The following is a 72089-nucleotide window of genomic DNA, read 5'->3' on the forward strand; positions in this document are numbered from 1 at the left end:
CATGCATATCTGGAATATCAATGTTTTTAAAAACTTGGAAACATGTGTGAAGAATTTGTCATCACTTATTAGAATGTGATGAGAGGAGAGAAATTGTCTTTTGTGCGGATAAATGTTAAAAGAAATTCTTTTTTACCATGTCCAAAAGGCATTCGAGTTTTTGTGTAGAATAATGAATTTTTAATCAGAGTAGTGCTTGAAGGTACTCGGGATCTAGCTGTGTCAGCAAATAAGAATTTTATAGATAGCGCAAAGGGGGTGGGCCAGGTGCCTCAGACTATAAAGAGCAAAACACAAGCTTGTGACAATGATCGGATTACTGTTAAACGCTAAGATAAAGGAAAATTCCAACAAAGAGGTGGGACTGAGCTCAGTCATAGAGCTTCAATGGAGAATGTTAATCTTCTAAATTATGGCCTTATACGTGTATGTGATGATCTCAGGAAAGGGAAAGGGAAGATTGTATACGGTCAACAAGTTTTTTAAAATATTTGGGTACCAAAAAAGGGGCTTAAAATCTTGGATGACAGTTTAAACAAATCGGAAGGAATATCTCATGTAGATAAGGAACGTGCACGGGGCCCACATATTACTAGAGGACAAATTTGAATTTTAAATCCAATGGGTTAATTGATAACTCGAAGTTTAGTAAGGGGCGATTTGCCAATCTATATTCTCATTGGGAGAAGGCTCGAATCTAGGAAAGAGAGGGGAGGATTCGATGCCTATTCCCAAGGCATCATGTGATGATGACTTCGAGCTGGCTTTGGTGGGCTAGGGTGGGGCGATTCCGGTCGTATCAATCTAAATCCATCAAGAGGAAAACCAGTCGGTGAAGAAGAGAAAAAGAGCTGCAAGGATTTAGGCAAGAGATATGCCTTAGAAGAGTTCGTCTTTAGTTGGTTTTCCTGTTTCGCCATCATAACTTCATTGCCATTGCATTATTGCCATCTTGGGTGGAAATCATGGTTGAGAGATTTTTTCCATTTAGAAAGGTGGCTCATAGAAGAAGGGAGAGGAGACCAAGAGTTCCTTCAGCTGATCAGGGGTTACTGATCATTGTGTTGGATCCGGAAAAGGCATTAGAAGTTCCACCTGTGTAAGTTCTGCCTGCAGCTCAATCTATGTCAATTTCGTCTATTTATGAAGGATCTCAAACTGAGGACGAGGGTACATCTAGAGAAGAGAATGAGCCTCCTGAAGTTGATCATCATTTGGAGTTGGTGCCCCAGGTTGGAGATGATCCTGTGATAAGAGGTGAGCCTCTTCTGATGGGTTTCAATGTGGAAGAAGAGTCTTAGGAGGTAGGAAGTCAGATAGGAGGAGGAGATATCAGGGAGGAGATGGATGATACTAATGTAAGCTCAGAAGTTCGAGGAAGAGAGCTAATTGTGAGTGTACAATAAGAGATGATATCTCCGACTGTGGATAAACCAAGTGACTATGCTGCGATGTTTGAAGAGATTGGTATGGACCTTAATGTTCTTATTGCAAGGGTTCTTAAGGTTATCAAAGAGCATGTGAGGACTAAGAATTTGAGCAAAAAGATTTTGAGGACTAAGAATTTGACCTTAGTGTTCCTATTGCAAGGGGTTGGAAGTCAAGTTTGGGTCTTCCTGTTATTATAATGAAGCTGATTAGTTGGAATGTTTGAGGGCGGGGGGATGTTAAAAGGAATCGTAAAGTGTTGATGCTGGTTAATATCATAAAGCAAATATTTTGATGTTACAAGAAACAAAAATGTATTCGCTTACAGTTTTTTCAGTTAGAGATGTTTTGGGGTGGGCGGGGGGAGACTAGTTGATTTTGTGGGGTGCGATTCAATAGGTTTCTCAGGTGGTCTTTGGACTGTTTGACACCCAACAAGCCTTAAGCTCTCAGGATTTATTGTAGGCGAAAGAGTCTGTGCAATGATTTTTGAAGGGATTGTGATGGTTTTAAATGGGTTTGTTTGAATATATACGGTCCTAATTCTAATGCTTTGAAAGAGGAGTTTCTTGATGAAATTAACTCAATTATAGTGCAATTTGATCTTCCTTTCTGCATAGGTGGTGATTTTAATGATCAGATGGACAGGGGAAATTTCTTTTAATTCTACATTGAATCTATCCATGTGTATGCTTAATCAGTTCATTTTGAGTCATCACTTGGTAGACTTGCCTATAAATGGCGTGTGTTGTACTTTGTCTAATAATTTTTTAAATAATTTGATTCAAAGCAAAAATGACCATTTTCTAATTTCGGACGATTGGGAATCATTTTTTCCACTTGGTAAAGTTAATGCTCTATCAAAACTATCTTCATATCACAGTCCTATATGCCTATCAACTGATAATGTTTTTCTGGGGCGAAAACCTTTTCGGTTGAATTTGGAATGGGTGGAGGAAAGAGTTGTGATAGAGTTAATTTCAATTACTTGGAATAGCTCCTTTTGCTTGGGGTGGGTTGGATTCCGTATTCACAAAAAATTAATGAATATTAAACATAAATTTATCCAGTGGAAAAAGGATACAAAATTTCATGTGAAAAATAAGATTGAGGAAGTGAAGTTGAATTTGGATATGATTGAGTTGGCTATCCAAAATGGAGGGAGTTTATCTCTTCAATTGAAGGAAAAAAAGATAAGCCTAATGAACTCACTCTATGACTTTTTGAGATCTGAAGAAATCTATTGGAAACAGAGATCAAAGGTAAAGTGGCTTAAAGAAGGGATTTAAATACAAAAATTTTCCATGCTATAGAAAATACAAGGAGGAGGCAGAATGATCTATGTGGAATTAATTTTGAGGGAGTTACAATACATGATAGATTGGCCTAGGAATTGAAGTTTGTGAGTCATTTTCATAAGTTGTATTCTAAAGATATGGCTTTTACCCTTAGATTTGATGGATTTCAATTTCAAAGATTACCAGTTCAAGAAGCTAACTCTTTGGAAGGATGGGCTACAGAGAAAGACGTGCGAAGAGCAGATTTTGCTCTTCTAAGAGACAAATTGCTAGGTCTAGATGGATTTCCGTGGAGATTCTTCCAAAAATTTTGGGAGTTGACTAAGTATGAGGTACTGATGATGGTGAACGAATTTTTGGATAGGGCACTTTAAGTAGAGTGATAAATTTTACTTACATAGCATTGATTCCAAAGAAAAATTCGATTTCAGGTATATCTGATATTCACCCTATAAACTTACTTATGAGCTTATAGAAGATCATAGCTAAAGTTTTAGCTGAGTGAAAAGTGTAATTGGTGGTTACCAATCGGCATTTATTCAGGGAAGGATAATCATTGATGGGGTGTTAATAGCGCATGAAAGTATTCACTCCAAAGTTGTTCAAGGGGAGCAGGAGTGTTAATTTAAGTAGATATAGAAAAGTCGTATGATCGTGTTGACTGGGATGTTCTTTTGGAAGCTTTAAGATGAATGGGGTTTGGAAAGAAATGGTGTAGGTGGATCAATGGTTGTCTTACAAGTACTCATTTTTCAGTGTTCGTAGAAGGAAGTCTTAAAGAATTTTTTCAGGCATCTAGAGGTCTGAGACAGGGTGTTCCTCTTTCCCTGTTTTTGTTCACACTCATGGGGGAAACTTTCAATAAAGCCATTTGCAATGTTGCGAATAGGGGAACTTTTGAAGGATTCAAGGTGTCATCACAGAGTCAATAGATTTCCCATCTGCAATATGCGGGTGACACTCTACTTTTCTGATTGGCATTAGTTGATCAGATTGTTAATATTAAGAGAATGCTCTTTTGCTATGAAGTAGGCTTTGGCCTTAAGGTGAATCTGGAAAAAATGTCCATTGTGGGAATTGCTTGTGATGATGCAGTAGTAGCAACTTTAGCCTTTCATTTAGGGTGAAAAGTAGATAAATTCCTTATTAAATATCTGGGTTTAACAATTTCTGATAAAAGTTTGCCTAAATCAGTTTGGGATCCTGTGGTATAGAGAGCGACTGCAAAGCTAGATCTTGTGAAGTCTAAACATCTAGCTTTGGGGGTTAGAGTGACTTTAATCAAGCCATCTTATTTGAATTTACCAATTTGTCATATATCCATTCTTCAAATGCCAACGTTGGTCATGAAATTATTGAAAAGATGATGAGGAATTTCTTGTGGGGATCGAGAGACTTTGGAAAAAAAGCATAATTTGCTTAGTTGGGATAGAGTATGCATTCAAGTTATTGAAGGTGGATTGAGAATGAGAAGGCTAAAGTATATGAATTGGGTTCTACTAGCTAAATGGTGGTGGAGAGCGGTCGTAGAGGATAACCCTTTATGGCTTAATATTTTGAAGGCAAAAAATGGGATTGACCAAGACATGGGGTGGATAAATGGAGGAAGAGGGATGAGAAACCAGTCTTATGTTTGGAAAGGAATTCTTCATAATAAACGGTTTGTGAAACAATATGTTCTATGGGAGATAGGTGAGCGATCAAGAGTGCTTTCGGGCATGATAGATGGGAGGGAGCAGTTCTATTGAAATTAACATTCCCTTTGGTGTATAACTCTGTTATAAACCTAAGGAATTCAGTAAGGGGCATGCTCGATGGGGATAAGAGAGGATGGAACATTGAATGTTGGTATAATAGAGTTAGTGCTGAGTTTATTAATCAGTGCTTAGGTTTATTACATCGGCTAGAGGGGAAGGTGATCTTTGAGGGGGTGAGTGATAAAGTAGTATGAGAAGCACAACCGGATGGATGTTTTTCGGTAAAATCAGCATATTCTTTGTTATTTCATGATAGAATAAGATGGAATAGACATGCCCTTAGACAAGTATGGTCTTCCCCACAAGATAAAGGTTTCTTATGGGTGTTTTTTCATGGTAAATCACTTACTATTGATAATCTTATGAAGAAAGGTCGAACCATTACTAATGTTTGTTTGTGTAAAGAAAGCGATGAGAAAGGGGATCGCTTCCTTCATTGTTCTTTTACTTATGACATTTGGTGTTGGTTCTTTAACAAGATTGGGATTGCTGGATCCATACCCTAAAGGCATGTAAATTTGATCGATCAATTGAGTTTAATGGGACTAACTAAGGTACGGAATATTATCTCGAATATTGGAAGAGCAACAGTGCTTTGGGAAATATGGTTAGAGAAGAATAGGCATGTATTTGAAGGGAGTTCGATGGAAAAGGATTTGATAGAAAGGAGGATTTGACACACGATTTGGAGATGGTTATCAGTAACTAAAGAAGGATTATTATAAAAGTGGATGTGGATGTTAATTTGGGGTCTCTTATGAAGCAAAGGCGTATAAAGATATGACCAAGAGGTAAATGGGAGGCACCGGATTTCGGAAGTATAAAGATAAATGGAAGTTCCTATGGAAATCCTGGACCAGCAAGCATAGGAGGAATTGCGAGAGATCATAATGGTGAGGTTATCTTCTCTTTTGCTGGTCCGTGTGGAGAGAAGACAGCTAACGAGGCGGACTTGTTTGCAATTCTTCAAGGATTAAAAATTATGAGGGATAAGAATCTGAGAATTCCATGTGTAATTGAAGGGGATTTGTTGAATGAAATTAACTGGTGTTCTAGGATATGGAAACCGTCATGGAAGTTGAGGTCTCTTTGGTTAGAAACTATAGTCATTGGAGATTCATTGGGTGTATCATTTAGACATGTGCTTCGGTAGGCTATTGATCTTGCAGGTTGCCCAATGTGCTTTATGTGCGCATGTGAGAGAGATAGGTCCAATGTGTATTTGACAGAAAAATCACACCCAAAAATGATAATTAGTATCAAGTAATTAGTATTAAAAATTATATTCTCCCTCATTTTTTCACCAAAAATCACAAAATGAGTACTATATCAAAACTAGTATAAAAAATTAGTATTGAAATTAATGTCAATAGACACTTGGACAAGAACGGCATCTCAATTTTAACATATTTTTGCAAAATAATGAAAGTACATACTGCATTATCCCTTTTTTAAAAAAAAAAAAACTAAAAATAATATTTTCAGGGATTTTTAGTAATTTTTTGAGATGTTTTTAAAGCTAAATCCAGCCAATCAAGCCGATTCCATGATCCGGACTGCCAATCCGACCAAGTTGTTTAGATGGACAATCTGGGTTATCGATTTGATTTTTAATACCTTGGTTTGGCGAAATGAGTAAGTTGCAATATTTGATATAGAAAATTAAATAGCTGATGTTTATTATAATTGTAATCAACGTAATTATAACTATGTTCAATAACTTTGAAATAAATAAATTAGTACTTTATGATTGTTGTCATTATAAATTCCATATACAAACAAAATAATATTGATCAAAGTAAATAAGTAAATTAGAATAATTATAATTTTATGAACCTATACATTTTCTTATTCGTAATATTTAATTAGGGTTCTATATATTCTTAGATTATTTTAAGGGAAAAGTTTATATAGAGCCGAGATGCTAAACAATCAAATTTGAGCCTACCTCAAAAATTTCACTAGAAGAGGTTGTTTTGATGCCTAAATATCTTCAAATTAATCATCTCGACATCAAGATGCATGAACATGAGAAAAAAAAGGATTTCAAGTTTTGGAAATAGTGTATTTTGTAACGCATTTTTGGAACGTCAATTTTCAAGATTTTTAAGTTTTCATAGATCTGGAGATCTACACTATTTTTAAAGCTTTAACTTTTATAAATAAATATAAAAATTATAGTTTAAGTCTATCACAAAGATTTTCAATGTTGAAACCACATTTCTCGACACTATTTGAAGGTAGGCCCTAATTTGATTGTTTAGAGCCTAGGCTCTATACAAACCGCACCCTTATTTTAATAGTCATTACAATATCATAATTATATTTTTAAAATATATAAAATTTTTCAATTATAATCAAATTTTATTATAGTCATTGTATATTACAATAACAATAACTTTAAAATAAATAAATTAGTACTATATGATTGCTATTATAATAAATTCTGTATAAAAACAAAATAATATTGATCATAGTAAATAAGCAAATGAGAATAATTAATAATTATAATTTTATAGTTATTAACCTATAAATTTGCTTATTCGTAAATTTTATTGTTATTAACCTATACATTTGCATATTCGTAATATTTAATTAGGGTTCTATATATTCTTCTATTATTTTAATAGTCATTACAGTATCGTAATTATATTTTTAATACATTTAATAATTTTCCAATTATATTCAAAATTTATTATCGTCATTATATATTACAATAGATTAATGATACTTAACTTAATTACTAAATAAAAATTATAATAATACTTATAGAAGTTAAAGTCAATATTGTTATTAATTTCAATTATGATGAGTGTAAAATAATTTTTTAATTTGGTCAAACTTTCAACTTTACTATTATAAATATGACAAGAGTATCAATGTTGATTACACATAGACCTTTCACATGACGAGTAAACGAACACAAAAACTAACTATTTTAAAAAAGAACATCGTAGTTAGTAAATCTACCCTTTACAACTTATTCTAATATTGGCCTTTTGTAATATCAAGGGTTGTGAAATTTTTAAGTGTGTAGTATAATTATAATAATTATATCAATTATAATAAAAAATTATGTCATTACATAGCTATGATAGATTAATGATACTTAGCTTAAATAATAAAGAATTATCATAATTATAATTATTGAGACCTGATACTTTGCTTAGGACTTGTATGGGCAACATAAAAACTTGTCTCACCCCATCAAGCTAATTTCAAAGATAGACCCACTCAAGTATCTACTAAAAAAAAAGGTCCTCAATGGACGTTTCGCAGAGTGGAGAATGCTTTTAGCAAGTTTGACATCCAGTATGTCACGTATAAATCAATTAAAGGGCCAACAATAACCAATCACCTCACTGAACATGCATAGCAAGAGAACACACTAGTCAATACAAACCCTTCTAATGAAGACCTCTTTGTTGTTGAGGACCAGACTTGGGAACTATTATTTGATGAAAGAAATGAGTATGGTGCAAGTATTGGCATTCTATACTCACCTGAAAAGATTATGATGCTAATAGACATAAAGCTAAATTTCTCACATGGCTGAATATGAAGCCCCAATAGCCAGGCTCAACAATGCCATTGAACTATAAATTGAACAATAATGAGATATGCTTATTATAAAGTAGGTACAAGGAGGATGGAATGTGAAAGATGAGAAGCGCTAAACTTATCGAGAAATGGTAGAAAGACTAATCAAGTGCTTCAAAAAGATAAACTTCTAGCATGTGACCAGGGAAAGTAACCGGTTCATTGACACCCTAGGTACCTTGAATTCAATGGTTGATATTCCTCGAGAAATAAGTACGCAACCATTCTACATCAAGCATAAAATGATCATTCCCTTCTAAAGATAGAAAATAAAGAAGAAAAAGAAGAAAAGAAAGAAGGGGAAATATTCACAACAAGCTCAAATGAAATAACAATGGAAAAATCATGGTGCCAAGATTTGTTTGCCCTACTAAGTGATGGAAAATAGCCTCCCAGTGCCACTAATAGAGACAAAAAAGCCATAAGAACGTTCTTAATCAATTTTATGCCGAAGCATGACTATCTCTACAAGAAATCATTTGATGGAGTTCTCCTAAGATGCAATTATGAATCAGAGATTGATGTAGTATTGAAAGAGATATACAATGAAGGAGGTCACACCGGGCTGAAACTTTGGCACAAAAGATTAGGTACCAAGGATACTTGTAGACCACCATTGTGGACGATTATTGGAAGCGTGCTACAAGGTGTCCCAAATGCCAAATATGTGGAGACTTGATTCATGCACCTTCTATGCCACTAAACTCTACGTCGTCTATGGAATTTACCATATGGGCACTGGATATAATAGAGATGATTTCTCTGAAAGCCTCAAATGGACACAAGTTCATATTGATGATTATAGAGGTTTTAACTAAGTGAGCTGAAGCTCCTCATTCACCATAATTGAGGGGCAATATGTGGCTCAATTCATAAAGTTAACTGTAGTTAAAGATGACCATGAAACCCTAAACTAAGCCTTAAGCGAAACATGCCCTAAGCAACCAACGCCGTAGGAATAACATGCCCAAGGGAAAATCACCTTCTAAGCTTAAGAATGTTTTTCACATTCAAAAAATTCTCTATAGAGGTTGACAATTGAGATGCTTCAACTGCTAGTCTAATCTAGGCCACCAACTCTGGGTGTTGAGTCTGAGGGTGGCTACAAAGCAAGTAACTTTTTTTTGTAGTTTTCATTTTTTTTTTTTCTCTTTCTATGTTCTTTTTAAGTTTTATAGGTTTCTTTATAGTTTTACACAGTGTTTAAAAAAACACTGAGTCAAACCAGACTCGCCCGGTTCGACTCGGGAATTACCATGGACAGATCGAATCTGCGAAAAAAACGGGAATCGTCCGGTTTTAGAGAGAACCGGACGATTTTGCACAGTGACTCGCCAATTCACTGTATGGAATAGGCGAGTCCCGTACAGTGAATCAGCGAGTCCCGTGCGTTTTTTTTTTTTTTTTATATATATATAATCCATGATAGATTTTTTTGTAATACTTGATCGATTTTTTTGTAATCCATGATCGAATTTTTTTTTTTTTTTTTTTGTAATCCATGATCGAATTTTTTGTTTTTTTGTTTTTTTGTTTTTTTTTGTAACCCATGATAGAATTTTTTGTAATCCATGATCGAATTTTTTGTAATCCATGATCGAAATGTTCGTTTTTTTTTCTTGTAATCCATGATCAAATTTTTTGTTTTTTTTTTTTTTTTTGTAACCCATGATAGAATTTTTTGTAATCCATGATCAAATGTTTTGTAATCCATGATCGAAATGTTTTTTTTTTTTTTTGTAATCCATGATAGAAATGTTTGTTTTTTTTTTTGTAATCCATGATCGAATTTTTTGCTTTTTGTTTTTTTTGTAACCCATGATAGAGTTTTTTGTAATCCATGATTGAATTTTTTGTAATCCATGATCGAATTGTTTTTTTCTTTTTATGTAATCCACGATCGAATTTTTTGTTTTTTTTTGTTTGTTTTTTTTTGTAATCCATGATCGAATTTTATGTAATCCATGATCGAATTTTATGTAATCCATGATCGAATTTTATGTAATCCATGATCGAATTTTATGTAATCCATTATCGAATTTTTTGTAATCCATGATAGAATTTTTTGTAATCCATGATCGAAATGTTTGTTTTTTTTTCTTGTAATCCATGATCGAATTTTTTGTAACCCATGATAGAATTTTTTGTAATCCATGATTGAATTTTTTGTAATCCATGATTGAATTGTTTTTTTCTTTTTTTGTAATCCACGATGGAATTTTTTGTTTTTTTATGTTTTTTTTTTTTTGTAATCCATGATCGAATTTTACGTAATCCATGATCAAATTTTTTGTAATCCATGATCAAATTTTTTGTAATCCATGATCGAATTTTTTGTAATCCATGATCGAATTTTTTGTAATCCATGATTGAATTTTTTGAAAATTTGTGATTTTTTTTTTTTAATCCATGATCGAATTTTTTTTTGTAATCCATGATAGAATTTTTTGAAAATTTGTGATTTTTTTTTTTAATCCATGATCGAATTTTTTTTTGTAATCCATGATAGAATTTTTTGAAAATTTGTGATTTTTTTTTTTTAATCCATGATCGATTTTTTTGAAAATTTGTTAATTTTTTTTTTTAATCCATATTATTCAAAGAGAAAATGAGAGAGATGATGATTCTGAGGCCACCCTATCCCAGCCATATTATTCACATATCGAGTCCCAACAGCAACAGTGTAGGGATGAGCACGACAGTGCAGGTGAGCATGAATGATGGACAAGCTTCGGGGATTTTAGATTGGGAACACAACAAAACACTGACACTCAAGGATTTGGGAATAATCAGACGCCTGCTAATATCGATGATTCGTTTTTAGATCGAATCAATGAATTGTTAAACGAATTCAATCAATTGCACCAGCGTGACCAAGAAGAACAATAACGTCGTCTATCATTTTATTTTTATATCATATGTTACTAATTTTATGCTTTATTGTAGTCCATGTATGTTGATATACTTATTCCATGATAATTCTATGTTTATCCTTTTGTGTGATGTAAATTAAATGCTCAATGGAGGTTCATACAGGGAAAGAACATATCAATATTCGCATATTCATTCAAAAACATGAAAATTCTTAATGGAGTACCTTTATTTCTTATTGAATTCCTAAAAAACAATATTTATAACAAATTTTAATAATTTTTTTGGATTTTTTTTAAGCTTTATTCTGACCGATTCACCCGATTCCCGATCCGGATAGCCGATTCGCCTATCCGGATCGATTTTTTGGGTGCCCGATCTAAATCACCGATCCGTTTTTTAAACCATTGGTTTTACACGATCTCAAGCTAACCGCGCTGATGGTACACGAGGAGAAATTATGTTCCTCCATATCTTCCTTCTCATGTACTGTAATTCAATGGAACCTCTTAATTTTACCAATTTTTCAATGGTTTAGTTTGAAACATAAAACTTTGAGTATTTCATCTAAGATTTGGTTGTAAACACATCGAGGGGGTGCATGGGATTCCCATGGACCCAGGGATTTTTATGGGGCTATAAGTTTTGAAGGCGAGATATGCGTCTTCCTCAACACCCCCACGATAAAAAAAAATAAGTCATCCCCGCAACCAAAAACATAACCACCCTAAAAACACCATCTCCTCAAAACAAAAAAAAACAAAAAAAAAAAAAGGGCGTCTTGTTTATGGCGTTATTTCCAATTATGATATGTAAACTAATTAGAAAAAATACATTTTTATGGAATGAGCAATCATGTTAATCTAATGTTCATTAATAGTGTCTAACATAGGTTTGGGGTTATGGTTGTTATGTCCTCTATGACTGGTTGGAGTCATCACTCGTTTGAATCACCACATGTTTTAATTGGTTGGTCGGAATACGGTGCGAGGCATACGTTAATTATTAGTTGGTAGTCTTCTTGGCGTATTTTTTGAGCTTTCTGGTTCTTACTTGTCACAATAAACATCGCCCTGAGGAGTATAAAGATGAGTACATATATATATATATATATATATATATATATATATATATATATATATATATATATATATATTTTAGTTCCATCCCCCTCCCATTTCACTATTATAGACTCATTCTTATCCTTGTATAATTTACTCTATCATAAGTTTTCTCGGCCATTGTTGTGAGGTTCTTTATTGCAGAGCTAGTTCTCATGCCACTTATTGTCTTTCGATTTTTACCGTTTGTGTTTGTTATGAACTATGGTTTACTTTTATGTATCCTATCTTTTGGTCCTCCAGTGTTCATTTTGTTATTTATCATTACTCATGGAATAAAACCTCCTCTTTCTCTTTCTTAATTCCTCTTTTTATAGAAAACTTAATCATTAATTTTTGTTTTACCGTTTTACCCTTATATATAGTTGCTAGGCCATAAAACCCGGCTTTTTGACACTACTAAACCAGTGGACCGGCAGGTCTAGTCATTGGAACGACCAGTTCACAGGTTCAACAGCGGTTCACGCCCCTCCCTGACTCTTGGATTGAACTAGACCGGAAAAGAAACGAATTCTCCCGTTGAACTGGCCGGTCGGTTTAGTTCACAGACTCAGAAACTGAGAGATTGTATACAGGGGTGTTTGGCGTGAGTTTTAAGGGATGTACATGCACAGAGAGGGGAGATTTTATTACATAGAGAGGGAATATTTTATTACGAAAGGAAGGGCACTTTGACCCAAAATAATCGTTAAAACACCGCTTGCAAAGGTTTCTTAAGAAAGTAGAATGTTGGGAGTTTTATGCTTATGGTATGGTTTGCATGAATTTACAATTTCTTTTTTTTTTGACAAATATTAAGCTGTTATATTAAATAAATGCTGTAAAAGCATGGATTACAAGAAAGAAATCAAAGTATCAGAAATAAGCAAAGAAGGGCGATGGACACCAAACTTGGCAAGCCCATCAACTGTATCATCAGCCTCGAGATAAGTGTGGCTGAAAGAGACTTGCAGACTCGGTGCAGCACAAAGATCAAGTATTCTAACCCAAAAGGTATGCAAAGCCCAGGGGACCTTTGCGCATTCTTGTACCATTTAACAATATTCATGGAGTCTCCTTCAATGAGAATAACACCTAAGATGCCTCTGTCTACAATAATTTGCAGCCCTTGAAGGAGGGAACACATTTTAGAGTGATTGGCCGTAGTGGTGCCACAGGGACTAGCATAAGAGAAAATAACCTCCCCTTCATGATTTCGAAGAATTCCACCAACACCTGCCGGCCCTAGGTTTCCTAAAGAACTTCCATCAACATTGAGTTTAAGACAGCCATCTGGAGGTAATTGCCAAGTCCTGAGAGGACGACCCAAATGTGAGAAAGAAAATGCCAAATTTCTAAGATTGACATAAATGTAGGATCAAAGAACACCATGACCATCAGAGGTACAAGAAAACCAGTGCCATAGAGACTGTAAGATGCGATCTTTGATCCCCTCCAAACTTAGAGAAACCCCTTAAAAAATTCTCTTGTTGCATTCTAACCAAATATGCCACAAAATAGAACTTTTAAAAATCTTCCAGATGACCATACCTTTCTTTGGTAATCCAAGAGCAGAAAGATGGTCAATAATATTGATGAGGTTCTCAGGAATCATAAGGTAAAAGCCTAATAAGGAAAAAGCCCAATACCATAAGCAAACAACAAATGGACAAAATATGAAAAGATGGGAACCAGTCTCCTCATTAGCTTTGCACATGAAGCAGATATTAGGTAGGACCTTGCCCCTTTTTCGAAGATTATCAATTGTGAGACATTTTTCTTGAAAGGGTACCCAAACAAAAGCCTTGACATTCACTAGAATAGGCCATTTCAAGATTGATTCAAGTATGTTATCAGTCCAATGAACTCTTCCAAAAACAAAAGTCTATAAGCAGACTCAATTGAAAACACTCCATCTATTTCAGACACCCAGATGATCTCGTCCTCAAAAGAACGAGAAATATAAACACTATTAAGGTCCTCAAAAGAAGGAGAAATATAAACACTATTAAGGCAATGCAGCAGAGCTTGTAGCTGCGAAATGATCGAGTCTGGAAGTCTGTTGTAGATGCAGCTAATGTTCCATACTATTCCTGAAGAAGTAGTAGTAGCCAATTCCAAGATTGTCACAACTGGTGAAGCAACTTTGGCAAATAGGTCAGGGACTGAGGAACACAACAGTGCATCATCTAGCCACTTGTTGAGCCAAAAGAAAGTGAAGTCACCATTACCAATTAACCACCTCATATTGTCCAAGACAATCCTTTTGCAGCTAAAGATGTCCTTCCACATTTGTGAAGTATGAGGTCCCCCTCTGCCTTTCTTGATTGAGTGGGATATGTAGTCAAAGCCATATTTAGCCATCAAAACCTCTTATCAAAGGTGGGAGGAGTTATGAAAAATTTGCCACCACCACTCGAACAAAAGTGCCCAATTCATAAATTTCATCTTACGGATACCTAGACCTCCAGATTTGACAAGCATACATACTCTATACCAACTCACTACATGGAATTTTCGCTGATTCACATTCACATTCCTCCAAATAAAATTACTCATATATCTTTCAATAATCTGAATAACTTCCCAGGGCATTTGCAAGATAGACATCAAATAAATAGGAAGATTTTAGTAAATTTACAACCTTAAACAATCAAAGTAAAGAACAACTCCAAACTTTGTCATAAGATGTGATTTTGGTGTTGGAAATTTTTTGGATGGCTCGAGAATTTATTTTCATATCTAATTATAAAATTTTAAACTCCAAACAATGTTTAAATCAATCAGATCTCTAAACACATGAAAATTTTGTGAAGAGACAGTCTAGATAATGTGTGGCAATATATACTTTTTTTGGGACTTAAAATCCTTTTTCCCCGATATTCACACATCTCGATATTTAGATGATTAATTAGATGGTTTTCAATGTCAACACAACTTTTTTCAATGGATTCTTGAGGCGCACTTTAGTTCTACAATATATGATATCACCCTTATGTTGGATTGTATACTATGAGACTATTTATCTCTATTAGAAGGATCTCACAATTACTCGCAGCCCTTGGATGTCAAATTAGATGACTTAGGTGCCGAAAATGTAGCCTATCAGGCCATTTTCTCCTGAGAATTTACCTTTCAATAATGTTACCAAATTCATATTGTAGTATATGTAAAAACTCATGTAGTTAACATAAGGCAATGCCATATACTTGAATCCATTTTTTAGTTTTTATAGGGCGTTAGACTGGAGGAAAAACCCAGTGTTGTGTTTGGATTCCTTGTGAGAATTGTTTTGCTTTTATTATAGATATACAAAATTTATTTAATTTCTAAATATCTTTTATCAAATTGTAAGAATACTTGGATGGCATCCAATTATGTGAGTGATTAGTGGACTAATGACATGTTTAGCTTAGCTCCTTACATAGGATTAATACTTTGGTCACAATTTGTTAATTCTAATTAGCTGCACTTGAGGGAATTAAGATAGAAGTTACACTTGGATCTCAATTGTGTTCCCTTGAAAAAGAGGTTCCTTCAACAAATGATGAAAAAAAACAGAAAGATAAAGAAGTGAGATTCAAGGTGAATGAGATTCACCAAAGAGGACTCTCATGGTTGCTTGTCATCCACCCCTAAGGAAATGATAAAAAAAAAAGGGATAGAGAAGAAAGAAAAAGAGAGATGCAAGGTGAATGAGATTCACCAAAGAGGACTTTCAAAGTTGCTTGTCACCGGATGATTTGATCTATAAGATTTAGTATGGAATATTAAATCCCCCATGTGATTTAAGGACAGATCTGAGTAAGTTGTATATTGACTTATTTATTTAGTTTTTTTTTTGTATTATTTATGGTGTTATTTTTTAATTGGACCTAATATTAGGTGTGTCACAAAGTTTGAGAAATATTTTTTTGAACCTTGACTCTAGTGAATGACATATAAATAACCTCCTTATACTAAAAGCAAATATTGGGAAAGGGGTTGGGGTCGTGGTGGCAGCACACCCACACCCTAGTCACCATGTCATAGTATCCATTCCTACTGACACCACCCCACTAAATCCTTCAAAAACTTAACTCTTAAACTTTTTGAAAAAACAAGTAGGGTCCTATCTTTCCAACAGAATTACAATAAATAAATAAATAAATAAAAAAACAAACAAACAAAGAGGAAGAACCAAATGCTCTCTTTATACACTTTTTCTGAACTTTTTCCTTGTCGAGTAATAATTCTCTCAATCTGATTCGGTTTCTTGAGTTGGTATGACGTTATTGAACATATCATTGTGATATCACTTTGCTATTTCAAGTTGCCCATAAAGAATGAAATGGTAAGAGGGCATGGAAAGAGTTGTTCAAACACCCCTATGACCATTCAGCATACTTATTTCCCAAAGGAGAAGCAAATGATGACCATTCAGCATACTTATTTCCCAAAAGAGAAGAAAATGGCTTAATAATGAGTAAGGTATATGCGTCCTCATTTGTTGCAATGAAAATCCCTCGCCAACTCATGAAGCAATAATTTGATTTTGAGTGGAAGTTACACCACTGCAGCCAGTTGCTAGTGAAGATATAAAATCACATAATCATGGTGTACCACTTAATTTAAATGTCACAATGAATGCACTGCTATGGTCCATAAAATGCCCTTTGTCACCTACATTAAACCAAGAGAAGGCTCCATTTTATTCAGACAAAACCATATGGGATTGCTTTAGCTTAAGCCCTTGTTTACTCTCTCTCTCTCTCTCTCTCTCTCTCTCTCTCTCTAACACACGTGATTCATACAGGGGGCGAATGCCTTTAAAATAATAGTAATAGGGTCAAAAAATTATTAAAATATTATTTTAAAGGCTTTCGACCAAGGTGTGCCTCAAGGTTTTGGACACCCAAAATTTTGAATTAATCAATATTGTAGAAATTTTTGAAAATAAAACATTACAAACAAACATAACTATCCATTTTTTTGGACACCCAAAATTTTGAAAATAAAACATTACAGACAGTCTCGACCATCCATTTTCTTTTCTTTGAATCGAAAACATTGAAGGCTGCTTATTGTCGACATCATGTGGATGCCATCCTTTCCCAAAACGTAAAGCCACACGTTAAAACTCCATCAAAAACTGCAGTTATTGTTTGAGAATTACCAAATTGATTCGTTTGATCTTGGACAATTATCAATTCGAAAAGATGGTTTTATTGCATTAAAAATAAAAGAGAGTCACAATCACCCATATGGGAAAAGAGAGAAGCTACATAAAGAAGAGGCAGCTACGTAGCAATAAGTTTATGTCGAAACTGCATCATTTTCATGTGATAACTTTTCTTGACATAAAAGTCAAGTCTCACACTCATGTGATAATTTTTTTAGAGATCTGTGTCAAATTTAATGGTGATCATTTAGGTCCTACATACATGGGTGTGAGAGGGTTTCATAGGATCATTACTCTCACACCTATGTTCTAAGAGTAATAATCCTATGAGACCCTCTCACACTCATACGTGTAAGATCCCAAAGGATCACTATTAAATTTAGCACAAATCTCTAGAAAAGTCAAGTCTCACACCCATGTGACAACTTTTTTAAGATCTGTATCAAATTTAATGTTGATCCTTTGAAGTCCTACACATATGGGTGTAAGAGGGTCTCATAGGATCATTACTCTTGAGACAAATAGGTAGCACGTGACCCATCTTTTCAAAAGGGAAAGAGAGAGAACAAAAGGCATTTTCATCCTAAAACTCATTGACTATTTTACTAGGGGTGTAGATATAAAAAAAACAGTGTTAGGGCTTAAGGTATAATACAAAAAGTAATGGGGGGTAGGATGTGTGGAAAGTTGAAATTGGAAAGATAACTATGATTTTTCATTTTTTATATGGAAAAGTATACAAAGAAACCATTTACTTTTTAATACAAGGAAGTTACAATCACTCTTATCCATCAAATTTTAAAAATCAGGTGATTGTGAGTATGTTTTTAACTAAAGTCAATTAAAAAAAAAAAAAAAAATTCGAACTTTATGACATATCCCAAGCTATCTAATACTTTCTAATTTGCTATTTGATGGCAAGTAGCAATTATAGCCTCCTTGTAACCAAAATACAAGGTCTCATAATCTACAATCCCTTTGTATATTTTCACACACTATTTTGAGAGGCCTTTACAAATTGTAAAAGCCCAACATAATAATATAAAATTGAAATAAAAAATGAAAGAGTAAAATATTTCTTAGTTTCCTGAGGACAAACCTAACGTGGAAAATATTACTAAATATTAAAATAGTAACTTTTTTTTTAAAAAAAAAAAATAGCCTTTGTTGAAGCTGGCTAGAATGAGGACTACCACTTGCAGAATTGTAAAATGAGGACTACAATGCTACTGGAATAGTAAATTTACCTCTTTGCTGATGTCATTTGAACTATAAGTTATCAATAATCGTCCATTCTAACAAATGCAATACCTAGGATTTATCTGTATGACTAATTGTTCCCTTCTAATCAACCGATCTTAGAAAACTCTCCGATTTTGTTCCGTTTATAAGAACCATATAATTGAACGAGAGAGAACTAGATTTTTCTAGAGATCTGCGCCAAATTTAATGGTGATGCTTTGAAGTTCTACACACATAGGTGTAGGAGGATTTCATATGATCATTACTCCTGTCTCAAAAATACACTTTCTCTTTACCTCTCTCTCCACTATCTCTCCCATTATCTCTCTTTACCACCCACTCTCACATTCCGACTCTATCCACTTTCTCTCTCTCTACCCTGTACCCACTGTCCCTCCCATTTTCTCTCTACACTAAATTACACAAGGCTTGAAAATATGATCCAGCACAAATGGTGCTCGACCAAAATTAATTTTGCGATCGAACACAAAATGTGTCATAACGCAAAAACAATTTCGATCCGACACAAAGTGTGCCAGACCTAATTTTTTAAACCTACAATTTATTGGAAAATTACTGGTCCGGCATAAATGGTGTCGTACCAAAAATGTTTTTGCAATCCGATACAAAAGATGCTAGACCGTATTTTTTTAGTCATAAAACTTCTGGAATGTTATCGGTCTGAAATGTTTTCTATGGCCTAGCACAATTTGTATTAGACCGTAAAAAAAATTTGTCTGGTACCATTTTTCCCATACCATATTTTCAAGCCTTGCATCATTTGGTGTAATAAAATGTGAGGTACGGTGGGTAAAACGAGAGAGAGAATAGATATAGAGAGAAAGACGGAATGTGAGAGTAAAGGGCGGGGGGAAGAGAGAGAATGGGAGGACAGATGGAGAGAAAGAAAGTGTATAGCTTGAGACAAATAGGTAGCATGGGACCCATCTTTCAAAAGGGAAAGAGAGAAAACAAAAAGCACTTTGGTCCTAAAACTCATTGACGAAATGACTGGGTAGATATAAGAAAAGATAGTGTTCAAGTTTAGAATACAATACAAAAAGTAACCGGAAGTAGGATGTGTGGAAAGTTGAAATTGTTAAAGTATCTATAATTTTCCTTATAAAAAATAAAAAAACCCCTACTATTTTTTGGTTTTTTTTTTTTACATGTACAATTTTTACTTTTAATGTTGTAATTTGTAGGGGCTTAAATAGTGAATCATAAAATCTAATAAAAAAAAACTTGTTCAATCCAAAATTGCAATTTCTCTTTTTTGTACTTTATAATTTTAAATTTAAATTGCAAATTGCAAGTTGCAAGAGATTTTATTTTATGTTTTGTAAAAGTCATTGAAAGTTTAACAAAAAATAGCTAAATTTGGAGCACGTCTTTGTGTTTTTTTACTTGTATTTTTTCAATATTTGGTATGAAAAATGCTGAAAAGAAAAACTAGAAAATCCAAGGAATAGAAAAAGGGGTAAAATAGAAATAAAAAAGAAAAACACAAACAAAAAGAAAACTTTCTACTTTTTGAATTTTCTGTTTTTCATTTTTTTGTTTTTTTTATATTTTACTTTTTTTGTTCTTTTCATGTTTGGAACTTTGAAATATGAAATATTTATTTTAAAAAATGCAAAGCAAATATAAATAATGAGAAAATGCAAAAAGGTTTTGTGGTTTTCATTTTTCACTAGAAATCTTGAGAAAATGACAAAACTAAATATTGGAAAATGCAATATAAATATTGAGAAAATGCAAAAAGGTTTTGTGGTTTTCATTTGTTACTAGTAGTAATCTTTTGAAAAGGACAAAATTTAAAATTTGAGAAACGGGTTAATATTGTGGTGGTAGCACCCCACATCCTGGTCACCACGTTGTAGTTTTCATTCTCACCACTAACACCACCAAACTAATACCTTAAAAAAAAACTAATTTCTAATCTATTTTAAAAAACAGGTAAAGGCCTATCTTCTCCACTAAATTATCCCAAAAAAAACAAAAATTAAAAATTTATTGTTTTTGTTAATCATTTAATTTCTTATACGGGTCAGACCAGTGAACTAGTTTGGTTCATCTGGTCCAAATGAAGGGTGCCCTCGCGGTCACTGATCCGATACTGACAACATATCTCTCTTTCTCTCTCTGGCCCCTACTGCTCCCTATAAATGGTAATGGGGCCATGGGCAGAGCCCACCATGACATTGCAGATATCTTTCACAAACAGTTTAAGTAACCCTACTGCTCCCTATAATGGTAATGGGGCCATAGGCACCCACCATGAAATTGCAGATATCTTTCACAACAAGAGTTATTACCTCCATAGATAAAAATATCATTACCCTTTTCTTAGTTTTAAGTAATTTGTAAGACCGATTGTAGGAGTCACGGCCAATAACTTGCCGGAGAAAACCATTCAGGTAGATGAAATCCCTATAGATAATCCACCTCGACGAACATCGAACTGTAAAAAATGATTTAAAACCCTCAAAATGATTCATCTTGCAATCTTTTTTCTCAATCATCCACTTCAAACATTAAATTTTGGACTCTATGCTTAAATTTGATTCTTGTTGAGGGGAGATCTTATTAAATTTTATTTTAAAGAAAAATAAAATCAACAACAAATCAAACCGCCGGAGAGAAAACCGTGAAAGAACTTTAGGAAGTCACAACAGTCACAATGTCTTCATAGGAATGGAATAGAGAAAAGAGAAAATCTAACAAACCTTTGATCCAAGAGCTTAGAAAGCCATCCAAAATCGAGACTGCTCCACAAGTTTGTGCATCTCATAATTCCTTAGCTATTAGTTTTTTTACATTTATAACCTAGAGAGAGAGGGCAATCAAGTTGAGAGAGATCATCTTTTGCGATTGGAATTCAGTATTTTATTTTTTGGATAGTTTAGTAGGGATTGGGTCCCCTACCCACAATAGAAATGGAACTCAAATCATTATATTGTGGCACCCTGATATCCTGACCAGTTAGCCTTGAGCCCATTCCTATTGAAATTCATTGTGTTATTTGTTGATTGTTGAGTTCTCTCTTGAGCTTGCAGTATGAGTATGTAAGATTCTCATGGTGCATTTGCTTATGGAATTAGTAACCTTCAACATCGAGATGCCGCATAAGATTGTGGATGTCATTAAATTAAATGAGAAATAGAGGAATGTAACAAATGGAGTGTTAAAAATAAAGCAAAAATAGAAATAAACCACAATAACACATAGAATGCATGATTCACATCGAACACTGTCTTTGGTGTTTGCAAGTCAAAATCCACTATATATAAATATTATATTTTTTGTTACAAGAGATCAAATTCTTTCTAAACATCGACAAAAACTTTATGATTTTCCCTTTAAACTTGCTCTTCCAACCAAACAACAGTGACGATCAATCTCATTGCTTCACTGCTAAACTACTATAAAAAAGAGAACTTCAGAGCAACTAAGAAACTCTCTCTCCCAAAATGTGAAGTAAACCAATTTAAAAGCCCATGAGAAAATACCTTAACATACCTCTCTCTTGGACATCCCTTCTAACGACCCCACAGACAAATGTGCACAAGGCCATGATTTAACCAAAATAGGGGGCACAATCCCATTGTGACCCACTGCCATTTTGGACATTGCCCTACGCCATGTGGTATATTCGCCTCATTGATTGCCTTGAAAGTTTCAAGCCACAACATCATAACACTCATGTGGGGGACGTAGTTGCCATAACCAAAGCTCAGAATTCTCAAAATTCAACAATGGCACCAAAAATTCCTAGCTAATTCTCAATGGGACTTACATACATGCCCTCATCAGCAGCCACTATCACAGATGTTAAAATATCATATTAAGTAACTCAGGTATAGCCCACCCCAGTACTTTAGGGAAAAGATCGAATAAGACTGCTTTTGGTACAAAAAGGCCACCATTATACTGAGATGTCGTACGCGAAATCTAACAGTTGGGTGTACCATTGTGCTCAAAGTCTAAGATAATTTTTCTTGAACTATGTGGATGCACCCTTAGCTGCCCGATTTCAAGGCTAATGACTAGAGGCGACTGTGAGTTTGTGACCTTCATGTATCAAGAAAAAATGGTATTATAGCATACAATCCCAATGTTAAGGCATTTAGAATACAAATCAATAGATCTCTATAGGCTCCATCTAATTAAAATTGGAATCCAGTTTCATTTCTCACAAGATAGACTTCTAAAAGATGGTTTCCATGCGCCAAATTCACTAGATGAAATAGCTTCTCACTGCCCTTTAGAGAACTACATGATGAGGGCTCTAGATCACAGTATGTTGCTTAAGATTTCTGAGGAAGAGCACCCATCTTTCAAAAGTGTACTGAATATGGGCACTACGCCAGTTTTGATATCCTGCTTGCGGTTAAGTTTATCATTCTTGTTGGAAGAATCGATCCAACACAACGGAAGCAAGAAAAAATTAAACTGGGAATCGACCTAAGTGGTCACAATTAAATTTCAGTCAGTTGGGAATGTCTTCCTTATGCTCATTTCTTCAAAAAAAAAAAATATGAAGGAATAGTCAACTCTTGTAGGCAAGCCCAACAACCACTACAATTGTTGAACTCGGTTTCACCACAAAGTCTGAGCAAGGTGAAAGCTCATGAATACTCCTAAAAATGCAATGCTTACAAGATGAGAAGCAATCCAAGTTTGCCTCTCTCGTGCATAACTCTTTATCTCAAGGTCTGGGTTTCTCCTTACCACTCAAATGAGGGCAATGTTAGAACTCTCTCTCTCTCTCTCTCTCTCTCTTTCAAAGTGATCTACCACACTCACACCTTTTTTGTCATACATCTCCCCCCCCCCCTCCCTCCCTCCTTCCCTCCCTCACTCCCTCCCTTTTTTTGTAATGTATTGAGACCTACACCTCTCCCCCTTTTATAAGGAGAGGAAGTCCCTCCCATGCCCTTATTTATGTAGGTGTAACCCCTCATGAGTGGGCAACCATTAGGGTGCATGGTGCAGGCCCTTCATGGGAGGGTAACCCCCTCATGAAGAGGGTGTAACCTTTCTCTACCTTGCTCTCAAGAAGAGGTTGTAACCCCTTTTGTGAAAAGGTGATCATCCCTTGGGTGTGCCTCCCACCAGGGACGCACCCCATGCCTACATCTCATACTTATCTCTTATGTAGGAGGGGTTGCATGCTCAAATAAGAGTTGTCTTTTATTTTTACATTGTGAGTTTTCATTCAAGAGGAAATTGTGGCATACTACCTACTGGAATGAACATTATGTTAGAGAGAACTATACTAAATTTTCAACCAACTGGAATGAAACACCTCATCTCTCCATACCTGCAAAAAGAAATTAAAAATAACTTCACCTACCCTAGATCTGATTTAACCACACAGGATCCCTCATAAGCTTGGCTCAGAATATTACTTAACCCATTCATACACAATTACTTTCATTGTGCGCAATATGCAATATTTCCTTGTGGTATAGAAATAGACTATGATATCATACAGTTTTCCCTTATGACCTACATCATTCTATTTGACCCAAATATTGTCTCAGCAATGACCTAAACGAGTCTCACATTCGACCTTACGGAGTACATGCTAAAGAGAAAGATTGAATCAAAGTTTCTTAAACCAGTCTAAGGTCTTTGTGGGTATCATGGGTCACCTATTAGTTAGCTCAGACAATTGCAAAAAGGAACAAGGCTCATCTTTTTCTACACCAATAGGTGTTTTGGTCACTAATATAGCATGTGTGGTATGAATCATATGTCATAATGGATCACATAAAAATGTGTGTTAGAATCCATTCCATGCAGGTTACAATTTCTTCACAACTATAAAATCAATCATCATCTAAGAACCCCACAATCACATCCATGCATCAACCTGAACATTTATGATGTTCATACTTAGCTACGTACAAGCTACATGATCTCAAGGACATCAATTTGAGTAGACCATGTCAGCTCCCTTATAAAATCTCATCTTGAACCTTGGTTGAGGTGATAAACACACCATGCGTATACCTCATACTCCAATCTCTCTGATATTGAGGGCATCTTTAGTTGTGCAACTAGTGAGCTTTAGCCCGCCTGCGAATTAAATAATAATCTCTCACTATTATGTGCTTGTGTGTGTTAAAGTGCAAAAATCATCCATGCGAAAACATAATACAAATAACATCCATATTGCATTATAATAGGGTCTCACATCCTACAATGTCATATAAACTCATAGGCTCCCATAGTTCTTACATGAGTCTGACACACTGCCTTGGTACCACCACCATTTCAGTTTAAGAATATCAGTTAACACCACATGTCTATGTGCAACAATATTTCGAACATAGTGATATCTAACATCAATGTGCTTTAACTCTCCACGGTACTTGGGGCCTTTTACAAAAGCAAGTGAAATTGTGTTATCACAAAACACAATGAGGGGCTCATTAGCAATTGCAATAAATACCCAAATTCTGTAAGAATCCTAAACCATATCGCTTCTTATGTTGTTGCACTACAAACAATATATTCAGACTCTATAGTGAAGAGGGTGACACACGACTACTACTTGTTGCACCATGAGATTGCATGCCTCTTAGCAAGAAGACATAACTCAAAGTTGTTTTTGTTCATCTAGGTCGGTTGCCCAATCTGTATCACTACATCCCAAAAACCACATATTGGTTCTCTAGAAACATAGCATTTGATCGAGGTGACCCGAAGGCATTGGAAAATCCTCTTCATTGCTAGCCAATGACCTTCTCCTGGATTACTTTGGTATCGGATAATGAGACCCACAACATAAGAAATATCTGAACGCATGCACAACATCGCGTACATCTAACCACCGCACTTGCATATTAAACCTGGGACATTTTGTTCTTTTTAGTTTCCATCTGCAAATAGTTATCAAGATTAATAATATGCCCTTTCTTGATGGAAGTGTATGGGTTTTGAGTCTTACATGTAGAATCGCTCAAGATTCTTTTGGATATATGTTTCTTGTGATAAAAAAGATACTTCTAAGAGCGATCACTAAGTATATTGATACCGAGTATATAACTCGTCTCAACCATGTCCATCTCAAATTTAGAGGACAACTACTCCTTTGTGGCAAGAAATTGCTCCAATTAATTCCCAGTGAACAAAATATCTTAACATATAAAGGCAATATCCGCATGTTTTTCCTTTTTTTTTTAATGTATAAACATTGTTTGAAACCATATATGGACTTTTTGAGCATGTACACTTTACACTCATGGCCCGAGGCTACAAAACCTTTAGGTTGCTCCAGTCTTCACATCCATTTAGAAGAGCTCCAGATCCAAATATATGATGACTACTTGGATTAGGCAAATTGAGGTTATTTTCACCCACTAGGGAGAATGCTTCATCGCATTCCACTCTGTCAATTTAGGTGAACCATTTCCATGTTGGTCGGGCTTTATACTTATCTATAGTTTCATCCAGTGGTTAAAAAACAGATCAGTGCCCCGGATCGGGCACCCCGAAAACCCATCCGGATGGGTGAATTGACGGTTTGGATCGAGAATCGGCTGAATCGGTTGGATTTGACAATAAAAAAAAATTTAAAAAAAATTAAAAAAACATTATAAATGTTGTTTTTTAGGAATCCATTAAGAAATGGGGTACTACATTATTAACTTTCATTTTTTTTCATCAATATATGAATATTGAGATGTTCTTTCCCTGTACGAATTTATGTTAACTATTAAATTTACATCACACGAAAAAAAAATCATAGAATTATCACGGATAAAGTATATAATCATACATGGACTACAATAAAGAATGGATTAAATCGATGAAAAATGGCCACCAAAATCTTGAATTGGCGGAAAACCCTAATCCACTAAAAAAAACCCAAATTATTACAACCTAACTATAATATTATATACTGAAATTGAAATTGTTGGTTTACATTTTATAATTATTTTACTATACAAATAATAACAAATCCAAAATAATTTAAACTATATTATTGACAACTGTAAGAAAAATAGTACATTGCATAATTTATAATGCAAATAAATTAATAAATAAAATACAAGATTTGGTTATCAATGTAGAAATTACTAGAATGTATACCAATTTTCGAAAGAGTAATGATCCTATGAGACCCTCCCTCACCCATGTGTGTAGGACCCCAAAAGATCACCATTAAATAGGACACAGATCTCTAGAACAGTCAAGTCCCACACTCTTATGATAACTTTTCTAAAGATCCGTGTCATATTTAATGGTGATCCTTTGGGGTCCTACACACATGGGTGTGGGAGGGCATTATAGAATCATTGTTCTTTTTGAAATAACACTTTAATTTTCAAAAATCTAATTTTTTAAGTTTCTAGAATAAATTTAGTGGAAGAGATTGTTAGTAGAGAGAGAGAGATTTCAAATGGCCTCATTGTATGAACCCTATCTTTAAATTAATATTCCTAAATTTATGTTAAAGACCACCATGTTATAAAAAATATATATATAATTAGACCACTTATTCCTATGGGAAAAAAAATTAACAATAGGCATTCATAAATGAGAGAGAGAAAAAGAGTTAACATACTTCAAGCCTATATTGTATTACTTTTGCATATCTAATTTAAACGTACGATAATCGCAACTCAAATGCGGGCTTGAAAAGCATGATACTTGTTGTATACTTTTTATTTATTTTTTGACAATAAATACTTGTCGTATTACATTTTTTTTTTTTTGACAAGAAAAATAAGAACACGGTGCTGCCCAGGTAACTTTTTTTTTTTTTTTGACAAGAAATATTTATTTATTTTTTAACAAGAAAAACAAGAAGACAATGCTTCTTAGGTAACTTCTTTTTTTTTTTTTGAAAAAAAATTAAGTTTGAATTAGGAACCTTTTGTGTACAAGACGGAGGTGATAACCAACCACACCACAATGTCTTATCTTTTATAATAAAAGGTTATATTGTATTACCTTTTCAAGCCTAACTACCATGCTCAAATCCCACATCGAAAAAATAAGAGAAGTTTGTCGTCAATAAAACCCTCATCAGTACCATGTTTCATTGCGTGCTTGAAAAGCATGATCAAGCATGCGGCTCATAGGGGCAGTTGTGGTCATACTTGTATAATGCCATAATTACCCCTTTTTAAAGAAAAAATGCAAAAATGCCCTCTAACACGGCCATGTCATAATTCGTTATATGACGTTTTGTGACGTCATAACCTATTTCGTGACGTCAAAATCGCCCGACTCGCTCGGTTCCGTTCTAAACACATGCGGTTTCCTGTTTTGAGCTAGAATCGACATGGGGTGCCTGATTCTCGTGTCTAATCACTCGAGTCTGTGCTGACTTGGCGATTTTTAAACCATTGGTTTCATCTACCTTTTTCTTGACTTTCAAGACCCACTTGTCTCCAATAAGTATTTATTAGGCGGCGGATCCACAAGTTCCCAGAGTTGATTTTGTTCCATGGAACTAAGCTCCTCTTTCATGACAGACATCTATCAATCCGTATCAAGAGAATTCAAAGCATCCTGGAATGAGGTAGGCTCATCAGCATCAAGTGAAATGCATGTGAGAACTCCTATTTCGAAATGTATATGAGGAGATTTTCCATGTTTACTCCTTCGAGGTTCTTGTAGGAATCGCAAGTGCCTCTAGCATGGTCGATGACTCAATCTAAGTCGTTTGTTCATTCTCCAATGGCTCACTTCCACTTTCATTAACAATCATGGGAGAACTACTACTATTGCCCTCAAGTGGAGGAACCACCTCAATGTATGTCTACGATTCAGGCTCCTCAAAGAGCTCTTTAGACATAAGAGGCCACTTCCTATTAAGGAATTTTATCTCTATAAAATCCACATTCATAGGAATTTTCTTCATCACGCCAAATCACGTTTTTGACAGATACATATCAAAAAATGCACTCAACAGACCACCTATCAAGCTTTCCTGTCAACTGAGAATGGATGTGAACATACACATTTGATCCCCAAGGACATAAATGAGGAAAATCTGGCTCTCTATCGATCCATAACTCATAAGGGGCATTAGGAATGCAATTTGATGGTACTTTGTTCAGGACATACATTGCAGCACTGAGTGCATCTCCCCAAAATGATATTTGGAGGTTGGCATCAAGCATCATAGACATCACCATACCCAACAAGTACAGTTTAGTCCTTTTATAACACCGTTTTGCTGTAGAGAATAGGGCATCTTTTTTTTGTTATAGGTTCCCCCATCTTTCAAAGCTTTCTAAATAGATCAGATAAGTATTCTCGCTTATCAATGGAAAGAATCTTAATTCTTTTGTCCAACTGATATTCAACCTCTAGCATAAAATAGCGAAAGCAATCCATTGCTTGCAATTTATGTGAGATTAGATATATATACCTATAACGAGAGTAGTCATCTATAAATATGATAAAATAATGAGAACCATTATCGTTCATCTCATTAAGCGGACCACAAATATCTAAATTGTACCATCTCTAGAAAGGCAGGTTGCTTTCTTTGCTTTAGACAAGGGTTTTGTAGTTGATTTTTTGGCAATACGTGATTCATACATAGGTAAGTCTATTTCGGATAAAGACAAAAATCCTTCTTTGGCTAATCGGATCATCCTATTTTTTCAGCAAGCCTAGTATGCTACATCATGAAATTGTGTTTGATGGAAAAGGTGGGAAAGATGAAGATGTCATATAAGAAAAATGAAGTGAAGCATAACCTCATCAATATCCCAAACAAACAAGTTATTCATGATTTGGCCATAACACTAAAAATTGTCCTTAAAGATAAATGTAGCATAATTAAGCATAAAATTAATAAAACATCTCCAACTAAACATAAAACAGAAAATTCTTCCTAGGGGCATAGAGGATGTCATGATGAAGAAGGATCTGTCCACTTTAGAACTGGAGTTTTTATGTTCCAACCCCTAACACATCCTCTGATGTGCCCTATAAAAATCTTATGGCTTCCTACTGATAAACATTTGGAGCATTACGAACCCTTGTCAATCCTTAGCTAGATACCTTGTATCCACACCTACCCAGTAAATTGTGAATGAGGAAAAAGTACTTGTATGCAAACATTGCAAAGCTAGGGAAATTAGTTTGTATCTTTCTAGGTTTAGGGCATTCACAAGCAAAGTAGCCTTTCTTCTCATAATTGTATCAAGCCATCTCAAATTTGTCCCTTGTGGGCCTTCCACATCTATGTTTGGCCTTTTTCTTTTTCTCAATCTCCTTACTTAGGTTGCTCCTTCCTTAAAGGTGCCATATTCTTTGACTTACCTCGCGGCTTATGGCCTTGAGGTTACTAGCTTGGACAACTAAGGTAGTTCCAGATCCAAAAGATAGGTGTAACTCAACCTCAATCTCAACGTGATGTAAAAAATGGGAAGAAGTTGTTACAACCTCATTGTGTAAAATTATGACTTTATATTTTCCCATAATTTTGGAAGACACTTAAGTAACCTAAGCATCTATTGCTCATGACTGAGTTTATTTCCAGCTGCTTCAAGGTCATATAATGTTTGAGATATTTTTCTTACATGATCTGCCATCGACACATTTGGAGGCATTTTGTATATCTCGAAAGCCATAGATAAGACTTGCAACCGAGTATCATAAGTTCTAACATACTTCTGCTAGAGTGCATCCCACATAGCCCTCGCTATTGTGAATTCCTCAAATTCCAAATATGAGATTATCAACGATAGCACTTATAGCTATGGTAAGCATTATCCCATGCCTCATACTCTTGGAGAAATTCCTCTGCAACAACTTGTTTGGATTTTTACTTAATGGTAGTTAGTGTTCAAGAGTACATTGCTCATTTAGAAAGAATTGCATTTGCCTATACCACATAGGAAAATTGCTCTCACTCAACTTTTCACCTTTAGTCAAAGCCACGATCACATTTTTATAAGTCATTCTAAGTTCAAAACAATAAAAGAGACATCGATTAATATGGATATTTGATGGTTTATTTGATCAATGATTACGCTTAGATTATCATTTTTACACTTGCTCATTTTATATTTACTTGTAAAACTTGATCAAAAGTCTTGATATGAAAATTTCACATAGCCACATTGAGCGTTTGCTTGTAATCAATTCTTTCTCAGATCCGGATACCTCATAATTTGCAAGCAGTGCACTGTCCTAGTTGCCCTCCCATTGAAAAGGAGAGGTTAGATGTTAGCTCATAACACCAAAAGTGAGTTGGGCCCACCATGCATGGCTTGCAAGGCCTATAAAGATTAGTTAGCCATTGTGCTCATAGTCTAAGAGGCCGCAACTCGTATACATGCATAAAGCTGGAGATTCTTTAATGCATATGCCTTGCATATCTATATAGTCGGTGCATAAGGCTAAATAGCACACCTACACATGGTCTCAACCTAAGCAGCATCTACGCTTGGTAACATCATAGGCCAAACCATTGTCTAGCCTTCACAAGCAAAGCAAAAAAATGGGTCATGGCTCGTTCTAAGTGGGAACAACATACTATGAGTAGGCAAACACCAATGAAATCTTTGTTTCTCTAAAAAAAAAAATAGGATTTTCTTAATCTAAAAAATGATAACGCCGGCATAATCAAGAACCCGATTCCAACTTGGCTCTGATATCAATATTGGAAGAACCAGTCCAAAACCGCAGTGGAAGAAAAAAAATTAAACAACTAGAAACTGAATATCATACCTAAACACTCGTAATCAACTTTCAATCAGTTAGGAAAGAGGAGCCATTCTTAGAACTTGAAATTCTTTTTTCCTCTTTATATCAATACATTCGAGGTTGAGATGATCAATTGGAAGGTTTTCCAACTTTAGAACACTCTTTTGTAATAGATTTTGGAGATGCATGTTACTTTTCTATAGTATAAGGTTACAACCTTATATATTTTTCCTTTTATTAAAAGGAAAAGGGAGAAGTTCAATGAGATCTTGCTAAATTCAGGTAACTTTCTCTGCCCCGGTTACACGAGAGAAACCTGTTAGTCCCGGTTACATTGGTGCACCCCCTATCTAAAGTTCACAAGCAAAAACTTCTTTTCTTATTCATATTTTTCTGAATTTTTCCTCCTCTTTCATCTTTGTTTCTCTCCTTCACTCATTTGGAGCCGTCTTGTGACACAAGGTCCCACTACCTCTTAGTGGAAGTGAGCTGCCTCTTGCCCTACCAATTAATTATTAGGTGGGAGTCATGTCCATTTCATATTGTCGACTTTCCACTTAGCGGTTCTCTGCTCCAATCTAAATGGCTCTAACTAGAGGTCACTGGTCGGATCTTTCTCTAAATAAATAAAGTAAAAAATTTAAAACAATTCTACGAACATCTCGTATAGAAATTATTTCTCAACATTTATATTTTGAGTAAACCTTACAATAGCTGAGAACTATAATGAATAGGAATATAGGTGGAATGGGAGCCATCAGATCTTCATCACGTGGTTCAGAATGCATATCACTATATGAATTTTAATATTTTCTAAAAATCGGATCATAATGAAAGTTTAGAAGTATATACTAAAAAGTAGGGCGCACAATTAAAAAATATATAAAAATATTTTCCAGCATAAAAAATGACCAAATACCCCTGAAAAATAACGGGGGTAATTTAGTCATTTTAAATTACTAAAAATATTTTTTTATATATTTTTATATGGTGCGCAATAGTATTAGGTATATACACCTAAAATTTCATCTTAATCAGATTCATAGAAAAAAATTAAAATTAAAATAGTGATATGTATTTTGAACCACTCGATGATGTTCTGAAGGTTGGAATTCCACCTATATTACTATTCATTATAGCTTCCCAGCTATTGTTAGCTTTTTCCTTATATTTTACATTCATATCCTACATCTTAAGGGCAAATCTAATCTTTCAATTTTATTTTTTTCAAATACATTAGATTTGGCTCAAATTTTACATGTCACATCAATGCTACCACAGAAAATATAAAGATAGTCAATTGAAATAAAATGTCCATAATGACTCCATCATCATCATCATATCATCCAAGTCTTATCCCAATTAATTAGGGTCGTCTACATGAATCTTGCTCCTCCATTCTTCTCTATTAATGACCAATAACATTCGTTAAGGATTTATGATAAGATGTGGCAAAGTTTTATATTAGCCACTTACTAACCCAACACAACCTACCTCGGCTTAGAATGAGTTATGGGAAAGTTTAAGATCCTCACCCTTCTCAGACCAAAATACCTAAACTAACTAAAACACTCTAAAATTTGCAAGGATATTTTGGTAATTTATTTGTACTTAATTGTTTTTATATTTTTACAATTTTTTTATGATAAACATACAAAATTTGAGCTCAATTCGATGTATAGAAAAAAGAAAAATGAAGTGGCAATTGTTCTTTTGAAAAATGGGATATAAGCATAAAATATCGGGGATAATGTTTAAATCAAAAAACACATAGGGGATATTTACATAAATTTCTCAAAAATTTTAAAAAACAAAAGTGATAAAATTTTAAGTAAAACCAATGAAAATTTAGTAAAAAATAAGAATCTTTTTCAAAAAATTGTGGTAAAAATTCTAAACAGTGTAAAAAATTAAATTGCATTTCAAGATTTAGTATATTACCTTAACTCTAATGCCAAAATTCATCGAACTTATTATGGGCCATTGTAAAATCTTTTAGAACTACCAAATGTCAAATTATTCATGTAAAGATGCAATGAGAATTCAAGGGGGGAGAAAGAAAAACGCTTTTTAGTACATCTGGCTGCAACTCATGAATACTAACATACATATTATTCATCTCTCTCGGTTTGCACAACACTTTCATATCTGTAAGTTTACACAACATGGTGTCCATCTCTTTAAGTGCCAATTTCAAACATTAGTTAATAGTAAAGAAGCTCTTTAAACTTGGTAAACACATCACCATGAGTTTGATCGCGAGGCAGACAGGTGCAAGAAAATTTAAATCAAACTAACTCATATCGTGGAAAAAGGAATTGAAGTTATTGACTAAATAACTTTCAGTAAAAATTCCCTAATTCATATGTGAAATAATTGAATTAAAACACACACACATATAGTGAGAGAGAGAAGCAAACACGTCTAGCTTAGCAAACTGGTTCAACATACCTTGGCTTAAATCTTTACTTGAGCTCTTTATGGCGCTTCATAGGACTCCTCATCGAACAAACCCATGCCTGATGATTGTCGTCAACGTGCATCCAAGGCTACCCAAAGACTTTCAAACCAAAAGATGACTACTAAAAAGAATTAAAAACAAAACAAAAAACAAAAAACAAAAACACATATGAAACAGCAAGATCAATGGGACAAGAAAAATAAATGCAAAAATTTAGAAAAATAACCCAAAAAAGCAAGAACTTTGAGCTCTTGACAAATTTGACTCTTTATTTTTAGTCAATTGGTTGGTATGACAGAATGTTACCGGTGATTGAACCGGTCGGACCAGGCAAATTCCTGTTTTGACTGGTTCTTTGAATATCCAGGTTTAGATCTTCCAAACGACTGGACATGGTTCTAGTTGCCGGTTATACTGGTCAGACCGTCGGTCCATTCAGATTTAATAAGTGCGGACTGTATTGTATTTGAATCCTTCATGCATATGGCATATGAAAGCTTCAAAGTCGTAGACTTCTCCATGGTCCCTCAACAAAGACAAATATTGATAAACTTGAATAAGTTGTAATCATGCTTTGCATAAAACCCAGTGGAGTTCTAGCATTCATTGTGGGACAGAGGATATGGGCCTTTGCATGCATTTTTTTATTAAAACTTCAGGTATAATGGGTTTTCTGAAGTGACTAACTGTCATGTTAACATCATTTTCTTTCAGAAAAGATGCACATTCCATGCAGACACGTTTGTTTCACAGAAAAGTTCTCTCAAAAAGTTCTTTCGCACTGGATTAATGCTTTCCCATGTTTATTCCATGGGAAAGTGTAGCATGAGAGAAAGTACTGCTCTACACTGAAAAGGGCGCACAATGCATTTTGCATTTTGGTGGGAAGCGGTTTCATACCTATTTAGGTATGAAAACACTTTTTCATAGGCAGGAAGCTCTCTCCGAAAAGAACTCTACGGATAGCAAGTTGCTGAAACAAATGAGGCTTTTGGCCTTTCCAATACCACTTCCAAATGATAATCCACATTCTAGAAACCAAAAAAGTGAAATAAGAAAACAAGGAGTAAAATCTGGCACTTGACTTGGTGATTAAGATCACAACAAAATGATCATTGGAAATAAATAGCTCCTTCTAGGACCTTTTCTTGGGTTCTTTTGGCACATTCTTGAGAAGTTAGTTTACAAAAATCATAAACTCCGAAAAGATTTTTTAAGAGGTTGAACAAGAGTTTGAAAGGGTTCCTCACTCGAACCTAGTACAGGCTATTATATCGTTTTTTGTTTTTTTGGAATAGGGAGTACGGGCTATTATATTCATCCACATCTTTCCATCTATGCATTTTTCTTACACACATCAATCCTCTATCCATAGCTATTAAAAATAATAGCAAGGCTTCTAGCGTGAATTACAAGGACATATGAATCTAAGTATAATTTTAGATGCAATATAAAATGCCCATACATAAGGGAGGAAATATGAACTGTACACTTCATTCAGTTCTGTGAACCCCTGAGTTATCACTGATCCATGAAGTTAAAACAGTTCAATTTTTTCCCAGGGCAGAATCAGAAACTCCAACTATTGTCCATTTCTTCAATATATGATAACTATCCTTTTGCTTTTTCTATTTTTTTAATTTTTTTATTTCCTAAGCATTTTTCTGAATGGTTCAGCAGTTGGAACCGAATTGCAGCCATCAGCAACTAAATCAAGCCGAAGCCTGATTCCTTGTATTGTTTGGCTTCTAGAAACATTGTGAAGTGCAGATGCTCAATTTGTTTAGCTAAAAGTTCATTAAATACCATGAAAGAGTAAATAGAAGTTCAAGCTCTTTTATCCTGACAATGCAAGTTTTATACGCACTCTTGGTATTTCACAATGGTTCTTTCAAGATCTCTACTAGAGACAACCAAGTGGACAACTTCATTTAAAAACTCAATAGAACTTAATTTTGGGGAGGCTTAAAATAATAGTTGCACCAAAATCTAACCAGGAGTGTGATTTACCAATTAAGGCATTAGAAAGCATCGAACACAATTTTGTAGTACAGGGTGATGCACCTTAACTTCAGTTAAGAGGATTACTCTAGCAGTAGTTCCTTCTTTCCATTTCAACTCTCCCAAGGCCTGAAACAATTGAATGCGTGAAATATTCTATGAAGGTTCCTGTCCAAGGGGAAAATATACTGTTAAAAAGTAAAAATATGTAGATAGAAGACGAATAAAACACTCAATAATAATGTAATAGAATAAGGAAGGAACAACACTTCATAACTCATACAGGATCATTTAACAATAGCAATGTACTGATGTGAAGAGAGTATACCTGATGTAATAATTAGCTGGAATATCTATACTTTCATCCCATAAAATATCATGGAAGCAACACTTCATAAATAGAAGCAACACTTATAAACAAACCTTCCATGGAAGAGCATATTGAAGAAAAACATGCATCAGGAAGAATCTTGGGAACAAACTTGAATTACACAATTGCCAATAGTGTTTTTCTAATTTCCAAGAGAGCACAAAATAAGTTCTCTGATATCCATCTCATTCTACTATTGAAACAATTTTTTTCTGTTTTTTGTACTTTTTTCCAAATATAGAGCAATAGAGCACCTTAACATAAAAGGTGCACAAATTTCACAAAAAATATCTATTCCAATTCGTATGTTATTTTGCTCTCTCGTTGATTCATATTCTAAATCACAATCTACCAGAACAAATGATTTTTAGGATATCAAACTGAGTAATGCAACAAGTGCAAAACAGTAAAAGATTTATGTTGAATTAAAAAAGTTACTGGGAAGTTTTTAGGTTTTTGGATCTTCAATGAATGTAACCTACTCAAACAAACAAAGTTTTAAATCGTTGAGGTTAGGGAAAGAAATGCACATTAACTTACTCAACTACCTTACTATTTGGAAGAGGTAGATATGTTGTCTAGAAAAACATTTCAGTTTAAGATCTCGTCTTCCTCTACTCTTCAGCATACTTCATGATTTATGCATTTTCTGCAGTTTAAAACAAAAGAAAGAAAATACAATGAAACCCATTAGGCCACTTGAATATAGAAAAGAGAGAATGAGGACGATGGCTCCATCCTAAGGAGCGCCTCTCGGCCATCCTCTCCCCTTCAGAACCCCCTCTTCCCTCCCTCCCTCCTTCCCACCCCTTCCCTCCTCTTCGCATCCTCCCCTCTCGCCTTCTCTCCCTCCCTTCTACAAAAACTATGCACACCTTATTAAATCGTCTATGCCGCCTTCTGCACCCCAACCTTTTGGCTCCCATTCTCTTCAATTCCATTCCAATGAGCCTTCACCTTCCCCATCTCCTTCCACCCCCCACCCCCTCCCCCCCCCTCCCCCCCCACCCCCACACACCTTCTATATCTTTGCAGGTGACAGTCACACTTCTTTTCTCAAAAAAGCTCTACAGCTTTCGCTAGTGGGTCGTTGTCACTCGAAACATAACGACATCAAAGGCATTCAATGTTGGGCTGTGGAGGATTGGAGAGTCACGGATTTGTCTTGCTGGACGCTTTCCTCAGGTAAGATATTATTCTCCTTCTCTAAAAATGCCCTTCGCTATGCTTTAAGGAACTGCAACTGGTGCTTCTCTCTCTGTCAAGATGGCACAAAGAATTGGGTGCAAGCAAGTCCCTCAAGATATGGCTCAAAGCTTCCCATATCTCCCTTCACACCTGGAACGTCAACACATTCAAGAAGATTGGGTAAGCCTGCAGTAACTTCATCACTGTCCATTGGAAGTCTGCTAAAATCCTCCCTCTGGGTACTATCCAATTGCTCATTGAAACCCATTTTCCCTCCCTCCTCCCCTCTGCTCTCTAGCTAGAGTTTCCCGGACTCTTCTTTTATGTCCCCATCTCCTAGTCTTAGACCTCCCTTTCGCCCTGCCAGGCTCTGGACTATGGTTTCCCTTCCCTAGTCCAAAAACTCTGGAGCACAATTCTTCCTTGCCTACTCACAGTGGACCACAGTGTCCTGCAAGCGCCGGGCAAAAGATCTTCGCCATCGCAGATCTTGGCATCGAAGGGCCTACCGTGATCCCCAACCCCCTCCAATGGTAGCGGTTCGTAACCCCAATCTGATGGCCCAACTTGCCCCCCTCGCATAACCACACGTCAACAACCATGCCCTTCTTTCTCAGACATATGTCGGTGGCCTTGACCATTCCTCGGACTCCCCTTCGACCCCATTAGTGCCAGATGGCCAGGTGGCACCACACCATGCAGCCCACCTAAAAACGACACATCACCCTGCCGAGTTGGCACTCTGCCGTGAGAAGCAAGCCACCAAGGTTTCGCTCCCGCCTTCCCCCCCTCACATGATATTATCTCGACCTGTCACATGATACACACCACCTATGCCTCCCAGATCAAGCCATGTGGAAAGCAGGCTCTTTCGCCTTAGTCCATCAGTCTTCAATCTGGGTCTGTCGTCTCACCCTCCCTCCATTCATCCCGAGACTCAGTGCCCCTATGCCAACCAGGTCGCATCCTCGAAGCAGCCCCCAGTTGAGCCCTTCCCTGAATCTGTTTATTGCAAGGGGTTGACATCTTTCGCCATCCCTTCCTCTTCCTGTTCCTCCCCAACCCCGCTCTGTTTTCCCCTTACCAGTACTTCCACATCTCTTTCGTCTCAGGCATTGGTGTCACCTACACTCTCGGCCTCAGCTCCTTTGTCTTCACACCCTGGCTCAACATTGACGATGTTCCCTCTTGGTGGGTCAAAGCCCAGCCTCGTCTCTAACCCCACCTTGTTCGCGTTTACCGCCTCCCCTCTCCCTGACCTCTCGCCTTGTTTCTCCCCTTCACTCCCTTCTTTCCCTCTCCTTCTTTCCCTCTCCTTCTTCACCCCTCTCAACCTCACCCCCCTCTTCTTTCGCAGTCTACTTCCCTGGCCATGGCCTTCTCCCTGCCTCTCCACCACTTCTCTGTTCTATCCCCGTCTCCCTCCTCCTCTTTCCTGTCCCATACTCCCGTCCCTTCACCCTGTTCTCAGACTCCTTCCCACCCCCTAACAGTTTTTGCTAGCCCCCTAACTCTCCCTCCTCCTCTGGCTTCCCTTTCCCCCTCCTTGTCATCTTTGCCTTCGTTGGCTCTCTCTACCCCCATCTCTATCGGTGATCCCTCTCCTCTTCTGGCCCTTCCTCCGGGCTTCGACCTTCCCTCTCTTTCTCTTCCCTGCCTATTCCACCCCTCTCCTCTCTCTACCCATCCTCCCCCCATCAACTCCCTCTGGATGGCTAGATTCTTGCTGGCGACCCTTTTCCCCTCCCCTTCTATGCTACAACCCTGTTCAGCATTTCAGAATCTTCTGGCTCCTCGAGGGCTCCTCTAGACTCCTTACAAGACAAGTCAATCACCTCAGTTGACTCCACTTTTGTCTAGGAAATGGACATGGCACAAGGCGACATGTCTCAGGTCCTCAAGGTCATGGGTCCAAGTGTAATGGCTCAAAAGAGCTTCTCAAAGAGTTCAAGGCAGAACCCAAAAACAAAAGCTAATGTTAAGGGCAAACAGGAGCTTTCTAACCTCATTTATAGGATTAACTACAGTAAGGGAGAGAACTTGATTTCCCACCCCTCCCCTGGTCTAATTGCACCACCCTTGGCTACGCACAGACCTAGGCACAACCCCTCTGCTGGCCCCCCCTCATGAGGATTTTAATATGGAACATCTAGGGCTTAGGCCAGTCGCATTGAAGGAGGGCTATCCGTGACCTTTGTGCGAAACCGTCCCCTTCCATCCTCGCCTTGGTTGAAACCAAACTCCCTCCCCCCACTCTTCCATTAATTTGGCATATTTGGGGCCATAGACCTAGACAATCTCAAAGCCTCTTTCTAAGCAGAGCTCAAATCCCTAGCCTCGGTCGCCCCCTCTGTGTGGTGCTTAGGAGGGGGCTTCAATGTCACCCAGCGGTCCCACAACCGGAAGTCCAACCCATCCATCACTCCTACCATGATCCATTGTTCTAATTTCATGTCCCATAATCAGCTTGTTGATATTCTGCTAGAAGGGGCCCAATTTACATGGTTCAATCACTCTTCCATTCCTTCACTATCCAAGATTGACCACTTTCTTATCTCCTTCGATTTGGACAACCATTTCCTGGGTTCCCACTCTGTCACTCTACCCAAACCCACTTCAGACCATTGTCAGATCCTCCTCGACACCCAAGCTATCTCTAGAGGGCCTAAACCTTTTTGCTTTGAGCTTGCCTAACTCAAAGAACCCAATTTCCCCAATCTTGTGAAATCATGGTGGAAGTCCTTTTCTTCAACTATGTATGCCTGAGCTAGCTTCCGCCTTCAATGGAAACTGCAACTTCTTAAATCCTCTCTAAAGACGTGAAGTTCCCAGATCCCCGATAATTTCCATGCTCAAAAGGAAGCCCTTCTTCTATCTATTCATCATTGGGACACAACCGAGGAGTTGAGAACCCTTCTGACTGCCGAATTACAGGTCCAGTCTAAAGCCAAATTTGACTACCACCTCCTTCTCGGCAAGGAGGAAATCTATTGGGCCCAAAGAGCCACAGTCAAATGGCTCAAGCTCGACAACCTCAACACTGGCTATTTTCACAAAGTAGTGAACTGCTGGAGACAAGAAAACTCCATCACGCACCTCAAGGTGGGCAACTCGATCCTAGATCAACCTCAACTCATTGGATAAGCAGTGTTCAATTCTTTGCCCACCTTTTTGCCTCCCAGTCAGGGCGAGACCCACAATGGACGATTTATCCTTTCTTACTCTCCCCTAGGAACAATCTAGCTAGTTGGAACAGCCCTTCTCTGAGGAAGAGATTCTGAGTGCCGTCAAAGACCTCAATCCCAACCGTGCCCTAGGACCGAATGGGTACCAAGTGGCATTCTTCAAATCTTTTTGGGAGGGTACTCTGGCTTGATATTCTCACCTTCTTCTCTAAGTTTCATTCCAGAGGAGTAATCGGTAAATCCATGAATGCCACCTTTGTAGCCCTTATTCTGAAGATTGAAGGGGCTGAGGAACTAAAAGATTTCAGACCCATTAGCCTCATCAATAGCTCTTACAAACTTCTCTCCAAAGTCTTGCCACAAGACTCAAGGCTGTCCTCAACTAAGTAATTTCCCCTACTCAGGGAGCTTTTGTAAAGGATCGACAAATCCTCAATGTAGCACTCATTGCCCATGAGTGTATCCATACTTGATACAAATCCAAGGTTCCTGGCCAAATCATCAAGCTAGATTGGGAGAAAGCATATGACTACATTGACTGCTCGATCCTAAATGAGACTCTCAGAAGGATGGCCTTAGGACCCAAATGGAGAAAATGGGTGCATGGCAGTATTTCTAGTCCCGTCTTTTTGGTGTTTGCTTAACGGAACCCCGAAGGGGTTATCCCTGGCCTCTAGAGGCATTTGCCAAGGGGACCCCCTGTCACCCTTCTTATTTGCCATCATGAACGAAGTTTTCAGTAGTTTTATCACTAGGCTCTACCAAGCTGGGATACTCAAGGGCTTCCAGTCTAGTAACCACAGCCCTAACAACTCCCATCTCCAATACGCAGACGACACCTTAGTCTTCTACGATGCCTCTATTCAGCAAGTGGATACCCTTCTCTTCTTAAGGTGTTTCCAATTCGCCACTGGTTTCAAGGTTAACATTTCCAAGACCAAAATGATGGAGGTTAACTCAGATCCTCTGTTTGTACAATCCATGGCTGATAAATGAGGTTTGATGAGCTACCCTCTTCTTACCTCGGTCTCCCTCTGTGCTTAGGCATGCCGCGCCTTCACCACTGGAGCCATATTATTGACAAATTCGACAGAAAGTTGCGGAATGGAAAGGTAGATACCTCTCAAAGGCAGTAGGCTTACGCTTATTTAGGCTACCCTTGCTAATACCCCCATTTTTCAGATGTCTTTATTCCACATCCCCTACTTCGTTGCTGCCAGGTTAGAGAGGATGATGCGTGAGTTCTTTTAGTCTGGGGACAATGGTTATTAGTACCACCTTGTTTCTTGACCCAAACTCTGTAGGCCGAAAGCCCTTGGAGGCTTAGGCATTCGCAATCTCAGATCCCACAATGTCACCCTCTTGGGAAAATGGTGGTGGAGATATGCCACTCAGCCTCAACACCTGTGGAGGGAAGTCATTCACGACAAATATTGTTATGGGAACAATAGTTGGACTACGTGCAAAGTCAGTGGCAATATCTTGGGCTTCTGGAGGTCCATGCTCCATTGCCGTGACCTTTTCTTTCAACATATTTGTTTTCACCCTAGGGCCAGTAACAAAGTGAAATTCTGGTTAGACGCTTGGCTAGGTAGTGTCCCCTCAGCGACCTATTCACCAATCTATTCTCCCTTGCTCGTGATGCTCATTCTTCAGTGGCCGAGAACTTCACTTGTGCTGGGCCAATAAGATCCTGGACCCCTAACTTCAGGAGGCCTTTATTCTATCATGAGCTGGAGAACTTCGGGGCCTTGGCTCATTTGTTACACTCGGTCTTCCTTCCCCTAAGTGGGGAAGACGAGACTATTTGGGCACCTGCTGCCTCTGATACGTTCTCTGTGTCTTCCTTCTTTCGTACCCTTTCCCTTCCCCCTAACCATGCTTCTCCTCCCCTTGTTATTGTTCCAAGGCGTGGTTTCTTTTTATCCCTCCTCACATTCAGGTCCTATGCTGGATTACTCCCTATGAGAGAGTATTAACCATTGACCAAATCCAAAGAAAGGGTCTCCCTTGCCCCAACTGGTGCATCATGTGCATGGCTGCAGAAGAAAGCAATGAACACCTCTTTATCCCCTGTGAGGTGACCAGTGCGTTATGGAGCAACCTGCTCCAACTCTTCAAGTGGTTTTGGGTTACACCACAGTATATTCCGCACTAGTTCGAGGCTTTCCTATCCCCTCCCTGGCCCAAAGCAGGTTGCATTCTTTGGAGAGCATCCATCGCAGCCACTGTTTGGGTGATTTGGACTGAAGGAAACAACAGAACCTTCAAGGGCAAGAGGTCCTCGGTCGCCTCCATGATTGACAAAGTTCGAAGGTCGGTTTCCTTATGGGCCAAAAATCACAAGCTCTATGTCTATTGCGACCTTTACAGCAATTGGCATTCCCTGTTAGCACTGTCAACCCCGACGATCTCACGGGCGTCCCTCTGGAGACCTCCAGAATTGGGGTGTACCAAGTGAAACTTCGATGGTTGCCCCGTTGGCAACCCTGGACCCTCCGGTATACGGGGCCTATTCAGAACCCACGATGGAAGCCCTCTCTTAACCTTCATAGGTACAGCCGACTCAACTCTTGCTGAGGCCCTTGCTTACTGGAGGGCCTTCACAAGTTTAACTCCTCCTGGAGTCCTGTGCTTTGTGTGGAAGGGGATTCAAGGAATGTTATAGCCTGGACCTCCAACCCTTCCTCTTGCCCATGGAGACTCCACCACAACTTTTAGGAGATTCGCATACTGCAGCCGATATCTTGGCTAGGGAGGGAGCCCACTCTAACCCCACTTCAGGGGCCTAGGCGATCATCAAGTGCTTTCCTCCCTTCCTCCTGTTGCTGATATTTTTTTTTCCTTGATGTAAATCACTTTTTGCCCTCCTGGGGCAAGATGTATTCGGCACCCTTTCTTTAGGGGTTGGCATCTTTTGTCACTTTTGACACACCAAATACAAGTAAACGTTCTAAAAAGAAATGAAACCCATACCTGTCTCGCTAGAAAACAATGAACAGAGAATAGAAAAGGGTAAAATGCTAAGCTAGGAATTTCACAACAACATTTCAAGGACAGTAAATTCATTTATTGAATGACAAAAATTACCCTGGCTCCTCAGCAGAATTCATTATGCATTATATAACCTTCACACTTGACAACGAAATCTGAAACCTGACATGCAAAAAGGAAAAGGACAGGTCAAAACATTTTATATCTCTTTATCTTGTAGCCTACTAGCTTATAGAACAAATCAGAATGGAAACTTATTTGTGCATACTGGTTTCTATGAATGCAAGACCAGAATTCACCCACAGAAAACTAAAGAATCCAAGTTTGTTGTTCACTCATCTAGGAGAATGCAGGAAAGCAGAATTGTGGAATTTCATCAGGGAAAGAGCCAGCTCAAGAAAAGGGAATAGTGAAGTAGTTGTCTCCAATTCCCTGTTATGCATGGTCCACTTTCTTTTCTTAAGCTATTTTTCTCTAGTAAGTGAGTTCCACTGTGTTTTGGAATAATGTCTGCTTGCATTTTGGCCCATTTATGCAACTCTAATATCCATACTTTGGAGCTCCAACATTCCATTCAAGAAATGCATCATCTGTGGCTAACCTTTTCTTTCATTTCCTTCAAAACCAATAAAATGTTTCTTTTTGCAAATGGGTGTCATGGTTCAGCTTCCCAGCATCACAACTTCTAATGTCGTGCTTAGAAAATCATGGTTCAGCTTCCCAACATCTGTAACAAACTAGCAGTTAAGAACATTGTCAAGATTATTCTTAGCGCATCTATCAAAAAGTTTCTACAACACTCCATGCTGGCTGCTTCCTCACTCCCCTTTCTTTGAGCTTCATTCTCACACTAGCAGCCTCCAACCACCTCCCGTTCGCTGCATAAATGTTAGAGAGTAGCATATGGTATCCACTTTGCTCTGGATTTAACTCAAAGAGCTTCTCAGACACCAACTCTCCTATTTCTACATTTCCCTGATCACGACATGCACTGAGCAAAGAGCCCCAAGCACTACTTGTGGGTTCAATTGAGATCTCCTCAATGAATTTAAGAGCTTCTGAGAGGAGCCCACCTCGGCTGAGAAGGTCAACCATGCAGGCATAGTGCTCTGATCTTGGCACGATCGAGTAAACTTTGGTCATTAACTCAAAATACTGGAGGCCCTTCTCGACCTCCCCTGTATGTCTACAAACCGATAAAAGGCAAAGGAATGTTACATTATCAGGATCCAGCCCCAACTTCTGCATTTGGGAAAAGAGTTTGTGGGCCTCTTCGACATTCCCATGTATGCCATTTGCTGCAAGCATCGCATTCCATGTGAGTGTTGTTCTTATGCCCATTCCATCAAATACAAGCCTAGCCATGTCTATAGCACCGCACTTTGCATACACATCAAGCAGACAAGTCCCCACAAAAGCATCAGATTCATATCCAAGTCTAATAACCAATGAATGAATCCATTTCCCATGTTGCAACCATGTTGAACAAGCACAAGATGGAAGAACTGAAATAAAAGTCACTGAATCAGGAATAATATCATTGTGCCTAAGAAGGCGAAATAATGTCATAGCCTGACTTGCAAGGGCACTCTGGGCAACACCAGCAATCATGGCATTCCAAATTACAATGTTTCTTGAAGAATTTCCATCAAATACAGATTTTGCTGAATCAAAATCATTGAATTTTGAGTACATGGTTATCAGGGAACTGGCAATGAACTCGTTTGATTCAAGACCTGCTCCAATGACATAGTCATGAATAAACTTTCCTTCTTTTCTCCAACCACTCAGAGAACAAGCTTGAATAAGAAGAACCATGGAGGTCACATCAGGCACCAAGCCCACCTGCTGCATCAGATGAAACAGACTCAATGACTCTCTAAAAAACCCATTTTTACAGCAACCCTGCATCATAGCATTCCATGTGACTAAGTTTCTTGTGGGAATTAGCTGGAATATTGAGCATGACATGCTTAGTCTCCCACACTTTGCATAGAGGTCTAACAAAGAAGTAGCCACAAAAACATCAGATTCTAACCCATTTCTGGCTGCATAACCATGGACAATCTTCCCATGCTTCAAATCTAAGCTTAGGGTACATGCTAAGAGGATATTGACAAGTGTAATGGCATCGGCTTTGTACCCAACAAACTGCATGGACCCAAGAAGTTCAAATGCTTCACGAAAACATGCATTCTCAGCATACACATAGATCATGGTATTCCAAGTAATTGTATTCCTTTCACACATAAACTGGAAGCAATTATGAGCGCTGGTAATGCTTGCACATGCACCATACATACCGATGATAGAGTTTAGAACAAATGCATCAGAATCAAATCCAAAAAATATGGCTTGACCATGGATGCACATGCCCTGATTGAGTTGTTTAGATTGCTTCACAGCCTGCAAAGCAGCCACCAGAGATTCTGAACTAATTCTATTTTCAAAGACTCGTAAGTTCTTAAACATCATTAATGCCTTGCTAGGGTGACCAGCCCTTACAAACCCATCAATCATTACATTCCAAGAAACCAGATTTCTTTGAGACATTCTATTGAAAAGCTCAAGTGCAGAGTATACACTTCCACACTTGCAATACATGACAAGTATGGAATTATCAGCATAAAGATCCAAGAAGTAACCTGATCTAACTATACAATCATGGATGTATTTACTTTCTTCAATGTCCCCTAATTGAGCACAAGCATGAAGGATCGCCTCCAATGTGATCAAATCACAAATGAGCCCCTCCATTTGCAATCTATAAAACATTTCCAATGCCTTTTCAGGAAATCCAGTATGTGTATACCCCGAAATCATCACATTCCATGATACCAAGTCTCTTCTAGACATTCTTTCAAAAAGCCGCTCCGAAAATTTTATATTATCACACTTGTTATACATGACCAAGAAAGAATTATGGAGAAACACATCACTTTGTAGGCCTTGTCGAAGAACATAGCCATGAAGCACCCTTCCAAGATCCTCAAAACCCGAGTCTGCACATACCTGAAGCAAAATTGAGATAGTCAGATAATTGGGTTTTAGAGAAGTTAACATCCTGTGAAAGAGTACCAAAGCCTCGTGCACATACCCCATCCGAGAATAACCAGCTATCATCGCATTCCAAGAAGCAACATCTCTCTTAAGAATTTTATCAAATACTTTACGAGCACTTTGAATATCTAAAAATTTGGCAAACATATCAACTATTGCAGTGGCTATAATGACATCTTCATCAAAACCCAACTCCAAAATATGCCCAAAAATTGCTTTACCCAACTCAGCATTCGATGACTGACAAGATGCCTTGATGAGAATAGGAAACATGGAAATGTCAGGTTTTATGCCACAAGCACTCATGTGGCAATAAAGAGTGATGGCTTCTTCAACACCACCTCTTTTGCAACTCTCTCTCATCCTTGAGATCCATTCCGATTCCGAAGCATTTGCTCTGGTAATTTTTTCACGAACGGAGTCATCAAAAGATATTAGAAGCTTGGATGCATGAGAATGGAGGAGCATGAGAGAAGAAGAATTAAGTGAGAGCCTATATTGGAGAGGGAGAAGAATATTATAGCCTCTAAAACTCGGGAATTTCCATGGAACTCTCATGCCCCTTTTTGGGTTATGAAAGTGCCAAATCCCCTTCTCTCTCTCTTCCTTCCCCAGCAGAACCCCTCTTCCCTCTCTTCCTTGGTGACCTCAAGCTCTCTCTACCCAAGCCCATTCTCTCTCTCTGCTAACCCAGCTCCCTGCAACCCCGAGTCTCCCACCCAATCGCGTATTCTCTCTCTAGCTAACCGTTGAAGGCATATCAGTGACGTCTCATGATTCTACCCTTCATTTTTAATGTTCTTTATTCATTACATTCTCTCTTCTTCTTCTTTTTTATCTAAATATACCACAAAAGAAATTTACGCATAAAATATGGCAATGAAGAACAGAGGTTTAGAGAATAGAGGGAAGGGGATGGAAAAAAGTGTGGGATGGCTTCCTAAAGAAGAGGGATTTAGCCCTAGACAGGAAGGGAGGGCATCTTCCTTTTTTTTTTTCATTTTTCTTTTTTTTTTTCTTTTTTTTTTCTTTTTGTTTTTCTCTGGTTAGAGAGGGAGAGGGAGAGAGTTTTTGGTGTAGATTTTGATGGGAGCACGCATACTATGCTTTTTGTATTTTGTGGGAGCATGTTATGCATCTACTCCCTCGTATGAAATACCTATTTAGAAAGATTATTTTAATACAAAAGTTTTGTAACTATATAAGAACTATTCGATGATTATTTTAAATTTTTTAAATTTGTAACACTTAGTTCCAGCTCTTCAAAAGCTCGAAGGCCTCTATTTAATTTTGAGGTATTATTATTTTTTTAGTATATAAAAGACTTATTAAAAAAAAATTTGAGATTAATTTATGGGTTATAGAAATTCTATGCTCAAGGGGGTAAATAGATAATATACTCTCATGGGAGTAAGAAATCTTTTGGCTTTTGATAGGGTGGGGAAGAGAGAGTGTGTTTTTGGCGTAGAGATAGATTGATGGTATGCGGTAGAGAGAGATTATTATTTTTTGGGAAAATATTTTGTTCGGTTTTTTTTTGTGGAAGTGACGTTTGTGATGAGATTCTTCAAAAAAGCTATTGGAGATTTAAAGGTCGATTGCTAACTATTCAAGATTGGAGCGAATCGATTAAATTTTTTATAATTTTACGAGAAATATTTAGATCATAATTGAAAGTTTGCCTATTTATGTATAGAATTTTGAGGTGTTTTAAATCCATGGCGGTACAGTGTGGTAAAATCATTGAAATTGATTGGGATTCGATTATTGAAACAAAGATAGGTATTAGTCGCATCAGAATTTAAAAGAAATGAAAATTCCTGATAAGATTATTGTTAAAGCTGAAAATTCTGAGTTTAAACTATCCATTTGTGTATAAGGGATACAATCAACAGATGAGGATGACAAGCAAGTAATATTGGTGTAAAAATTGATGAAGATTGGACGAGGTTAAAGAATAGAAAATAGAAGAAGGACAAGATCCATCAATGGAGGAATAAAGATGAATAGAGAAGAATGATAAATCAGAGGGACAAGTGGAATGGTTGGAACCATTGGGACAGGTGGCCAAATAAAAAAGTTAACATGTATACAGAAAGAGGTTTCAAACCATAGTTAGCAAGTCAACGTTTAAAACGTGAATTTTTTAAAAATACGGAGTTTTTTCAAAAACGTTTAAAACTGCGACTTTTTTAGAAGATTGGCAAAAATACATGTTTATTTCACCTAAATGTTTAAAAAGCGCCTATTGATTTTTATGAAAAAATCGATCCAAAAAAACTTTGCCGTTTTTACCTGTATTTTTTTCTTCTAAAAGATGAAAACTTTTATCTTGTTTAATGGTTATTTCCATGCTTTCTAAAAGGAATATTATTTCCAAAAAACCCTAAAAAATAAATTTTTATCCCTAAGTATATTGTTAGGGTTTATGCTCAAATCCATTGAATCAAATTAGAATAAAATACCGTAAAAACCATTGAATAAAAGATGCCCAAATTCTGACTTGGCAAAATTCCACCAAAAAATCCATCCAAATTAGGGCTCAAAGGCCTAGATTATCACAATTTGTACAACATCTTAAATCCCTAAAACAAAAGCTTTAAAAAAAAAAAAAAACCAGATTAGAGCTCAATCCCAAAACTAAATTTAAGACTGGAAATCTTGGTTTAGTAAATCCATAAAACAAAAGCTTAAAAATAAATAAATAAATAATCCAGATTAGGGCTCAGTCCCCAAACCCAATTCATGACTGGAAATCTTGGATTAGGGTCTATGTCCACCGTGTTCTTCATCTTCTCTGAGATTTTATGTCCATCTTGTTTCTCTTTTGCCTATGCATGCTCTCTCTCTCACTCTACGTTTCTTTATAGAAGATTTTGTGTTTGCTTTTCTCTCACTTTGTGTAATGCTCATCTTCTTGTTCTGTGTTTCTTCTTGGTCTACTGCGTTTGTTGCTCGTCTAACGAAAAAACGTGTGCATGTTCCCATTGCATAACTATAGTTATAAAGGGATGGTCACCATACGAAGAGAGAAATGAATGTACCCAACTCAATTCTGCTTATCTCACATTGCTCCTTCGTCTTTTTTTCCGTTATGTACTAAGTATGTGTGATGTTTGTTAAAGCATTTAATGAGAAAATTCATATCGTATATTTATCAGCATCCTATCAATTTTTTTTTTTATTTCAACTTAATTTTATTTTAATTTCTACTTAATTTTATTTGAAACTTGTCCATTTTTTTTACTTTGCTTTGTTGAGCCTAGTCCGATATATTTGCGATATTTTTGCATAAAGTATTTTTGCCGATCCGTATTTTTTACTTGATTTTTTCATCCAATTTTTTAAAATAAAAACGATTTATTTCCGATTTTATGGTAAGCGGATATATTGATCTTCCTGGACTTGCTAACTATGTTTCAAACAGCATAGCAGCTTTCAAATTGGAGAAGTTAATATTTTGGGTGGTAAAAAGAAATGGGTAGCAAAAGGGCAAATTAGCCAAAAATTTATTTCGAACCGAAAGGCTATGGTGAATACACCTAAGGAAGGTGTTGGAAAGGATTTAAACAAGGGTGATACGAGTGATTCAAACATGGGGCAGTTAAAGGGGGGAGGGCAAAATGGAGATCAAACCTTAATGGGATGACAGAATGAAGACCCAAAAAAGATTGCGAGATCTATGGTGACAGGAAATTTATGACAAGTAGAAGATTAGAAACGGTTGGAAAATGAGAATGAGATCGAGATCTATAGGACGATGCTGGTCAAGGAAGGTAATTATGATTTTGGTCAGATAGAGAGAGGGAAGACTATACAAGGATGGATGTTTGTTGAACAAGAATGATTGGTACACCAGAAAAGACCATGAGATAGAGTGGGAGATAAGAGAGGAAATCATCGATTACTCCCCTATCAAAAGGCTATATTTGCGGGAAAGTTTAAGGCCCCAAATGAATCTGCTAGGAGTGAATGGCCCAAAGAATTGGTGATTGTACTTGATGGTGAGGATGACGAAAAGCTTTGACAGCAAGCATGATTGGATCACAGACTGTAGAGGGAGAATCCTCAAATATTAATCAATGGAGAAAGGAAAATATAGTTGAAAATGCAATCCCTCTATGTATGTTGCCAGCTACTGGTGGAGACCAAATGGAGCATGATCAGGTGGTGTTAATGCTTGAAGGAATGAAGGTAAACTCTCACGGTACAACTGAGAGCATTGTGGAAGCCGTCAAAGCTATACTCAGCCTAGATCGACAAGAAAGTAACCTGAAGAGATAGAATGGCAAAGAAGAGGTCTCGTCCTTTAGTCAAGAAAGCACCGTGAAGAAACATAGTGATTCTAAGGAGGCTTCGGTCACTTATGGAAAAAGAAGAAAAAAAAAAAGAGTTGATAGGTCTGCCAATGGTGGAAAAGGTAAGAAAAATGTGGGAGGAGATATTGGATCTATGTTGGCTAGCATGTATGCTACTAGGCACAGTCCTTTTATTTCCAAATGATTAAGATATTATCTTGGAACACTAGGGGCTTTATGTGATGTTAAATGTAAATCAAAATTGTTAATGATGATTAAGCATGAGTGCCATGTTATTGTTTTGCTGCAAGAAACTAAAGTGTCATGACCTACTTTTTTGTCTGTTCGTTTTGTGTGGGGTAACAGAACCCTACTCTTTTGCTGTAAATAATCTATAGGTGGTATCTAGACATTATGGGATCCTAGTGTATGCAAGTATTTGGTATGTGGTTGAAAATTGATCTATTTCTTGTAATTTTGTGTTTGTTAATGGTAGTTTTAATTTCCTAATCACAAATGTTTATGACCCTAACTATCTTAGGTTGAGAATGGATTTTTTGGCAGAAATCTCAAAAATTGGTAGGGACTTTTCCTTACCTTGGTTGTTAGGTGGGGATTTTAATGTCATTAGATGACCTGAATACTCCAATATTTCTCACAGAATAAATTCTTGTATGAGGGGTTTTTCAAATTTTATTGTTAATTTTGGTTTATTAGATGTTCCTAGAGTTGGGGCCAAATTTACTTGGTCCAATAATTGTATTACTAACCTTGTAATGACTAGAATTGATAGAATTCTGGCTAATGATGGGTGGACTGAAAAGTTCCTTAAGGCTGAAGCTAGAGGACTCCCAAAACATTCATCTGATTATATTCATTTGATTTGGGAAGTGAGACCCTTGTAAATAACCTAGGATATTTTAAGTTTGAAATGACATGGATTAGAAACATTGAAGTGAATGAGTTGATTAAATATGTCTGAATGAAGGAAGAGGTTGATGGGTGGAATGGTTATATAGCTGCAAAGAAGGCATAGAATGTAAAGAATGACCTTATCAATTGGAAAAGGACAAATGGGGGAAATTACAAGTGGCAGATTGAGGAGATTCTGCATAAAATTTCAGAGATTGATCTGAAAGAATGAGACTCTGGAATTATTGAGTGGGATGATAACATTCTTCGAAACAGTCTAAATAGAGAATTACAGAGTTGCTTGTTAGCTAAGGAAACATACCATAAACAAATAGCTAGGATACGATGGCTTAAGGAGGGGGACCTAAACACTAGATTCTTTCATGTCACTCCAAATGCTAGAAGAAGAACCAACATTATACAGGGTCTTAAGATTTGATTTATGTATAAGGAGATGAAAATGGCTTAGAAAATACTATTATCAAGCATTTTCAGGAGGCTTTTTCTGCTGGGAAAGTACCAAAAACAAATTTTAGCTAGGTTGCTTTTTCTAAATTATCTCAATAGCGGTCGAGGTAGTTGGAGAAACCTTTTTCAGAGATGGAGATTAAGAAAGCTATGTTTAGCCTGGCAGGAGATAGGGCTCCTGGAACATATGGTTTCCCTTTAGGTTTTTTCCATCATTTTTGGAACAGGTAAATGGTGAGGTGATAGGTATAATTAATGAATTTTTTGATAACAAAAAGGTAAACATTAGCTTAAATTCTACTTTTATTGCGTTGATTCCTAAAAGAGACATGATTGAAAGTCTTAAGGTTATAAGACCAATCAGCCTTTTGACTAGCTTGTATAATATTTTAGCTAAATGTCTAGCTATTAGACGTAAAAAGATGTTACCCATAGTAGTAAAACGACATCAGGCAGCTTTTATTCAAGGCTGACAGATTACTGATAGCATTTTATATGCTCAAGAGCTGATTAGTTCAAGGATTCAGAGAACAAACCATAAATTGTTTGTAAGATAGATTTTGAAAAATCCTATGATAAGGTGGAATAGAGTATTTTACTACAAACCATGAAAGTCATAGATTTTGGGGATAGATGGTTGCCATGGGTTCAAGGTTTCTTAGAATCTACATATTTTTCAATACTATTAAAGGGTAAACCTAAAGGTTTCTTAAGGCTTCAAGAGGGATAAGACCATGGGACTATTTATCTCCTTTTACATTGACCATAATGGGTGAAATCTTAAGTGTTATGCTAAAATCAGTGGTGAATATAGGAATTATTAGTGGATTTTCAATAAAAAGCAATGGAATTGTGGTGTCTCATATTTAGTATTCTGACAACACATTAATATTTTGTGGTGCACAGGAACAGGAGATTAATACTTTGAAGAGGTTTTTGAAGTATTTGAGGTAATTATAGGTCAAAAAGTGAACTTACAGAAGGCTAATATCTATGGTGTGGCATGTGATGATAATAAAGTTAAGGACTTTGCAGAGTTAGCGGATTATGGGTATGGAAGTTTTCCTATTAAGTATCTAGGTTTGCCCCTCACCACAAACAATAGAGCTTCTACTCTATAGGACCTATTAATCCAGACTATTCAATATAAACTAGACCCATGGAAATTCAAACTGCAGTCCCTTAGGGGTAGACTTACCCTTATTAAGTCCGCGTTATCAAATCTACCAATTTATTATATGTCACTGTTCAAATTTCCTACCAAGGTTGAAAAAAAATTGGAATGTATAATGAGAAAGTTCCTTTGGGGTGAAATTGAGGATAAAAAGTGCTTTCATCTGGTTAAATGGGACAATGTTTGTGCATCTATTTCTGATGGAAGTATGTGGATTAGAAGGTTAAAACATATTAATAGTGAAGACAAAATGGTGGCGGAGATGTGCTAATGAAAAAGAGCAGCTATGGAGGACCATTTTAGGTGAAAAATATGGTGTTGATAAGGAACTTGGAAGTATTGCAAAGGGTAACAATAAAAAGGGAATTACATCTATATGGAAAGGGATTGTAGCCCATCGTAGATTCTTTTTTAGTAATGTAAAAATGGTGGTGGGTAAAGGAGATAATACCATATTTTAGCAACACACTGGGATTGGAAATTATCCTTTAAAGATTCAATTTCCCAATCTTTTTGCTAAGGTAAACTCAAAAAGTAAGATGATCAGTGAAATAGTCAATGGAAGACGCTATGGTGCAGTTTGAGATATTCAATGTTCTTATAGAAGAGTAAGTAATATTGTGGCAGAGGAGATTGTGCAATATCTGATATTACTGCAACAATATTTTTATTGTCTTGATGAAGATGATAAGTGTGTATGGACCCCAAATAATTCAGGAGGCTTTTCTATAAAATCTGCAAAGAAACTGATGTATTATATTCAGTGTTCGAAAAACCGGCCGGTCGGAATCGGAACCGGCCGGTTAGCTTTAACCGGTCGGGTGGCGATTCCGGTTAGGTCCGGTTTTAGCGTACTAGTAAAAAGACACACTAACCAGAAAAAAATCGGCTAAAAAACCAGCCGGTTTGGTCTTGAACAGGAGAATTTTGACCAAACCGGTCGGTTTTGTAAAAATTGGTCCGGTTTGGCGATATAACAAAATCATGGTGCCACAACAAATAACGGCCGTTATTTGTAACAGTGCCCGGTATTTGGGAAGAACCCGTGATCCGCCATTTTTTACAGATTTTTTATGCTTTTTTGTGCCTTTTTTTGTTTTTTTTTGGCTATATTATAGTACTACACCTTCAAATCTTCTATAAATCCATCAATATTGAATCAAAGCTCCAAGATTAGATCGATTTTGGCGAATTTTTGGTGCATTTTTTTGTGTTCTTCATTTTTGTATGAAAAATTCGCCATTCCTTTGATTTTGGCTTGCATTTTCAGTTTTTTTTGATAAAAAGTTGGGGATTTTGGTGATCACAGAGATACATATGTTTCAAGACTCCGGATTTCATTAAAATAGAGAGATTTGGGGCTCGATTTTGAGATTGGAGCAGACAAGGTAAGACCAAAACCAATTTTTTTTTAATTTTTTTCATAATTTTGCAGCTGTTTTAGGACTTTTCAGATAATATTGAACTAGTGTTATTTATTGCAATAAATAAAAAAATGATTTTGGAACAATAAATTCAAAATTTGGAGCTTGATTTTAGGAATTTAGGGTTTTTTGGAGCTCGATTTTAGGAATTTCGGGTTTTTTGGAGCTCGATTTTAGGAATTTAAGGTTTTCTTTTTTTGATGTTATATATATATATATATAAATATTTTTTTTGTGATGAATATGAGAATATATATACACAATATTTGTGTGAGATTATTGATTGCATAAAATAAATGAACGAATTTTAGAACAAAAACAAAATTTGGAGGTCAATTTTTTGGATTTTAGGGATTTTAGAGTTTATTGAATGAAAAATAAAATTGATATTATTTTTGTGAGGATTGTTTTTAATGTTATATAATATATATATTTATAAAAATATGTTTTTTGTGATGAATATGAGAATATATATAAACAATATTTGTTTGAGATTATTGAATGCATAAAATAAATGAACGAATTTTAGAACAAAAGTCAAAATTTGGAGTTCCATTTTGGGAATTTTGCGGATTTTAGGGTTTATTGAATGAAAAATAAAATTAATATTTTTTTTTATGAGGATTGTTTTTAATGTTATATAATATATATATTTATACAAATATGCTTTTTGTGCTGAATATGAAAATATATATAAACAATATTTGTGTGAGAATATTGATTATAAAATAAATGAACGAATTTTAAAACAAAAACAAAAAATTGAAGGTCAATTTTGGGGATTTTAGGGATTTGCGGGTTTATTGAATGAAAAATAAAATTGATATTTTTTTGTGAGGATTGTTTTTAATGTTATACAATATATATTTTTATAAAAATATGTTTTTTGCGAAGAATATGAGAATATATATGAACAATATTTGTGTGAGATTATTGATTATAAAATAAATGAACGAATTTTAGAACAAAAACAAAAATTTGGAGTTCAATTTTGGGGATTTTAGAGTTTATTGAATGAAAAATAAAATTGATATTTTTTTTGTGAGGATTGGTTTTAATGTTATAATAAATAAATAAATAAATAAATAAATAAATATATATATATATATATATATATATATATATATATAGAAATATGTTTTTTATGATGAATATGAGAATATATATAGACAATATTTGTGTGAGATTATTGATTGCATAAAATAAATGAACGAATTTTAGAACAAAAACAAAAATTTGGAGGAAAATTTTGGGGATTTTACGGTTTATTGAATGAAAAATAAAATTGATATTTTTTTTGTGAATGTTATATAATATATATATTTATAAAAATATGTTTTTTGTGATGAATATGAGAACATATATAAACAATATTTGTATGAGATTATTGATTGCATAAAATAAATGAATGAATTTTAGAACAAAAACAAAAATTTGGAGGTCAATTTTGGGGATTTTGGGTTTATTGAATGAAAAATGAAATTGATATTTTTTTTGTGAGGGTTGTTTTTAATGTTATATAATATATATATTTATAAAAATATTTTGTTTGTGATGAATATGAGAATATATATAAACAATATTTGTGTGAGATTATTGATTGCATAAAATAAATGAACGAATTTTAGAACAAAAACAAAAATTTGGAGGCCAATTTTGGGGATTTTAGGGTTTATTGAATGAAAAATAAAATTGATATTGTTTTTGTGAGGATTGTTTTTAATGTTATATAATATATATATTTATAAAAATATGGTTTTTGTGATGAATATGAGAATATATATAAACAATACTTGTGTGAGATTATTGATTGCATAAAATAAATGTGTGAGATTATTGATTGCATAAAATAAATGTGTGAGATTATTGATTATATAAAATAAATGTGTGAGATTATTGATTGCATAAAATAAATGAACGAATTTTAGAACAAAAACAAAAATTTGGAGGTCAATTTTTGGGATTTTAGGGTTTGTTGAATGAAAAATAAAAATGATATTTTTTTTGTGATGATTGTTTTTAATGTTATATTATATAAATATTTATAAAAATATGTTTTTTGTGATGATTATGAGAATATATATAAACAATATTTGTGTGAGATTATTGATTGTATAAAATAAATGAACGAATTTTTTAACAAAAAAAAAAATGGAGGTCGATTTTTGGGATTTTAGGGTTTTATTCAATGAAAAAAAAATTAATATTTTTTTTGTGAGCATTGTTTTTAATATTATATAATATATATTTATAAAAATATGTTTTTTGTGATGAATAGTAGAATATATATATATATATATATATATATATATATATATATATATATATATATATATATATATATATATATATATATATATATATATATATATATTGTAACAATCTTAAACTAAAAAAAACAAAAAAAAGAACAGAAAAGAAAAAAAAAAAAAGAACTTTGACCTTTGGTGGTTCATACAAATAATTTGGTCCTTAAGGACCATCATTTTGTTTTGCTCTTTTTACCTTCACCTTTTGTTTCTTGTGCTACGTCCTCTAGGGGCGTGGGCTTTAAGTGTTTGATGTAACACGTTCTAAGCACCTCATGTATGAGGTGGGTTAATAATATATTATAATAATATTTATTTTGTGTTTAAAAATAAGAGTACGAGTTGTATTCTCTCTCTACAAAAACACTCTCTCTTACGCCCCTCCTTCTCAATAATGTTGAGCCCTCTTTGTAAATTAAAGAATGCAGTGAACTCTTTCTCTCTAGCCGAACTTTACCGAAAGTTCCCTCTCAAATATATAGATAACTGATCTCATTATCTTGAAAAATAGACTGTTCACCATTTTTATACTGTAATTTATGCGCATATGGTATCATTTTTTTTCTTTTAAAATTATTATTATTATTAAAAATTTAGATATTGTAAATTATTAAAAATAAAATTTCTACCTATTATTATGACTTTTAAACACTATAAAATTTATGCGTAAGTGATGTCATTTATGGTAAAATCATTATGTGAAAAAATTGATATTTCTACAATTAATTATAATACTGCCAATACTGTGAGATTTACACATTTCTGCATTTAATTGTATTTTTTTTTTGTCTATGAACTTTAGATACTCTAAGTTTTACCTATTCCTGTAAAATAATTAATTACGAAATTACGTTCCATAAAATTGTGATATTTATGTGTTAAACTTTGGATTTCTATAAGAGCTCTTAAATTGATGATCGACTGCCTTTTGGATTCCATTTCAAATATACCTGTTCGATCTATTACCTTTCTGCAATTTTTATCCAAATTGTTTGATTGGTTACTTACAAATATTGAACGTAATTGTTTAAATTGCTTCAAGTGAATTTCTGTTAATGATTTCAATGATACTTTGAATATACGATGTTGATACTTTCTAATGTTAAAGAGTTTTTGAAATAATTTAAGTATGTGTGGACCTATCTGGGACGCTGATAGGGACTATTTGGACTCATCCGATACGCCGGTGAGGTACGTTTGGACCTGCAGAGATTATTTGAACCTATCCGATTATACGGCTAGGGACTATTTGGACTCATCGGGATGCTGGTGAGGTATGTTTGGACCTGCAGAGATTGTTTGGACTTATCTGGTTATGCCGGTAGGGACTATTTGGACTCATCTGGGACGTCGGTGAAGTATGTTTGGATCTACAGGGATTGTTTGGACCCATCCAAGACGCTCGTGAGGTATATAGGTGACCTACTTGGGACGTCAGTAGGGTATTTTGTGAAATCGTTTGAGTTATGCATTACTGTTGAAATATTTATATGCATTTCAATCATTTGGATTATGTTTAATTGTGCATTTCTGAAAGTGAAATTGTTATCCATAAATGCTTTTTGGCTCGCATTATTTCTAATAGACCTCCTTTTTTTAAAATGCTTACATCTTTCGACTATGATTATTTTTGAGGATTATGATGATCACTTACTGAGCAACCAAACACATCAAACTATGGTAAAAAAATTTCAAGGTAATTGCAGCTTCCTTAGTTGAAGGCACATCAGGACCAACTTTGGAAGAAGTCATAGTTATGATGACATTTTCTCTTTGTGACTTTTGTTCAAATTCACTAATGTAAATTTTGTCCTATCAACAGATGTATATCTAAACCTTCATGTTAATACTAGTTATGAGTGAACTTTGTACAGACTCTTAAAAATGGAAAAATCTGTTTTAGTGCAATAAATGATGAAGTAGAAAATTTTCGTTTTGTTAAAGATAGACTGTTACATCTCAGGGATTCCAGTGTTATAAATCTTGGAGTGTGACACACACACACACACACACACACACACACACACACACACACACACACACACACACACACACACACACACATATATATATATATATATATATATATATATATATATATATATATATATATATATATATATATATATATATATATTCAATATAAAAAAATTGTATTCTTAGTATTCTTTAAATTTTAGGGAGACATTTTTTTTATGAATGATTTGATTTTCTAGAATCATTCTAATTCAAAAAATACTAAGGATTCCAAGTATTCTTTAAGTATCGGACTACCTGTTGACTATACTTCATTATGCAATTGTGTCATAAAACCTTAAGATTTTATATCTTTATGTATGCAGCAATGTTATGAAAATTGGATATATTTAGTTGTTCAACTTTAATTGTGTTTAAAGCCCATTTTTATAGAGGTTTCAGTTTTGGCAGCATATGTTATCAGATCTTCAATTTTGATCAACATACATAATTGATCGATTGTACTACCTTGTAGAACTCCTTGGAGCAATGCATGCTTTATAGTTTAAATGTATAGCAAGGAGTGTATTAAATTCCACTTTTGGAAAGTGGATGTATTTTTCCCTTCCGATGCATCCATTTAGAACCTTTTGAGAAATACTTTTTATATATTCATGGCAAGGATTACTATCACATGAAATGCAAACTGCTCATCAGGAATTGAGGTATCTTTATATGGATTGCTTTTGTTTAATAGGTTACTGCTCTTATTCAATTTCATTGTGTACCATGTGTTTTGGGAAAGGTTTGGGCACTTATTTTTGTTCATATTCCCTATTGAAGGATTTACTTGACCTTAGCCCTCTAGAAAACATATTTCACCACATTTGTATTGGATGTTATTGTAAGTTGTTCATGTTCATGAGAAAGTAAGGCTTAAATATCCATGCTTACAAGGTCCCCTTGGTTGTGTGATTTTCCCAAATAAATATTTTTTTAATGAACTTTTATGTTCAGAAAAATTTACAAGAAAATAATAAGATGAGAAGGGGAAATGTGACATGACAGTATGGTACAAAGTGAATGACAAAGGAAGAGTTCGATGTAATTTTTGTAACAAGGAAATGAATGGTGGTATTTATCACCTAAAAGAACATCTTGCTTGAATAAAAGGTAATATCATCGGTTGTAAAGAAGTGCCACCATAAGTAAAACAACAAATGATAACAATAATTATAGAAGGAAAAGGAAAAAAAGTACAAAGAGAAAGGAATGCAGAGGAGATAGGGAGGGGGTACGAAAGTCCAATAGATGAAGAAGATGACCAAGAGGCAGAAGGGAGCAACTATGTCTGAGGGGAACCTTGTAAATAATCAAGTACCTTAGGTTCAGCAAAAACATCAAGATCTTCATGAACCTGTGCACCATAAGACTCCCAAATAGACTTCTCTGATAACCAAGGATCTGCCCAGAATTCCACTGTCCGACCGTCCCCAATAATCCACCTGACATTATGTCTGAGATAAGATAATCCCATTTGAATTCCCTTCCAGGCATAAGAGCAATTGAGGTTTTTTAAATCCTTTTATATTATAGATGAACTTCTGAAATATCTATGCTTGAAAAAACAAGAAATCAGAGAGGTGGGATTTGCAACCAATCTCCAAGCCAGTTTCATCATAAATGCAGTATTTTTGTACTAGCTTGTAGAACTCCTTGGAGCAATGCATGCTTTATAGTTTAAACGTATAACAAGGAGTGTATTAAAGTCCACTTTTGGAAAGTGGATGTATTTTTCCCTTCTGATGCATCCAATTAGAACCTTTTGAGAAATACTTTTTATATATTCATGGCAAGGAGCACTATCACATGAAATGCAAACTGCTCATCAGGAATTGAGGTATCTTTATATGGATTGCTTCTTGTTTAATAGGTTGCTGCTGTTATTCAATTTCATGGTGTACCATGTGCTTTGGGAAAGGTTTGGCACTTATTTTTGTTCATATTCCCTATTGAAGGATTTACTTGACCTTAGCCCTCTAGAAAACATATTTCACCACATTTGTATTGGATGTTATTGTCAGTTGTTCATTTTCATGAGAAAGTAGGGCTTAAATATCCATGCTTACAAGGTCCCCTTGGTAGTGTGATTTTCCCAAATAAATATTTTTTTAATAAACTTTTATGTTCAGAAAAATTTACAAGAAAATAATAAGATGAGAAGGGGAGATGTGACATGGCAGTATGATACAAAGTGAATGACAAAGGAAAGATTCGATGTAATTTTTGTAACAAGGAAATGGGTGGTGGTATTTATCGCCTAAAAGAACATCCTGCTTGGGTCAAGGGTAATGTCATCGGTTGTAAAGAAGTGCCACCATAAGTAAAACAACAAATGATAAAAATAATTATAGAAGGAAAAGGAAAAAAAGTGCAGAGAGAAAGGAATGTAGAGGAGATAGGGAGGTGGTACGAAAGTCCAATAGATGAGGAAGATGACCAAGAGGCAGAAATTGAGGCACAAATGGAACACCCTAGGATTGCCAGCATTCAAGAGCTTAATATAGACAAATGAAAATTCAAGAGATGTATGGGAGAAGGGATGGTGCATCCAATAGCCGTCAATCTCAAGAATATGTAGTACCGGGTAGGGGAGGATGTGGGCCTTCATTGCTTAGATCCACATCTAGTAGATTGAGACGTAGTTTCTCTAGTCGCCCATCCTCTTATAGTCAGCCATCTACTACTCAACGACATGAACCCATAGATGTGTCATCAATGACCCGCAAACCCTTTGGACTTGATCCCCACAAGTCACAATATCATCAAAAAAAATTAAAATTTCCGTCAGCAGGTGTATTAATAGAAAAAGCGAGAAAGGTGATTAGCATGTTCTGGTATGCTAATGCACTGCCATTTAATTATGCAAGCTCAGATTTCTACCCACAAATGGTAGCTTTTATAGCTGAGGCAAGGCTAGGTGTTAAAGATCCAACTGCGAAGGAGCTTGCAGAGCCATGTTTAGAAGCTATTATTCATGATGTTGATAAGCATATTGCACAGTTCAAGATCTGCTAGCCAGGTGCAGGAGTGACCATCATGACTGACGGCTGGAAGGACAAGTCCTATAGGTATCTTGTCAATTTTTTAATAGGTTGCCCTAGGGGCATTGTTTACATTTCTAGCATTGATTTATCAAGAAAGAGACATACTGGGAGACTGATATGCATACACCTATACAAAATTGTAAATGAGGTTGGGCCTGAAAACGTCGTCCAAGTAGTGACTGATAATGCTACGAATTACAGAAAAGCATGCTTGTTGCTAATGGAGAGAAGACCCAATCTTTATTGGACTCCTTATATTGCCCATTGTATTAATTTGATGCTCAAGGATATAGGGAAGCTGAAGAGGGTTAAATACGAGCAAGTTGATTACAAGGTTTATATACAATCACACGTATCTTCATGCTTTGATGAGGGAGCATTGCATGCGAGAGATTGTCAAGGAGTCCCCTGCCAGATTCACTCCAGCGTTCCTTACGATACAATCGATATTGGTAAACAAGGCAGGATTGAAGTAAATGATATGCTCTAATGAATGGCAGACTGATAGGGCAACAATGAGTCAACTTGGAAGGCAGGTTTAAACCACCCTTCTCGATCGGAGGTTCTGTGCTCGATGTAACAATGTTGTTTCTGTAACTGAACCTTTTAGTACGGGTGTTGAAGTTAAGTGACTCTGATGATAAACCCGCAAGGGGTTTCTGTTCGATGCAATGAGACGTGTAAGGGAAGCTATATTTGAGAATAACATATGGAATGAAGAGATATTGGAGATTGTTGATCGTAGGTGGAGAGACCAACTGCATCAGGATATCCATACAACGGGTAATTTATGATTCACTGTCGCAATTCATGACTCTTTCTCAACTATGAGAAAAGTTATCGTAATTAATAATATAACAAACCATGTGCAGGGTTCTTTCTTAATCCACAAAATTTGTACTCCAATGTCACTTTAGATTATGTAGATATCATGGAAGGGGTAAGAAACTGCATCTACAGGCTTGAACCTGATATTGAAACTCAGATGGAGTGTATGCAACAGGTAAACCTTAATCAAAACGTGTATGTAATAAAATTTCAATTTACAATAATGAATTACATTTCTATGTAGTACTAATTTCTTGTATATGCATCTTGTTATTTCTATCTTATCATATACATGGAAAAAAATGTGGAATTTGCATACAACAATGCCGAAAAAGTAGATGCAAAATTGCACCCAGGTTAGTTTTAAGTTAAAACTTGCAATAGTTTAGTACACTACTATTTGTGGTTTTTTTAAAATCAATTTATTTTCTATTGTTAAGAATTTATATGTTTGTCTGTGTCAGCACAATGGTGGACGATACACGGAATTCGAACAAAGAAATTGCAAAAGATTGCCGTTAGATTTTTGAGTCAAACATGTGCTGCCTTGGGCTGTGAGAGAAACTGGAGTACATTTCAGTGGATACATGCCCCGAGGCGGAATAGGTTAAAGACACAGACGCTGTACAACTTGGTGTACATTTATTATAATTTAAAATTGAGAGAGAAACATACAAGGAGGACCCCCACAGACTACACGCCAATCAACCTTGATTACATCTTCCGGAGGGACCTCGCTGATGAGTGGGTGTCACTAAGGACCCTACTAATAGACCAAGATTTTCTTAGTGGGGCAGCTACCGATATGGATGATAATGTGAATGTTGCAGCATCTAATGAAGGAGACATGACAATGGACATGGATGACGATTATACACAAGATGAAGATGATGCACATGATGATGAAACATATGAGACAATGGAAAACAATTGGAAAGAACCAATCATCCAGGAATGTGAAGGGGCTCAACATGATGCGATGCCTGATGAACAGGAAGATTTAATGAGATTGGCTAGGGAGGAAGTCCAGGCATTGAAGCATAGGAGTTACTCAACAAGGGAGAGACGAAGCCGTGGCCATCACCGTAACCTGGTTATTCATGATGATGACAATATTGAAGATGCTGAGGGCCATAACACAGAACAGTGTGGGGGTAATACAGAGGTGCGGGTAACACAGAACAGGGTGGGGAAGAGCATGAAGGCTGGACGAGTCTAAGAGACTTTGACCAAGAGAGTACCACAAGAAATATTCCTGATTGGTGAGGGGGCACAATTGCGGTATTATAGACTCCACCAAGCCTTACTCAGATTTTTCGCCCCGTAAATCCTGATAGTGAAATACAGCAATATCATGATCCCCCTAGCCACTCTCATTACTAGCATTGTTAGTTGGACTTTGTAACTTCATTAATTGAATCAATTTCAAATTTTAAATTGTCTTGTATATCTTCATAGTATTCAAATATTAATATATATAAAAAGTTGTTTCAATTTTTTTTGTAAGATAAATATATGTAATATAATAGTATACACTTAATCTAAGTTTTTCTATTTTTTTTAATTTTTTTGGATGAATTTTACTTTTTTTTTTTAAAAAATAGAACTACTTGACCGGTTAAAACGGTTAACCGCCCCGGTTAGGCCGGTTCCGGTTCGAACCGCTCCCAACCCCAAAATCGGTTAACCGTTCCAGTTCGATTTTGCGAACATTGACTATAATAGAGTAAGATGGGTAGATAAAAGCTTAGTTAAGATATGGAGATGGTCAATCCTTCTTAAAGTTCGTGCTTTTATTTGGTTACTTACACAAAAGAAGTTGCTAACTATTGATATGTTGAGAATGAGAGGTAAAGTGCTTTTCAATGTATGCTTGCTCCGCAAAAAAGATGAAGAGTCAGTTCATTTATTTTTAACTTGTAATTTTGGGAGAAATATTGGAATTGGGTTTCTAAGTATTTGGGTTTGCAAGTGAGTACTCTTTTAGAGGCAAATAGATTCAGTGATGATTGGAAAATTACAGAAGTGGGTAAAAAAGGTAAAGATATTTGGAAATTAGTGAAATCTGCTACTATTTAGGAGCTATGGAAAGAAAGAAATAGATGATGCTTTGAAAATCAAAGCAAATTAGTTAATGATCTACAATAAAAGATTAGAATAACTGTTGCAAAATGACTATCTGTTGTAAAGGAATGGTGGGTGGTCCCTCCTGTGGTTTTGATATATAAGCTGAAAATTTTAGTAAAAGAAAGAAGTACCAGAGAAGTTAGAAAAAGAATTTGAAAAAAACCAGAACCTGGGTGGATTAAAGTGAACTTTGATGGAACTTCAATGGGTAACCTAGGCCCTATGGGGATTGAAGGTTTTGTTCGTGACTGTACAAGGATTGTATTGCTGAAATATTTTGGACCTACAGGGAATATTACAACAAATGAGGCAGAAATGAGGTATTGTTTACAAGGTGTTAAATTGACTAAGCAATTTAACAAACCTATGATGATGGAAGGAGACTAACTAAATGCAATAAAGTGGATAAAGAGAAAAGCAAAATTTCCTTGGTTATTGCATTGATTGATGAGAGATGTAACGATGGAATGCAGTGAAGTGAATGTTAGGTTTGATCATGTTTTTCGAGAAGCAAATATGGAGGTTGATCGTCTTGCTAAAGAAGGTGTATGTTTAGCAAGTTGTTTTTTGGTAAGTTTCTTGTAGTGGTTTCTTGTTTGTAATTTGTTTTGTTTGGTTTTGATTGTTGTTCTGGGCCTGTGTGGCTCTGTAAAACTGTTATGTTCCTTTGTTATGAATGAATGAATGGTGACTTTTTCTCAAAAAAAGAGATTATTATTCTCCATCTTTGTTATTCTCTATTGTTTACTATTAATCATCATCTTCATTGTTTAGTATTAATCTCCATCTTTATTAATCTTCCTCGTTCTTCGCTTTTCCTTTGATACTACCAATTTTAATCTCAGTGCTATGATTTATTTGCATAATATCAGAAGAATTTATGTGAATGAAATGTATGGAATGGATTATCTCATAAATGATCCGCTGATTTTTGTGATTATTACTCCCTTTGTTCATTCTTGTGAATAAAATATATGGCTTGCAATGCAATGTTTTCGATAGTGAGCTCTGTGATAACTAGTATGTGCTTGTGTATACAGCCAAGTGATTGTTTGATGCTTCGTGTTAGTGTTTTTTTATTGGGTCATGTCCTTTTTTATTGAATCATGTATTGGTGCTTCATTAGGTTATGTATTAGTGTCAATAATATGCTAATAGTTTGTGAATATTTATGAATGATCACTTGATCTATCAAGTGCTTATCCTTATTGATTTCTTGGATGTTTAAACTCATGTTTGATGTGGTTTGCATACAATTCCTATGTGACATTTGCCTTATGCATTTTAGTTAGAACTTTATTTTAGAGTAACAATTAATAATGTTATCTATGATTATTTACAATAAATAGTTTGATCTAATATTGTCAGATTCGCTTGAGCGTCTTCTTCGGTTTGATGAGAAAAATGAAGCAATTCGGTGCGTCAGCCAATTCGAAGGAAGACTACAGGCTTTTCTAATTTATATTTATTTATAAAATATAAGAAAAATTACGTCCATATCTATTATATTTACTGCTATTATGAAAAAGAAAAAGTTTACATAATGCCGAGGCTCTAAACAATCAAATTGGAGCCTACCTTGAAAATTTCACTAAAAGAGGTTGTTTTGATGCCCAAATATCCTCAAATTGACCATCTCGATATCAAGAAGTACGGACATGAGAAAAAAATAGTTTTCAAAATTTGAAAGTATTGCATCTTGTAACACATTTTTGGACCGTCAATTTTCAAGTTTTTCAAGTTTTCATAGATCTGCATGATCTATACTATTTTGAAGATTTAAATTTTATAAATAGATATGAAAATATATTTTAAGGCTATCACAAAGATTCCCAATATTGAAACTACATTTCTTTACACTATTTGATGGTAGGCTCTAATTTGATTGTTTATAGCCTCGGCTCCATACAAACCTCACCCTTATGAAAATACTATTAAGTTTCCATTATTACACCTATATCCATTTTTTAAACTTCATAATACTTTTTTTTTATAAAAAAGATAGTATTGCTCATTTTCGGTTTTTTCAAAAACAGGAATTTTTACAGATTTCGGTTTTTGAAAAACAAAAATTTAAGAATTTTTCAGATTTTGAAGATCCGAATTCATAACTTTTTCAGTTTTTAAAAAAACTGATAATTTTCACACTACAACTTGTGAAATAACATTATCCTAGGAGCATTTTTCTCTACATTTTAGGGTTCCAAAAAAATTTCTCTCTCCCCTCGAATCTTAAATTTTTATATATGAGCAAATATCTCTACAAGCAAATTTCTCTACGACCCTTCCAATCTTAAAATTTTCTCTACGAGCAAATTAGGCCTAAAAGTTTCTTATTGGAAATTCAATTTTCCAATAAGTTACTAGAAAATTAACCATGATTTTTTATTTTTTAAAAATCGAAAATCTTAAATTTTCGGTTTTCCAAAAAACAAAAATCTCAAGTTTTGGTTTTTGAAAAACCGAATATTCAGTTTCATTTTTCCCGTAAGTTACTGGAACATTGGCCATAATTTTTCGTTTTTTCATAAGCCAAAAACTCAGTTTCAACATGTTTTAGACAAAATGCCCAATCACTGTAATGGGTGCTTGTGATGGGTTAAGTTCCAGGCATTTGTTACCTTTTTTAATACTTCTCACCACTCATACTACCATGTGATTGTGGACTTGAAGAATGGGTGGGTTGGAACCGGAGAACTTTTGGATTGTAAGTCAACATCAGAAGATATGGTTAATTCAATGAAACATCATGTACCTCTCAATGATGGTTTAAAGTTAAACCACAGTAAGGGAAAAAAGAAAAAGAATAAGAAAAACAAATACAAAAACAAAAAGAATGAGGATCCGCTTATTAATGCCTTAAACCACATGTTTAACTAAATTTGCCTCAGATCCTAAGGAAAGAGGGGAAATGGAGGTAAATGGACGGCCCTACATTTCGGTTTTTCAAAAATGAAATTTAGTTTAATTTTGATTCTTGAAAAATCAAACTTGAGCATTTTCGTCTTTTTTCAAAAATGTTATAGAGATGAAAAGATGGATATAAGTGTAATAGTTTTTTCTGTAATAACAATAAATATAATGGATATTTACATAAATCTACTTAACATACATAAAAATAATAGACAAATTAAAAATAAAAATTTCGAAATAAAAAACTTTTATGTAGATATTTCTTTGTTTTAGCTGAAGAGGTCGAAGTTTCGGCCGAATCAGCTTGAAGTAGACCCGATTAAGCAATAACACCAGCCTTGACTTCGCTTCCTTCTAGGCTTAAAATCTGAAGGCTTTGACCAAAGCTAAGGGAATTTGACAGGTTTGATCAAAGGGACAAGGAGAGAACTTCATTGATCACGGGGAGAAAGAGAAAACTTATAACAAATTTACGATCTAAACTGTCCATTATGTAAGTACTGACATGGATAGCTTACAACTAAAAAATCTCAATCAAATGATAAATTTTAGACTCCAACAATGAGTTTCATAATTAATGACTAAAACAACAGTTTCCAGCTTTCTAGATTAGCAAATAGGTGAAATTGCTAGCAGTAGATTCCCCCAATTTTCACAGGTAGGTTATCAGAGAAGGGTTCTCAAGCAACCAGGTTTCTACTACTACTGTTCTCTTTGGTTCTCAGTTTCTTAAAGATTCTCCAGGCCTAAGGTCGTCTGGATGTAATTTTAATAGGGCTGCCAATGGACAGCGCCGGGCCGGGCCTGGTTTTGGGCAGAAAAAGGCTTTGATCCAGGTCGATCCATAGAAAGCCTGAAAATCGTCCAACAGGCCGTGATGGCCAGATAAGCCCGGAATGCCTCATTTAGGCCCAATAAGCTATTGCCTAAATAAGGCACGGCCCATTTAGCACCTTTTTCCTCTTTTTTTTCACTCTTCAAAATTTTAGTCTTTGTAGATAAGCAAAAATAAAATAAAAATAAATATATGCCATAATGTCACGACTATGAAATAAGACTGTTTCTTTATGAGTGCATATTAAGATTTTGCTCCAAAAAGAAACCTTTTATTTTGGTGATACCCTTCCTATATTTTGTAACCTAGAGAGAGAAACGCAGCCTGAGGTAAGTGCCAGCCCTTTATTTCCTCTTCATTGAGACGGAGACAAAAGACAACTTAGAGAGAGAAACGCAGCCTGAGGTAAGTGCCAGCCCTTCTATTTCCTCTTCATTGAGACCCACTTCAAATGGAGAGAAAGACCCATTTCAAATGGACAGAGAGAGACCATTTAACTTGTGGAGAGAGAGACCCATTTTAAATGGAGAGAGACAGAGTCCCATTTCAAATGGAGAGAGAGAGACCATTTAGCTATATTCACGTCATCGTGTAACTACTCGCTAGATGACATCATCCAAGCATTTGCAAGTCATTCGGGTAACCCTCGAAATATTCTTTCTTATTATTTAGAAATCCAATATCTCTTTCTCTCTTTAAATTTTTTTTCTTTTAGAAATTCAATCTTTTTTTCTCTCCCTCTCTAGAAATCCAATCTCTCTTTTTTCCCTTTAAAAACTCATTCTCTCTCTAAAAACCAAATCTCTCTCTCTCTCAAATTTCAATCTTTACTATCTTTAAGACCCATTTCCTATTTAGAAATCCCTCTCTCTAAAAACTCGTGCTCTCTCTTAAAACCCAATATCTCATTCTCTTAAAAAACTCAATCTCCCTTTCTATTTTTAAAAACTCAATAATGGATTATAAATTTTGAAAAACTAGTTAGCAATTTTTTTTTCTTTTTTGAAGAGAAGGATTAAAAAACAAAAAAAAGGCATCCCAAGCCAGGCCTAATGAGACTTTTTGTGCTAGGCCTTATTTGTCAATAGGGGTTTTAAATTTTCTAAAAAATAAAACAAAGGTTGGGCTGGGCAATGCCCAATAGGCTTAACGTACCGGGCCATAAATGGCTCGTAAATTACCGTATTTACGGGCCAGGACCATAAATGTGGTAATTTATGGGCCAAGGCCATAAATAGGGTAATTTATGGGGCAGGACCACAAATGCCATAATTTACGGGCCAGGCCATAAATAAGGTAATTTACAGGGGAGGCCATAAATAGGTATATTTACGCTCTAGAACCTTAAATGGGGGTTATTTACCAGCCAGGGACTTAAATGGGGTCATTTACCCGCCAGGGCCATAAATGGGGTCTATTTAAGAGCCAAGGCCATAAATGGGGTCTATTTAAGAGCCACGGCCTTAAATGAGTCTATTTACAAGCCAGGGCCTTAAATGGGTCTATTTACGAGCCAGGGCCTGGTCTATTTACGAGCTAGGGCCATAAATGGGGTTATTTACCAACCAGGGCCTTAAATGGGGTAATTTACAAGCCAAGCCATAAATTGGATCTATTTACTAGCCAAGCCTTGAATGAGGTAATTTACAGGCCAGGGCCATAAATTGGACTATTTACGAGCCAGGCCATAAATAGGACTATTTACCAGCCAGGGCGGTAAATAGGACTATTTACGAGCCAAGCCATAAATAAGACTATTTACGAGCCAGGGCCATAAATGGGGATTATTTACTAGCCAAGGCCAAAAAGGAGACTATTTACAAGCCAAGGAAACTATTTACGAGCCAGGGCTAAAAAAGAGAGGGCCTAAATGGGGTAATTTAAGGGCCAGGGCCTAAATGGGTAATTTATGGGCCCGGACCAAAAGTAGGGTAATTTAGAAGCCAAGCCCATAAATCAATCTATTTACTAGCCAAGACATAAATGGTGATTATTTACAAGCCAGGGCAAAAAAGGAGACTATTTAGGAGCCAAGGAGACTATTTACGAGCCAGGGCTAATAAGAGACTATTTACAAGCCAAGCCATAAATGGGTCCATTTATGAGCCAAGGCCTTAAATTGGTCTACCTACAAGCCAAGGCCTAAATGGGTAATTTACGGGCCAGGGCCTAAATGGGTAATTTACGGGCCAAGACCACAAAGTGGGGTAATTTAGAAGCCAAGCCCATAAATGGGTCTATTTACAAGCCAGGCCATAAATAGGGTAATTTTACGAGCCAAGGCCATAAATGGAATTTACGAGCCAGGGCCATAAATGGGTCTATTTACGAGCTAGGCTATAGAGTGTGAGCTAGGGATATATAGGCCCTATTTATGAGCTAGTATCGTGATTATTTTAAATATTTATTCTCAAATATCATCAACATCATTAATATTAGTATTATCTTAATATTAATATCATATTATATTAATTACTTTTTAATATTATATTAATATATTAATACTATGAAAATGATATTCTACTATGGGTGCGGTTTGTATAGAGCCTTGGCAAATCAAATTAGAGCCTACCTTCATATAGTGGCGAGATATGTGGTTTCAATACCGAAAATCATTGTGAGACTTAAAATATATTTTCATCTTTATTTATGAAGTTTAAAGCTTCAAAAATAGTGTAGATTGATAGATACTATGAAAATTTGAAAATTGACTGTCCAAAAATGCATTACAAAATATAATATTGTCAAAACTTAAAATCCATTTTTTTCTCATGTCCATGCTTCTTGATGTCAAGATGATCAATTTGGGGCATCAAAACAACTTCTTCTAGTGAAATTTTTGAGGTAAGCTCTAATTTGATTGTTTAGAGCCTCGGCTCTATATAAACTTTTCCCTTCTACTATATAATTATGATATTATTATAATATTTATAAGAGTTATTATTAGAATTATATTATTATTAAATATTTATAATGAAATATCACCAAAATATTATCCTATTAAATTTTTTTTTTACGATTAAAATGATATTCTATTATTATATCATTGTGATATTTAATAATATAATTGTAACATTTATAAAAATTACTATTATAATTATGAGAAATGATCCTATAGGACCCTCCCCCACTCGTATAGGACCCCAAAAGATCACCATTAAATTTAACACGGATCTATAGAAAAGTCAAGTCCCACATCCATGTGATAACTTTTATAGAGATCCGTGACAACTTTAATGGTGATCCTTTGGGATCCTACACACATTGGTGGAAAAGGGTCCTATAGGATCATTACTCTTATATTATTACTAATAAATATTTATTCTAAAATG

General features: G+C 35.6%; 1 non-coding gene across 31 annotated transcripts; it reads right to left on the reverse strand.

Annotated features, from left to right (window-relative positions):
- Nucleotides 1-24161: 24161 nt before the first annotated feature.
- On the reverse strand, nt 24162-47104 carry LOC105421719 (pentatricopeptide repeat-containing protein At1g06140, mitochondrial). 31 transcript variants are annotated; one of them, XR_016049281.1, is made up of 6 exons: nt 46444-47104; nt 43948-46358; nt 43443-43508; nt 35697-35777; nt 33599-33726; nt 24162-24544 (listed from the first exon to the last, which is right to left on the reverse strand). It is a non-coding gene; the product is annotated as a pentatricopeptide repeat-containing protein At1g06140, mitochondrial (transcript). The 31 variants fall into 31 exon arrangements; XR_016049279.1 differs by having other exon boundaries at nt 35673-35777; XR_016049276.1 differs by having other exon boundaries at nt 43650-46358.
- Nucleotides 47105-72089: the final 24985 nt, after the last annotated feature.

The sequence above is a fragment of the Amborella trichopoda genome, chromosome 2 (genome assembly GCF_054954075.1).
Source record: "Amborella trichopoda isolate Santa Cruz 75 chromosome 2, AtrichopodaSantaCruz75HAP2 v2.0, whole genome shotgun sequence".
Lineage (NCBI taxonomy): Eukaryota > Viridiplantae > Streptophyta > Magnoliopsida > Amborellales > Amborellaceae > Amborella > Amborella trichopoda.